General features: G+C 40.6%; 3 protein-coding genes, 1 long non-coding RNA gene and 1 pseudogene across 4 annotated transcripts; 3 read left to right on the forward strand and 2 right to left on the reverse strand.

Moving 5' to 3' along the window:
• Positions 1-7,596: 7,596 nt before the first annotated feature.
• On the reverse strand, positions 7,597-12,995 carry LOC120433889 (annotated as a pseudogene).
• A 519-nt stretch (positions 12,996-13,514) lies between these two features.
• Positions 13,515-16,514, forward strand: LOC120439275 (uncharacterized protein K02A2.6-like). The gene is made up of 2 exons (XM_039610085.1): positions 13,515-13,899; positions 14,063-16,514. Exon 2 carries the CDS (start codon positions 15,134-15,136, stop codon positions 16,367-16,369), a length of 1,236 nt encoding a protein of 411 aa, XP_039466019.1. The 5' UTR covers positions 13,515-13,899; positions 14,063-15,133; the 3' UTR covers positions 16,370-16,514.
• Positions 16,515-34,018: 17,504 nt separating this feature from the next.
• Positions 34,019-36,667, forward strand: LOC116316717. Its single transcript, XM_039608169.1, has 5 exons — positions 34,019-34,301; positions 34,620-34,714; positions 34,911-35,011; positions 35,717-35,872; positions 35,970-36,667. Exons 1-5 carry the CDS (start codon positions 34,186-34,188, stop codon positions 36,402-36,404), a joined length of 903 nt encoding a protein of 300 aa, XP_039464103.1. The 5' UTR covers positions 34,019-34,185; the 3' UTR covers positions 36,405-36,667.
• Positions 36,668-42,456: 5,789 nt separating this feature from the next.
• LOC116316715 lies at positions 42,457-48,700 on the forward strand. The gene is made up of 6 exons (XM_031735343.2): positions 42,457-42,533; positions 43,498-43,803; positions 46,491-46,585; positions 46,763-46,863; positions 47,561-47,716; positions 47,815-48,700. The coding sequence occupies exons 2-6, from the start codon at positions 43,658-43,660 to the stop codon at positions 48,286-48,288; spliced, it is 972 nt and encodes a 323-aa protein (XP_031591203.2). The 5' UTR covers positions 42,457-42,533; positions 43,498-43,657; the 3' UTR covers positions 48,289-48,700.
• Positions 48,701-51,613: 2,913 nt separating this feature from the next.
• On the reverse strand, positions 51,614-53,042 carry LOC120438992. The gene is made up of 2 exons (XR_005612309.1): positions 52,881-53,042; positions 51,614-52,471 (listed from the first exon to the last, which is right to left on the reverse strand). It is a non-coding gene; the product is annotated as an uncharacterized LOC120438992 (long non-coding RNA).
• Between the last annotated feature and the right edge of the window lie 14,290 nt (positions 53,043-67,332).

The raw sequence follows: 67,332 nt of genomic DNA on the forward strand, positions 1-67,332 counted from the left end.
ATTGGGAGATTTTAACAACTTGGTGCCTGGTGACCCGGATCTTTGGTGTGCTGAGGAGGTGCAGATTTGGCCTGTGGTGAGATCGTGGGGCGAGGCGAACAGAGAGGACCGGTCCAAACAGAAAGGTAAGCACAGCCTGTTGTATTATACCAAATGTGCATATTGGGCTTTCCAAATTAATCTGTTCGCTGAGTTACATGCATTTTCACATTAAATTTGTCGGTGTCTGGTTTTTGGCGCAAGATACTAACAACATAAGTTGAGGCTGAATTCCAGTGTGTCAGATGAACTGCTTCTAGCAAGATACTAATAATATACTACGTTGAGTCTAGTTGCAGCCCACGTTACCTTCCACATTTAACTTTGTCTAAGACTGGCTTCTGTAGCAATAAGATATTAGAATCTCTTTCGGTGATGCGGCCATAAGTTCAGTACATTGAATAGAGGTTTTGAAGCTGGTTTATGGTGACGGTTGAGCCCCCGTTGATGCGGCCATAAAATTAGTATAAAATTAAGGTTAAGCAGATGCTGGCTTACGGTGCGGTTGAGCGCCAGTAACGTGGCCGTAGGTTTTGGTTTATGATGCGGCCGTGTTCTGGTGATGCGGCCATAAGTGCAGCATGAGTGGTAGCTGGTTTCAGCACATTGAATAGAGGTTTGAAGGTGGTTTATGGTGCGGTTGTGCCTCGAGGGATGCGGCCATAAAATCAGTATGAAATAAAGGTAAAGCAGACGCTGATTTATGGTGCGGTTGTGCGCCAGGATTGCGGTCATAATCTCTGGTTTATGATGCTCCGGTGATGCGGCCATAAGTGCAGTGAAAGGGGTACCTGGCTTATGGTGCAGTTGTGCTTCGGAATAGTTCTAAAATTGAGCTCAGAGGTTTCTGTGCAAGTTTCCGCTGGTGAAAAGTGCTCTCTGTGTGTCTTACTGCTGGTGAAACGCGTTCTGCGTGTGTGTGTTAGACCTGCTCTGTGTGGTTTTGCTGGTGATACGCACGTGCTGTGTATTTCTGTGGGTGAGACGCGCTCTGGGTGTGTTTCTGTGTGTGAAGCATGAACACGGTGACAGGGACGGTTGATGTGTGAATAGGAGGACACTAGAGTAAAGACACATTTTAGGATCAAAGGTTGACGCCTAGTGTACCTGTGGAAATTAATTTTGCCCTGGGGTTGGCTCCCCCACCGTACGTTGGACGCGGCGTACGGACCAGCGGCGTCTGGAGGTCGAGGCTTATCACCTGAGAGCTGAGGGCCCTCAAACGATAACAGAATAACACTGGAACGGCCGTGTAATCACGGGTTCACATTTATTCTGGACTAGAACAAGACACATTTTGCGATCAAAGGTTGAGTTCTATATTAGTCAAAGATAAAAAGTTTGAAAGTCCTCGATTCAGTGGTTGAAATTGTTGTGTGCCTGTCCCCTGACGAGTGTGTGAAATTAAATAAAGAGGGCATTTGGAGCTGCATAGAGATAGACGGGCATAATTGGGCTTAGTACTCTGCGGTGTAGTTATAAAAAAAAAAAAGAAAAAAAAGGAGAAAGGAGAGAGAGAGTGTAAGAAGTGTGTAGCGGTGTGAACATGTCGGGTCTTAAATCTGACATAGAAAAAGGAGAAATGCAGGGCGAGTGGAAAACTTTTGAGAAACAGAGAGAGGAGTTGCTGAGGGCGCTGAGGGTCATGCGACCTGGGAATGCGTCAGAGAAAAAATCAGAGGTTGCAGCTGTGGCGACAAAGATCAAAGAGTTGTGTGATAGAGAAGGAGTGAGAGGAGAATTACGAGGTTCATTGGCAAAAGTGCTTCTGGGAGTAGCACAGAAGCGGCAGGAGAAAGAGCAGGAGATTAGTGAACAGATAGAGGAGGCCTCAGCTTGGGGGAGGTGGAGGCTAAAAAAACAGTTGCAGGAAGTGCAGGAGGAGAGAGCCCGCGTAACGAGGTGGGCAGTGACATGCCAGGGGGTGGAGCATTGGATGAGGGAGCGAAAGGAGGAGCCTGATAAGCTGATGCTGCCGGCTTCCCCGGTGAAGTCATCGCTCACTAGCTCCCCCCCTCCCTATCAGGCCCCCGCCCCCCTCTATCCTGTGCTGAGAGTAGAGCAGGGCTGTCTCTCTGGTGGGGATGGCCAAGTGTTAGAGGTTACAGGCGGCTATGTAGATTGTGAAATATCTAAAGAGCCCAAACAGCCAACTCCAACACAGAAAAGTGGAATAATAAAGCAAAATTCTACTTTTGTCGGTGAGGAGGGAGCCTGCAGCGGAGCACAAGGCCCGCCCATGAAGCAGTCACCTCAGCAGGAAGAGAGTGAAGAAGATAGGGCTGTGCGGCTGGTTGAAACAGTTATATCAACTTTAGAGCAACGATATCAAATTTCTGATGATGAGTTAGGGTGTGGAGTAGTTGTTGCACCACAAGTAGGGAAAGGTGAGGTGTGCGGCCCTTATGAGGACGCATACGAGGGATGGTTATCCGGCACCCTTGATGATAACATTCAAGTGGGTGGCTGTGGGAAGCAGAGTCCTGAAGCAGGGCCAGAGCTAGGAGGGGCCTTTCACAATAGGGTAGCTAGAGAAAAAGCAGGAAAAGGCAGAATAGTCAGGCCCAAACCCAGAAACATACCACACCCCATGGTGCGTCGGAGTCAGGAAGATAAGGACAATCTTGATTTAGTTGGTGAGTTCCCCCTGGTGGTGACCACTGGGGGTCAAATGAAATACAAGCCATACGGAGTGGGAGATGTTAATGCATTGACAGAATTATTACCTCCCATTACAGACGGAGGTGCGGGGTGGCTGAGAGAGTTTGATAGAGCAACAACAGGCGTTCAATTCTTCAGAGCTGTAGTTGCCAGATGTGTCAAAGGCACAGCTCTGGATGACATAGAGAAGATAGCAGGCACAGCATTGATGGTTGATAGCACCCCATTTTGTCGTGTTGTGAATGTAATATCGGATGCATTACGTGAAAAGTATCCCACTCCAAATGCTTCTAAGATTTTGAAGCTGCCATGGAAGCCTGATCAAACTCCAAGGGAGTACATAGAGCAGGCTAAAGCTACGTGGGCCCTTAGAACTGGCCAGCATCCTGGTAGAGAAGGGATGCAACAATTGTGGTTTAGAGAAGCTGTGTTAAAAGGTGTGCCCGAGCAGGTCAGAGTGGCCATGTTAGATAACCCCGACATGGAGGGGGCGGAGTCTCACGTGTGGGAGAAACATCTGGTGCATCGCCTGCAGAAAGCTCATGATGAGGCTATCACTAAAGATGAGGACACAGATAAAATGAAAGAGCAATTGTTACGGTTTCAACTGGGTGAGGCGAGACAAAAAGTGAATGATAAAAAGAAAGAAGATAAAATAGTAAAAGCAATGGTGGATCAAGGGTACCAACAAATGGGGACAGATTTAGATCCTAATGTTTTTCCAGCTGACACACGGGGACCTGCGCAGGGACCAAATTGGGGTGGCCGTGGGGTCGGTAGAGGAAATTGGGGTTTACGTGGTGGTCAACGGGGAGGAGGCGGCGGCATGGGCAGACAAAGGGGTGCGCTGAGAGGAGGTCGATATGTGCCCGGGACTGTGTGCTTTAACTGTGGTCAGTTCGGACATTGGGCTCGAGAGTGCCCTGAACCACCTCAACCAGGTTACCAGCCACAACCCGCCACAAGGGGGCGCGGACAATATTCTGTTCCAAATCCACAAATGGCTCCTCCAGGGCAATATCCAGTGGAATACTGGCAGCAGGAACAATACTGACACACCCCACAGAGAGGCCTGGGCATAGGGGGAGGGGCAGACCCCCTGGTGCCACTGAGGGTTCAAGGACGTAACCTGCCCTTTTTAGTGGATACAGGAGCAACATACTCCACCATTCGCACTGCTCCTGAAAACATCCCACTGTCTGACACGAGCATCAGTGTGATTGGCTTCTCTGGGGTACCCATGACCCTGCCAGTAACCGCCCCTTTAAAGACTGAATTAGGACGGCAGTCCTTGACACATTCATACATGGTTTCATTACAAGTTCCAGTTCATTTATTGGGCAGGGACCTGCTCATTAAGCTTGGAGTTACTATCATGTGTGGAGCTGATGGATTAACAGTGACTTTGAAAGATGGAACGAACCTGTCCTGTTTGCAGTCAGGAATGAGGGGACAGTGGCTGTTATCAGAGGACTGTGAACGCACGGCACAGATTTATTGGGCGCAACTGACCACATCAGATGGAATTCTGGCACAGTACCAACTCTGGCGCCCCTGGATAATGTCCATGTCTGTTTATTCACCCCCGCGTGACCCCTACCACGTAACCTTGTTTTACGACCGCGAGCATACTGAGTGGTTTGAGGATCTATTTTATGAGTGTTTAGATGAGAAAACTTGGGAGCTTAACTCTCAGGACATCTATGTTGGCTCAGCTGGAGTGGCAGCGTTTGTTGCGCTCCCTGAAGACCGAATGAGCTGGTATAGAATGGGGGATGAAGCGGTTCCCCACGTGTCGTTGGCAATACATGAAGGTCATCAAGCAAAAGATTTAGGCCCAATGGTTAGAGCAGCCATAAGAGCCACAGATTGGCAACAAACACAACTCACTGATGTCGCCTACTCACCCAGTTGTAAAACTTATCGGATTTCTGTGGCGGCAACTGATCAGAGTGTTTTAGAACACAAACATTTAAAGCACACACATGGAAGGGAGAAATCAGATCATGAGGAAGCTGTTAAAGGCTTAGCTGAACTCCCTGACACTTTGTGGTCTAAAGGTCCCACTGATGTGGGTTTAACATATTGTTCGCCCGTCACGTTTGAGTTAAAAGATGACTACGGTGGCCCTGAAGTGCAAACCACAAAAACAAATCACAAAACGCACAACAAATTGAAAAGCGCAAAAACAAATTGAAAAGCGCAAAAACAAATTCACTAAACGCAAAAACAAATTGAAAAGCGCAAAAACAAATTGAAAAGCGCAAAAACAAATTCACTAAACGCAAAAACAAATTGAAAAGCGCAAAAACAAATCACAAAATGCACAACAAATTGAAAAGCGCAACAACAAATTGAAAAGCGCAAAAACAAATTGAAAAGCGCAAAAACAAATTCACTAAACGCAAAAACAAATTGAAAAGCGCAAACACAAATCACAAAACGCACAACAAATTGAAAAGCGCAAAAACAAATTGAAAAGCGCAAAAACAAATTGAAAAGCGCAAAAACAAATTCACTAAACGCAAAAACAAATTGAAAAGCGCAAAAACAAATTCACTAAACGCAAAAACAAATTGAAAAGCGCAACAACAAATTGAAAAGCGCAAAAACAAATTCACTAAACGCAACAACAAATTGAAAAGCGCAACAACAAAAGAAGAATCACAAAAACAAATTGAGAAGCACAATTACATTAAGAAAACCGGAAAGGGTAGGTACCAGTCGGCAACAGGAGACATCACTGATTGGATGTCCGCGCTGTTCGTCTTTGGAACCGGAAGTTACTCTGCCTGTAGCGCATTATTTTCAAACGTGAACATTAGCGGTGACCCAAACATAGCTGTCACTATTCGAGAATATTTTTGATTCAGGACATACATACGAGGTGATACTGGATATGCTCAAGTGTAATCATGACATTTCAATTAGTATGCGTACACTGAAAACACATTTAAAAGAATCTGGACTGTACAGACGAGGCAACTATTCTCCACTTCCTGAGGTGAGGCGTGCCATTTTGTCCGAGCTCGAGGACCAGGACAATTGTTTGGATATCGGACCATGTGGCAAGTTCTCAAACAAAACACAAGCTGCGTGTCAAGCGTGATGTAGTTATGAGGCTGTTGAGACAACTAAATCCTCAAGGAATCGCTTTGAGAACTCGAAGGAGGTTCACAAGACACACGTATCACTCCATGGGGCCCAATTACATATGGCATGTAGATGGCTATGATAAACTGAAACCCTGTCAGGATGTATAGATGGCTTTTCAAGAAGACTGATGTGGCTTGTGTGTGGAGCAACAAACAACAACCCGGCTGTTATAGCTCACAATTATATAAACTGTGTAAAGAGTCTTGGTGTGATACCAATGAGATTACGAACAGACTTCGGGACTGAGAATGGGACTATGGCAGCAATACAGTGTACCCTCCGTCACACGCACACGGACTATTATGCTGGATCGTCAAGCCACAGTTATGGATCATCTACTGGGAATCAGCGATCGAGTCATGGTGGTCTTATTTCAGAAGAGGAAGGTGGGTACATTTGTGTCTGGTAGGTGTAAGCTACAGTGAAAGCTGATCAGATTGTTGTTTTTTTACATGCATTTAAGAAAATAGAGTAGCGTCCTGCTGGACGTGTTGAAAAGTTGGATGAGATAGACGTTAACAGCCGTCACTTTATTGCAGGAACTCAAAATGGTCATTGTCAGCTGTTGTGCCGAAATGAGCATGCTTGCCTAGATTTAACGACGCCAATACAAAATGAAAACTCAGACCAAACTCTCCACTCCTCACAATCAACACACAGAACAGAGTGAAAAGAATACAGCATTTTTTAACAAGAACATTACTGCAGGGTCGCTACAATATTTATGGAAAACTAATATGCATTACTTTGTTTGACATCCATTTGTGGCATGTTTTAAATGGGACCAAAATGTAACAAACCCTATAAAATGACCAAGAACAAAGCTAAATTGATTCTTAAATATTAATTATATACCCAGGTCTCAGTTTTGGATGGACTGTTTTGGAGACCTAAGAGACTCTGGAAACTTCAATGGAAGCCACGAACGCCAATGCTTGCTGAGATTCTGCTTCACAGGGGTTCTACAGAAAGACCTGGATGAATGCAAAGACCTGTGGAACAAACACAGGATCCGGCCAAGCAGACTTGCATCGTGTCCAGGGGGATTCCAAACAAACTCTCTCTTGCCTCACAGGTATTTGAGTTCTTAACAAAATTAACCTTTGCATCAAACTAAATGCAAGGTGTTGTTATTGCTTAAGTTGGTTAATATATATTCATAATTTTACACATAAGTATGATAGAGTAGTTTATAACATGTCACTGCATGCGTTGATTTATATAGTTCCATATTGTCAGCAAAAATCCTTCACTGTTCTATTTTCATTTTGCAGATATGGTTCAAGAGACTGTGGATTTGCTGTTGAGGAGAGGGAACTGGATGCGTTTCGAGGAGGGGCTACTGGTTGGATTGTGTGGTGATCCAAACATTGGGGAATATTTACAACAGGCTGTACAACAAAACACACTGCAGCAGCCACAAGACTGGGAATCGGCCACAGAACTGTATTTGGCCCTGAAGGACATAGCTGGGTTTTAAATACCAACTCAACTTCAGTTTGTAATGACATTTGTCAGAGTTACTCTGACGAAGACACACACGGTGTCGAAACGTTAGTTTCTTTCCTTTTTTTGCACCTAATATAACCTTTGGACTTACTTGAGTGCTCCAGCCCTTCTGTTTTTCCTTCATTTTAAATGTTAGTAGTGTTTCCTTTCCTCTTGCTAAATTGAATATAATATTGTTCATAATATACAGCAACTGGCATGGATTTAAATATTAACATTTAACCACAAGGAAACATTTAAAATTTTCTTTAATAAAACCATTTACAAATAGTGTCCAGCATTTCTGTCACTTTTCCAACATACACAATATTCAGAAAAACAACTAAATGTTTAACAATATGGAAGTTGCTTGTCACATGAATGTGTTAAGTAGTATGCCAACGGCAGCTGAACCTAACAGGGTAACTCAGTAACTGTAACTTGATGACCTTGCTGATTTAAGAACATCCAAATCCTGGAGCATTTTGAATTCCAAAGTCCATGTTGGCCTTAAAGATGCTGTATGAGTCACAGATGGGTAGCTTCAGAGTATTTGCACAGGTGTTTGCAACTGGAAAAGGCAAAACACTTAAAAACTGGATGCATGGTGGTGGTGTCATTCCTGCCGGTGGAACTGCCGTCAGCCCTGTGGCAAACATCATCAAATCTTCCAGACACACTGCTGTTGCCTTCTCTGAAAGAAGAAAGTAAACACTGTAGTACATTACAGAAAATTTATTTCCTCACCTCTCCTTTCATAAAACTATAAACAAATAAAAATGGTCAAACCTTCACAATCAAGGAGATAATCTGCCCAAAAGCCAAGTGTTAGGACCTCCTTATGCCGCTTGTTGCTTCCTGCTGGGCTGAGATCTGGTCTGAACATGCTGTCCAGTTCTGAAGCAGTCAGGGCCTTGGCAGAGAAGCATAGGAGTGGGGCCAGCACACTGGAATTTTGTTGCAGTGCACTTAAAAAATTCAGACTTTCCAGTCCATCTTTAAATCTGCAAAGGATAGACAAATAACTAATAATTGGTTTATAGCTATAACTATTGCAGTCTTCTAAATTGTGTTTAAATGTCTTTACCTACTAGATCTTTCATTATAAATTTGGACAGATTTGAAATGCATAGAATCACTCATACACAAAAACAATTCATAGCGCTCAGAAATTAACTGTGACAGCAAAAAAAGAAGAGCTCATTGGTATTTTAGCATTTAAAAAAATAGTGCTTTCACACTGGAATAAACAAGTGTGTCAAACAAGGGATCACCTCTTTTTATAAATAACTGAAAAATTAATCATGTTGCATGACTATGATTATTATGGGTCATTGTGAACAATAAATGTATACTAAATTAGAGTTCTAGTGTCAAAAGGTTAATAGCGTGCGAAAGTGGCTCAGGAATTAACTTGTTGTTTATCAGATCTATAATTTGATTGCTACTGAATCAGTTTTTTCATATACATCTGAAGGTCTGAAAATGTCAGTGGCTGCTGTGATGAGCAACTGGCCATCCTGAATTTAAAAGGAGTAATGAGTTTACCGTTGAATGACACTTTGGTTTCTTTCAAGGATGTACCATCTGAGGTACTCCTCCACAAATGCTTGTTTCTCAAAAGGCTTGACGTTTCTGAGGCATCCAGCAGTTTGGAAGATTGTGCTGTTTTGCAAAATAAGATTATGCAAAGACTCCTCTGATTCAGCTTTCAGGACCTATAAAAAAAAAAAAAGGTTTACTGTAAGAAAAACAAAAATATAATTTTCACTACTTTTACGATTCATTCAAACATTGGATTAAAAAAATAATCAATTTGTTATTTCACTTGTGTTGTTGGGAGTTGGAAATCTGTCCTTTCAGATTACAGAATCTACCTTGAACCTACTTTCAAGATATGATCCAACCCGGATAACTTTTATCCTGATTAAATCTTTTAAACTGGCCCCAAGTGTCTTCTAAGTAAACCCATTCCCTGAGCCTAGGTAATTTTCTACCTGATGTAGAATTTTTGTGATCTCCTCATCTTGCACATCTTCTACAGTGGCGCTGAAACTCTGATTCCCTGTGATGTGGTTGACCAGGTTCTTGGAGAGGAAATGTGGTGCTGGTCCCCCATGCACAATGGATACAGCGATCATCTTTCCTGCTAAAAAGTACTCATCTTGCCTGGCAGCTGTTATACAGGGCACATAATTATCATGGTTAATTGCTATTAAATATGCTAATGAAAAAAATACGCCAATTTTTATTAAAAGTTCCATTGTAATAATTACGGAGAAAACATCCACCTCTTGAATTATATACAAGATAACGGCTCTCTGGAGGTCCATCAAAGATGGGGCGATTTCACAGACTGCCCATAAGAAGTGTGAGGAATTCACGCCTCGGGCCACCTGTATCCAAACCTTCTTCAAAGCTGCCAGCATCATCATTAAACTTGATGAACATGTTGTAGTTGTCAGAGTATGTGCTGCGTCGAAATCCTCTAACAGCTCCATCCCATACAGCTGACCTTGATATATTGAACCTGCTGACCTTCTTGTGGTCAAGTTCCAGTGCCAAATTTGCAATAATTCCATGTGCCTGCAAATTGGTGTCTCTAAAAAAGGAAACTTTTTTTTTTTTTTAAAGGTATATATACTTCTCTCATGATTGCATGATGTCTTGTACAGAACAAGATGGCGGTTAATTGGATTCAAATGTTTAAATTACTAACACAGGTTCTTCTGGGGGCTCAGCAAACAGTGAATCGTTATCTAATTGCAAAGTAAAGGCGGTGGAGATTGTCTGCTGCACTGTTTTACTAATAAAATAGTTTTTACCTGTTGTACTTCATTAGCAAGCACAAGATCCCCAGCACCCTTCCTTAGAGAACAAAGAAAAGCATTTTTGTTGTGTACTGTGAAAATATTAATTGACACTTTGAGAATATTTAAGCATCTTGATTAACAAACAAGCAATACAAGTATTATGTAGTCCATGTTCCAAAAACCATATACAGAATGAATGACAAAAGTGTATATCTCATTAATACAAAGTGTAGGCAAAACAGTAAAAGATTACATGTTCTTCAAATATCACTTACTCATATTCTGCCGCTTTCTGTAAAGGACTGCTTTCATGTTGAAGTTCCCACGGCTGAAACAAACAAACAAACACACGCACGCACACACACAAAATGTATTTCACATATAACTATTAACTGTTTTACTGAACTGAGGCAAATGGTGGTGGCTAAACAACAAGAAAACTCTATAAAAAATTTTAAATTGTACTTACCAGTGTATCAGCAAGATCAAACTCAGAGGGCCTTTTAATAACAATCTCTGGGTCAGAGTCAGACAAGTCTGAGTTTTCTCCAACTACAAAACATGAAAACAAATTAAGCTAAGCTAACTAAATTCATACTAATGTATGAAACTTTATTTGATCATCAATAATAGATTAATACGAAAGGCATAAAGTTAGCATTTAAAACTCATGACTCAGTAGATCCAAAAATGGCTGAATTTCATGTTTCCAGGAAGAAACATAACATATACAAGCTAATTTAGGGAGCAATGGTGGCAGAGGAGTTAAAAGCACGCCCTGTAATCAAAAGGTTGAAGGTTTGAGCCCTGCTCAGTCTGTCACAGTCGTTGTGTCCTTGGGCAAGACACTTCACCCTCCATGCCAGGTGGTGGTAGTGGGAGGGATAGGTGGCATCTGTGTACAGCAGCCTTGCTTCAGTCAGTGAGTCCCAGGACAGTTGTGTCCACATTGTAGCTAATCACCAGCAGTGTGTGGGTAAATGACTGGTTTTGTTGTGAAGTGTCTTGGGGGGGTTGTAGAACCCTAGAAGGTGCTATATCAAATACAGGCCATTCACCATTTTAATGTAGGTATGCTATTGACTTGGGTGCTTTATGCGTAATGTTATCATTTCACAATTTCAAAATTAGCATTTGTTGAAACTAAGGAATGTGTGTCAAAATCCAAACAAACATTAGCAGCTTACCATCTTCAAAGTCACTCTTCAAGCAGATGAAAACAGTGATTCTTTGATAAGGCTTGCCAACTTCAGCCTTATAAGCCTCAAGTGTAAATGGTCTTTGTGTTCCAGGGACAGTAATGACCTCAGTGCCATCCGGATACAGAAGAAGGAAAGGTCCATCTTTTAGATCTTTGTTAAAGTCCTTCATTTTTTTAACAGCTTGATTGAGCAGACTTGTGGCAGTAGCGTCAGGGTCTGTTGTTAGGAAAATAGTTTTTCCACGGTATGGCTTCAAACCACCCTTTTAATGGTCATCAAGCCGACATTTATCTGTAAGGAAAAAGACATGAACAATGGGCCAAGTAGATACTAATATGACTCTAAGCAGATCTATTCAAAATTGAATATTTATTAACTGCAAAAGAGGGATCTTCCTGACAACCTAAATGTACAATTACTCAGTAAACAATTGTTCTTATTCTGGATAGCTTTACTACACTGAACATTTTTACACAACTCCCTAAGGAATAACAAAAGAATGTCATTAGAAAATTAACCTCAACTTGTTTTCAGACAGAGCTAGCCAAACTACCTGAACCTTTCTTTTTCCTTTTTCTTTAAGCCCTTCCTACCTTCAGAAAACTTTTGCCTCTCTTCATTTTTTTCTTTTTCTGTATTCTAAGAAGGTGCTGAAGGTTGAGTCGGGCAGTTTGAGGTAGTCTGTGATGCTAAAGGGAAACAAAGGAAAATGTACTACAATGTCACACATTAAAGACATTCATTCATGTGACATTCCATTGTCCACACAACACGCAAATAAGGACAACACTGAATAATCTCACTAGAAAATTTCTACCAAGGAATGACAATGTAACTGATACTATTGACCAATACAATTCTACACCAGTAAGTTTTAATGTATAGACACATAATAGTGTTAGTTCCTAAAGTTAACCAAACATAATAAATGAACTAATTTATTATCGTTTCAGTTGTGGAAATGCTCAGAGGACTGTTCCACGAAGCAAGCTAATCCCAAAAGCCAGGCTCACTCTGAAAATCCAGGCTCGATTGCCCCAAAGGAACGAGGCTAACCTGCAGTCTTTCTGCTCATTCATTATGCAATATGCTTGTGGACAAGTCTGGTCCGTGGCACCCTAGCTGCGAGGTTTGTTAACACTAGAACTGCCCTCAAACCTTCACTACTAGAAAGGTCTTGAGCAGTCATTTTGATAGCTGCGTGCATTTTCAAATGAGCCTCGATTTTCTGAGCTCGCTTAGTGGAACAGCCCTCTGGGATGCTATGGTCTGGAAACAGCTAACGCTAGGCTAATAAATCAATAAATAACAAACATTTTATTATGCTTATTAACTTACTCAATGGGAGTGAAGTGTCTCCGATGCAAGATGCGTGATAAAGCCTCTCGCCACAGCCGCTGCAAAAGTTTGGTGACTCCTCAACCAGACTTTTCCCATAGCTAGGACAAAACATTCCGCCGTTTTTCAAAAGAAATGCGCTACAGGCAGAGTAACTTCCGGTTCCAAAGACGAACAGCGCGGACATCCAATCAGTGATGTCTCCTGTTGCCGACTGGTACCTACCCTTTCCGGTTTTCTTAATGTAATTGTGCTTCTCAATTTGTTTTTGTGATTCTTCTTTTGTTGTTGCGCTTTTCAATTTGTTGTTGCGTTTAGTGAATTTGTTTTTGCGCTTTTCAATTTGTTGTTGCGCTTTTCAATTTGTTTTTGCGTTTAGTGAATTTGTTTTTGCGCTTTTCAATTTGTTTTTGCGTTTAGTGAATTTGTTTTTGCGCTTTTCAATTTGTTTTTGCGCTTTTCAATTTGTTGTTGCGCTTTTCAATTTGTTGTGCGTTTTGTGATTTGTGTTTGCGCTTTTCAATTTGTTTTTGCGTTTAGTGAATTTGTTTTTGCGCTTTTCAATTTGTTGTTGCGCTTTTCAATTTGTTTTTGCGTTTAGTGAATTTGTTTTTGCGCTTTTCAATTTGTTTTTGCGCTTTTCAATTTGTTGTTGCGCTCTTCAATTTGTTGTGCGTTTTGTGATTTGTTTTTGCGCTTTTCAATTTGTTTTTGCGTTTAGTGAATTTGTTTTTGCGCTTTTCAATTTGTTTTTGCGCTTTTCAATTTGTTTTTGCGCTTTTCAATTTGTTGTTGCGCTTTTCAATTTGTTGTGCGTTTTGTGATTTGTTTTTGTGGTTTGCACTTCAGGGCCACCGTACTACACAGCTTTGACTAATTTATCTCCAGACCAGCGGTGGTTCACATGCATAGATTTGGCAAATGCTTTCTTTTGTCTCCCTCTGCATCCATCTTTGAGAGATATTTTTTCATTTACTTACAGGGGCCAGCAGCTGCGTTACACTCGGTTGCCTCAGGGCTTTGCCCTTTCACCTGGGATTTTTAATCAGGTACTTAAAAATGCTCTCTCTCCATGTGTATTGCCTGAAGGATGCACACTGATCCAGTATGTGGACGATTTGCTGATTGCTGCTACAACAGCTGATGCTTGCTTTCAAGCGACGATGACCGTGCTTCGTCAGCTGGCCAAAACAGGCTTTAAAGTAAGTAGAGACAAACTTCAACTTGTCAGAACTGAAGTTACATTTTTAGGTCGTGTGGTGGCGATGCAGACGGTGGGCATGTTGGCATCCCAGAGGGAAACAATTATGTCACACCCCCAGCTACGTACTGTTAAAGAAATGTTGTCATTTCTTGGACTTACAGGTTACAGTAGACACTACATTCCTGACTATGTGGGCAAAACCAAACCTTTGAGGGATTTGGTGAAAGAACATGGCATGAGGGACCTCACAGCTGATCTGAACTGGACCACTGAAGCTGAAATGCGGTTCATTGAACTAAAACAGGCCCCGTCTCGTGCAGCAGATTTAGCAATCCCCGATTATCACTCTGATTTCTTTGTTGATGTTTCTGAAACAAATGGAGTGGTGAATGGAGTTTTGTTTCAGAAAAAAGGGGGAAGGAGACGAGTGCTGATGTATATCAGCATTGGCCTGGATAATATGGAAAAGCGACACCCCACGTGCACACAGCATGCGGCGGGGGTAGCAAAAATAATTCAGAAAGTGGCACATGTAGTGAAAGGACACACACAGTGTGGTGGCCTATGTGAACTCACAGGCATTCACAATGACCCCACTGAGACAACAGAGACTGACTAAGATTCTGGAGTCTCCAAATTTGACCTTCACACATGAAGGGATCAACATGGCAGACCAGATGGGAGGGGGGACACTTCATGACTGTGCACAAATAGTAGAGGTTGAGGAGAAAGTAAGGTCAGATCTGTGAGCAGAACCGGTGAATGAGGCAGATCATTATTTCACAGACGGGTGTTGTTTTAGGGATCCGAGTGAAGGATTGAAAACAGGTTATGCAGTGGTGAAAGGAGTCAGAAACCAGCTGCATGTGAAGAAATCAGGAACATTGGAAGGACCTCAATCAGCGCAGAGAGCAGAGCTTATTGCAGTGATAGAAGCTCTAAGATTAGGAAAAGGAAAAAGAGTTAACATTTACACAGACTCAGCATATGTGTTTGGAGCAGCACATGTGGAACTGGGGCAATGGAGGAGGGCTGGATTTAGAACAGCCTCAAATAAACCGATTAAACATGAGGAAGAGATGAGATAGCTGGAGGACGCTCTGAAAGAACCCCTGGAGGTGGCCATCATAAAGTGTAAAGGGCATGACGATTCCAACACTTGGGTGGCAAAAGGAAACAGAGCAGCAGACGAAGAAGCAAAACGGGTCGCAGGCTATCAGGAAGGAAAACAAATGGTAAGCATGGGTATGGAATGGGGAAACCTGCCAGCCCAACAACGAGAGGACATCGAAAAGGCGCAAAAAGGAACCTCGCCTGAGGAAAAGGCGGTGTGGCAGGAGAGAGGGGCCGTACAATCAGAAGGATTGTGGAGAGGACCCGACGGGCGGCCAGTACTCACAGCAGAAATGGCCCAGGAGAAGATTAAAGAAGCTCATGGGCTAGGACATGTAGGAGTAGCCCAAATGGAGAGGGACTTGTGTCATTGGTGGCATCCCTACATGAGAAACATGGTAAGGGAACACGTGAGAACATGCCTGATCTGTGGACAATATAATCCAAAGCCCACCGTGAAACCAGAAATGGGTAAGTTTCCTTTGCCAGAAAGACCAGGCCAGGAAATTGTGATTGATTATACCGACGTGATAACTACAGTCCGAGGGTTTAGATATCTGTTGGTGTGTGTGGATACTTTGACCGGCTGGCCAGAGGCGTGGCCGACACGTAGAGAAGACAGTAAAACGGTGATCAAATGTCTTGTGAATCATTATGTCCCCTGGCATGGATCTCCAGAGAAGGTAAGATCAGACAATGGCACTCACTTTAAAAATCGAGATCTCGCTGAGGTAGAATGTATGCTAGGGTTGCAACATAGATATGGTACAGTTTACCACCCACAATCTCAGGGAAAAGTGGAGAGAATGAATCAAAATCTTAAAAACAAATTGGCCAAAATCTGTGCACAGACAAACATGAATTGGTTTGATGCTCTTCCCATAGCCCTAATGAGTGTGAGGTGCTCCGTTAATCAGAGCACCGGGTTTACTCCATATGAACTGCTGACAGGGAGACAGTTTCCAGGCCCTGCAGCAGGTGTAAGAAAGTTAAGAGAGGAAATAAATGTGTCTGAACATGTGAAACAGTTTAAAGCACTAAAAGCTCTTGTCTCTAGTTTCACTACCCAGGTGGGAGACCCGACCGGAAAGGAGGTGACCACGCCGGAGGTGAAGTGGGTGTGGCTGAAGGTGTATAAGCGAAAGTGGGACGAGCTGAGGTGGACAGGACCTTTCGAGGTGACCACTCGAACCTCTCATGCGGTCCAGCTGAGAGGCAAAGGCGACACTTGGTATCACTGGAGCCAGTGTGCGGCGGCAGAGGAGCCTAGGAGGTCGGAGAGGCTCTTGGTGAAAAAGGGGGACACGCCCGTGACCCCAAAACACACAGATCTTAGTAAAAAAGGGGCAGAATAATCCCCTGATCTGTGCAACGACCAAAGGGTAGTCTAACCCCGGAGGTTGAAGAAAGAAGTCGAGAATCACCCGACTGGAAGATATTGATAGCTGCAGTAATAATTAACCTCCTAAGACCCGAACTCTTCCACGACATGCATTTTTAATTTCTCTTGGATATTTGGGCATATTGGGGCCCAATGAATGTAAAAACAAAGAATTTCCAGATTTTTTTTTTTACCTTATTTTTGTTTTTAAGAAAAATGAGAGCCACAAATGAGGATATTCATTTAAAAATTTGATAGAACAGTAGCAGTACAATGTCTTCGTAAGTGGATATCAGGCCCATGTAGAGCAAAATTGAGTATTTTGGTCTAAATAACGCAAAATGTGATGTCCACATATGTGGACGCCAGGTCCTAGGAGGTTAAAAGTAAAAGCCCCTTAGATAGAAGTTCTAGTCTAGATTGAAAGCTATTAGGTAGCACCAAAATGGGGGTGGGAAAGTATAATGCGAAAATAAAGCTTTGGGAGAACGGGAGAGTGATGGGAGTGTTAACCATAATCACTATTGGTGTGGTAACTACTATTTTTTTGTTATGTGAATTGCCCAGGTTCAGAACTCATCCAACTTTCCCTCCTTCAGCGGACCCTGAGGTGAGATGAGCGAAGCGCGGTGTGAGTAAGACGACTGACCCCTGTTTATTGCATTATGGAGGCATAGAGGTGGATTACATTAGGGGATCCACCACGGCCTACACGTTTGATCTTTGCTCGATAATTAAATGTGGTCCGGACAGGGCGAGTTGGCGCCACTCTGAGATTTGGACCTGTCATGACGCAGATTTAAGTGATGTTTGTCTTTTAGGCCGGCCCACTGCCTTGGGGCGTTCCCCGTGTCCTGCTTGGTATATGATTACGGCCTACGCAGGCTCCGGATGGGAGCACCCGCGGACGTGGAAGGGTTTCGCGATCCAGCGCAACTATAGTAACAGACACATTCCAATTACAATGTCCATTGGAGGGTGGTGGGAGACACCTCAGTGGCACGGTAGGCCAGACAAGGCATTTTATATTTTGTTGGGGGTAGAGACGTTAGGCAAAGACCCGGTGGGTATGATAAAATTAAACTTTAAAGATCCACCAGGGAATGCATTGCGGACGGAGACTGCGACGGTGACCGAGTCCCCTTCTGTCTCTCAGGTAACACAGGTACACACAATGGAAACCCCGACAGCTGATGTCTCGGGCCACAGGATATGTAGACAGTAACCTGTGGTTGGATTGGCTGATTGCAAATGCAAAAGAGCAAAATGTGTCTGATTGCGTGGCATGCGCCACTGCACGCCCACATTTATTTACTGAACCAGCACCTCTGTATCCAGAGGACCAATGGGGTTTTGATTGCATGCTCAGACTCACTCGGAGAGCAGTATCCTCAGGAAAATGTGCTCCATTGTCTGTTTTATTTCCCCCCATAGATAATAATACCGTCCCCGGACCGTTTACACCCAGGAAAGCTAATTACACTTGTTTTAATTTTACAGCAGACGACCCTCGGGAGCAGGAGTATGACGCTGGAGAGATCCCGGCTGACTGGTGTACGGTGACGTATCCAGGAAGAGGGAATGCCTCGCGTGCGGGCGCCACAAACGTTGGGACCTGGGCTCGAGCTGGTTTGTACTATTATTGTGGAGGTGGGAGTCTGCATGTACGAATACCAAAAGAAGCTTTTGGTGTTTGTGCCATGGTCAGATTAGGAGCGCCTCTGCTGATAATAGGAGAGAAGGTTAAACCCGTGACGACGAATGGTAATGCGCGACTCACGATTAGGCGTAGACGTCAGGTGTTGTCTAAAAAATCATCTTGGTCGTTTGATTTAACGGCGAATTCACCCACTTATATAGATTCTATCGGTGTGCCACGCGGTGTCCCTAATGAGTACAAATTAGTAGATCAGATAGCAGCCGGTTTTGAGAACATCCCAGTTATTTCTTCCTTTTTTCCCATCACCCCCAACAAAAACGTGGATAGAATTAACTATGTGCATTATAACGTTCTCCGGTTGGCAAACTTGACGCGCGATGCGATTGAGGGGTTAGCAGAGAAATTAGGTCCCACCTCTCTAATGGCACTGCAGAACCGGATGGCGCTGGACATGGTTCTGGCAGAAAAGGGGGGGGTCTGTGCGATGTTCGGACAAATGTGTTGCACTTTTATTCCTAATAATACTGCTCCAGATGGCTCGATAACCAAGGCTCTGGAGGGGCTGCGAACTCTGGCCCATAACATGCATGAGCACTCAGGTATTGAGAACCCGCTAGAGGAGTGGATGACTTCTGTTTTTGGGCAATGGAAAGGTTTTGTTATGTCAATCATGGTCTCACTGTCTGTTTTCACTGCAGTCCTAACAACATGTGGTTGTTGTTTTATCCCTTGCCTCAGAGCACTTGTAATCCGTCTCATTGACAGGGCCATAGCCTCAGGGCCGGAGGGCCCGGGGGTCATGATGTCTCTGTTGAGGGATGGGCCTGAGGATCAGGGAGACGTGGACCTTGCGACCCTGGAGTGTATGTTGTAAGTGATCTCTTTGAGAAAAGAGATCAAAGGGGGAATTGTGAGATCATTAGTAAAACATATGTTATTTTATGCCTGTAGTCAAGGTAGTTGAATTATGTTAACAGCTGTAGGACATATATTATCCTTTAGTCTAGATTGTGTGCTGTGTACGTAGTTTAGTTCCCATTATACTTTTGGGTTAAAAGAACATAATCATTTTGTAGTTCATTAGATAAGTGTGCATCACTCTGTACCCTTGATCTGCTGTGAATGTGTTACACTGTTTTCTTGACATGTTTTACTGCTGAATCATAAAAAGAAATGTTGTGTGCAGGAGACCTTGTGTCTAGGATAGGAGAGAGACCACATTCCATACCCCCACCTTCTTTAGAGCAGAAAGACAGGGAGCCAAGGTCAGGAGCCAGTCTCGCTAAGAATTAGAAAAACAGGTGAAGATGTAGCTTTTATGACTAGGTGGGGGCCACTAGAAGCTATAAGAGGCTGTGAAATCCGCCACCATTTTGAGACATGCTGTGACCCTCTTCAAGCATCTCTCCCCGTCCGGATGGTTCTTATGCTCTTAAGTGTTGAATTGTATGGAAATAAAGTATTGTTGATTGAGCATTTATACACCGAGTATTGTCCTTCCTTCAGCCCAAAGATTAAAAGAATTGGGAGATTTTAACATTTGCCCAGACCAGTCAATATGTGGATTAATAGAATTAGTCGGTTGTCAGAGGACATGAATGTGAAGAATGCGAGGATCTCCCGGTGGTTGCCAGACGTGACTAGGGAGACGGGCTTGGTTTGGAGGGTGATAAGGGCAAAAACTTGATTCTTCGATTAAGCAGAATTGTCTATTAGATTTGGCTCGGCCCCAGAATCGATGAGGGCATGAAGGGAATTAGTGGTCTGGTTCACACTGAGAGACACAGGTTTTAAAAAATGGTGTTTGAAATGAGTCAGAGATCCACCCACCCATATCCCCAGAATTACTGGCGAGTGGAGCCTTTTGGCCCAATTGGGCAGACCGCGAGGTAGTGATTGAGAGAACCACATAAAAACACTTGCGAGAGCGAAAATGTCGCTCCCGCTCCTCCAGAGAGAGCTGAGAGTGACCAGTTTGCATGGGTCCGACCTTGTTAATCAAGATATCCAGAAGAGGTGAAGGTAGGTGGACACGGAGGTGGTGAGGAGTTAATCGGTGAAAAAGAGTCTTGGTGGTGTGACCAGTGTTCTGGAAATGGGAGCTGCAGGTAACTTGAGTGAGGGTCCCATGAGTTGACTACAGGCACAAGGAAACTGAGGTATATGCAACACAGAAACAACAAGCATGAAGCACTGCTGCCTGCTACTGGCAGAGGAGAGATGTGGATTCTGTTCTTAAATACTGTACTATACTGTTGATTGTCCTGAATCTCCATCAGGTGAGCTGAGCAGGTGGACTGACAAGTGGTCCGCCCAGAGGTGAATACACAGGGAAGTAGCAGAAAAACACAGACAGCTCACTTCTTTCTGTGTTTTACAAAAGATTTTTTGAAGGGCAATAAAAAACTCTGAACCATGTTCTTATAGTTAATTAAAAAAAACTAAAACATAACATGAGACGTGGAAAAAAAAATAGTTCACTAAAATAAAAATAAAAATAAAAACTAGACTTCTGAGTTTGATTGGTAAAAATGTGGTAAAAAAATGTTATCAGAACTTGCCTGCTTTGATGGATGCGTTTCTTCAGACTCTGGGTGTCTATGAGACTGTGAGCTAACTGCTTTCATAATGATGTGATATTGTGTTTGTGTTTTTATTGCCATACCTGTAATAATTTTCCTAAATCTGGCCTCTGACATATGTCCTTAATACAGTTAGAAAAAGACTAAAACTAAGACTGAAACTAATAAATAATCAACTAAAACTAAACCTTTTCAAACAATAAAAACTAAAGTGAAATAAGAAAATCAACTCTGTAAACTAAACTGAATAAAAAACAATAGTCAAAATAAAAATAAATAAATAAATAAAATAAATAACAGAAAAAAACTACAATAACTCAGCTCTGAACCTGTATAGATATATCACCTTGGATTTCATGTTTTTTTTTTTAATAAAACAATATATTTAAAGTCAAGAAGGAAACTTGAGACATCACTACATACACTACCTCTCTGGGTCACGTTCATATGCTCTGCCAGGTTCTCATACTCTGCCAGTTCCTGGAGAAAAACATAAATAGGATCAGCTGCCATCATTTATTAGGACTAATCTAAAATCACTGCTCCTCAGCCAACAATAAAAACATTATTTACAGGGAGTTTATTAGCCTGTTTGCAATAAAACTAATAGGCCAAAGCCTAGCACATACTTGCCAACACTGAGACCTCAGAATTAGCAAGACATTCAAAAGTGCTGTTAGTGGGGGGAGCGGTATACATATATATACAAAAAACCCTGAATCTTACAGTGTTTATTTATCGGATAAAATAAGTTAAATGTCACTGTTATTATTGTCTGGCCGGAAACAGGCTGGGGGTGTCCAAATTCAGAGGCTGTGTCCACCTGAGGATCTTGCCTTCGTGATCTAAGTGGGCCGGGTACTTCGAAAGCCAGGTAGACTGGAAATGAGCGACTGAATGAAATTGGACGGGAGATTTTTGGGAGGGGCAGTGAAATTCAGTATTTTCCCGGAAAAATCAGGAGGGTTGGCATGTATGGCCTAGCATTGCCTGTAACGTTATTATATCACATTGGCCATATTTGTCACATGAGGTAGGACTCTAGTAGAGAACGTAATTTAACTCATTCTGCATGTGAGTGAAGTTGCCCCCCGCACCTTCTTCAAATCCAACAAAAGTTTGTGCTACGTTTGTGCTGCAAAAATTTTCGTTTGTGCTGCTATCATTTTAAAGAAAAATTTCTAGAGGTCATCAGAGGTCAACCAGCCCCCCCACATTAATTAAATCAAACAAAATGGGTGTCAATCAACTGTGCTACGTTTGTGCTGGTTTGTGCTGCTAAAATTGTCGTTTGTGCTGCTTCTGTTTTAAAGATATTAATGAAAATGTTAAGGTCAAAAGGTCAACCAGCCCCCCACATTACCCAAATCAAACAAAATTGATGTTAAACGTTTGTGCTACGATTGTGCTGGTTTGTGCTGCAAAAAAATTTTTTGTGCTGCTATCATTTTAAAGATATTAACCAACATTTCTAGAGGTCAACAGAGGTCAACCAGCCCCCCCACAGTAATGGAATCAAACAAAATTGATGTCAAACGTTTGTGCTGCTATCATTTTAAAAATTTTAATAAAATAACGTCTTGATGCGCGCTTAATCATCCAGGTAAGTAAATCCCAAAAGGTTGATTCTGTTCATCTGGACATTTTCAGTTGGAGAAACGTTTCGTCACTCATCCAAGTGACTTCTTCAGTCTTAGCTGACTGCAGGTTTCCCCAACCTTATAAACACGTGAGTGAAGTTGGCCCTGCTACCTTCTTCAAATCGAACAAAATTGATGTCAAACATTTGTCCTGCAAATTATTTTGTTTGTGCAGGTTATGTTTCCCTAATTTTATAAACAGTACATGTACAGTGAGAGAGAGATGTTACATCTGTCTTCACTTGCATCCCAGTCATAGAAGCGTTGGAGGTAGTTCATAAGAGATTACAGGATCACCCCAATTAATATGGGGGGGCTGGTTGACCTTTGATGTCCTCTAGAAGTTTTTATTAATATCTTTAAAATGATAGTAGCACAAATGAAAATTTTTGCTGCACAAACCAGCACAAACGTTTGATACCTGTAAGGACAAAAAAGACATTGTGGACAAAACAGGACACCCCCCCCCAATAATCTTTAGTTACAATATTATAGTTAGTTAAATGGTCTGATTGTTCAAATATGTATTTTCTTTGATTGCTGTAAAATAATGTGTGCCCCAGTCTCCAAAAATGACATAGTGCAGGAAGGGTAGTTATTCCTCCGTTACACCACAAGAGGGAGTATCCCCTAAAATGAGCAGCTCTAGCACAGTGGTTCCCAAACTTTTTTTTCGCGCACGCACGAACAGATCCTCCAACCACACACACCCATATTTTGCTCCATTGCGGTTTATTTCACACCTCAAACATTTAGTAAACAATTAAGCAAATACAAGTAATCTGCACTAAATTACAGATAGTAAGAAAATAAACTACTAACTCTTTGCTATGCTACGTCCACACCTACACGGGTATTTTTGAAAACGCAGCTGTTTCGTTGACACGTAAACGGGGTTTCAAATCACCGAGAGCGGAGATTTTTGAAAACTCCTTTTTTGCCTTTACGTGTGGACGAGGAATACAGAGTTCGTCACGCAACGTCAAAGGTATGTGCTTTTTTTCACGTCACGCTGTGCGTCACGTTATTGTTTACATGAGATGAATTGCAGAATAGTAGACAGAGACAAAATACTGTTTTTGAACTAAAAATCAAGAATGTGGGATACTGTTTGTCCGTGATTTGGAGAGCCCAGCTGCTCCCGACGAAGGGAAAACCAATTCTGCAGGGGAGACCTACCTCGGCACTTATGCAGGTGAAACCAAAGGGCAGATATGCTTCACCAAATTTTCTAGTCTTTGGCTTAGAATGAAGTTGGTTTGGAAACATATTCAGCTATGCTTCATCTCCTGCTTTGCGTTTGTGGAGGCGCCCCGTGCCAGCAGTGTCCAACGGCTCTGGGCACCCCCTAGGGGGCGGGCCCCACACCTTGGGAAGGTCTGCTCTAGCGGGAGTAAATAAGCCCAGCCACTAACCATAAGTGTCATGGTTGGCTGTGTGGCAGGCAGGCAAGCAGGAGTGGTGGATCCAAAATGCAGGACTCAGACACGGAAGTACAACTTAAAGCGCAGCTTTATTGCTGGGAAAAACCTCGTACTAACTAAACTCACCAAAAGACAAACAAAAGTCTGAACAGAGGAACTGAGGACTGAAACACTGGAAAATAAATACTAAACTGGAGCAGGTGACAAAACACTAGAAACACAGAAGCAGAACACACAGCTTGTTGAGGGTACGACGCGACACTGACTCAGAGAAACACAGGGTTTAAATACACTGGGAAGTAACAAGGGGAATGAGACACAGAAGGAGAGCACAGCTGGGGGAAATCAGAACTGACGAGACAAGGAAGCGTAACTGAACACATTCACATAAGACACGGACCTTCAAAGTAAAACAGGAAGTATGACACAGAGACGCGAACTTGACACGTGGAGATAGCAACTAAGAAACAGAGACATAACCAGTAAGGCAGAGGACTCGACGAACCAAAAGACACAGAGAGACATGAAGGGCAAGGGATCAAAACTAGAAACCATAGAATAACTCACACAAGTACAATAATACAAAATCACAAAGAACTAAACATGCTGGGTCAGGGAACCCAGGACCCTGACAATAAGGCAGTGCGCCTATAAGAGTTGTGTGAGACTGCAAAAGTGTGTAACGTTGTGCTATGTCAATATATATATTTGCAGATACAGTAAATTCATTTTAATCCAAGTGTGCAACATACCACTTTTGTTGGATTTGAAGAAGGTGGGGGGGCCAACTTCACTCACATTCTTTCTGCACCGCTGGGTGAATGAGACGTTGACAGATCATTTTTTTCTTTCTATCGGGTTTGTTTTTCTTTATTCGAAGAGATCAAATTATTGGTGGGGACATGCCCCTTCCGTCCATGCCAAATCTACACCCTTGAATAATAGGAATATATGAACATTGCAAACCATTTCCAGTGACAAGATATGCTGTAAACTTTATATTCATTTGTGATCTGAATGGCACAGCAGCCTCAGCTAAAACATTTAAACGAGGCAACTTCAACATATGTACATACAAAGTAGCTCACTTTACCATAAATCGTATGGGTGTGGATCTTTTTCTGCTTATTTAGCAAAAATATGCCATTTCTTCACTAAGTAAGGTAATGGTTAAGCTTCAGCAGCAGTTTGCTCTCATGTTTCTTTCTGTGAAGCTGTAACTGTTTAGCAGTGAACAGGAGTGCTGCCTTACTAAAAAGTCCTTCACAGGCTCCAGATGCAGGAAGAGCTGTATTGATTTTGATTGACAGCTTCTTGATGTGAGGAAGCTATGCAATAGATCCAAACCTTCAGTGAATGCACATGAAAGGTACCTCTCCAGCTCCCCTGCTTCTGGCTTTCCTGAGCCCATGGATCCAAAAAAGTCATCTTTGTCGGATAGGCTGCTGTTTGTGCTGGCTAGTGATGTGTCGGTCGCGAAGGAAACGACTCTTAGAGCCAGATCATTGACATGAACGACGGGAGCCGTGTTTCTTTTTTTCTTTTTTTTCCCCCCTTTCTCTCACCCTCTCTCTCATTTTTTTTTTCACTTCATGTCGCACGTGAGCCTTGTGTTTGTGCTGAGCAGACGGGGGAGGGGCAGTAGTTACACTAGCAGTAGCACAAGAACAAAGCAGGAGAGAGAGAGAGAGCCAGAGGCAACAACAAGAGACAACATCGTCACATTAGAAAGGTATAGTAATCATCCACAAGTATTTTCAGTTGCGGATGATAAAGGATTCAGAAAGCTAATCCATGCAGTGAATTCTATGTATGCAATTCCAAGCAGGAAAAAACTCTCCCCAAAAAAACCATCCCAGGCCTATATGACAGAGAATGTGCATCTTCTTTTTGTTTTGCATATTTTAATTTATATTTTATTGTGTTGTGGTTTGCAGTGTTTTGTGTTGTTTCACTTTAAATTTGTTTAAAAGGAAAAAGCTGAAAATTTAAATAGTCAAAAAGGAAAAAGTTGAAATGTAAATAGTTGGTTTTTTGTATTTTATAATTTATTTTTTAAATTTTACGTGGAGTGAATAAATAAAAGCACATTTATATAATAAACATATAAATGAAACCCAAGGTTTTTTTTTTACATTAGTAATTCATTTTGTGCATCATTTTATATTGTTGTTGATAATAAATTAATTAAAGCAACAAAACAACCTGAAGAGCGATTGGGAGCCCCGGGAGATCCGGCTCTTTTTAGTGAGAGGATGAACAGGATGAAGAGGATGAACATGGTTTGTTCCTAGGTAGTGTTAAGTGTGAGGGTGAGCCGTGGACTGTCGACTTAAGCATAAATAACAAGAACGTGTCATTTAAAATTTATATGGTTGCCGATGTGACAGTCCTACCCCTTAAAGTGTTTAAGGAACTCTACAGGCACAACCATCCCCCCAGTCTCCACAAACCAACCAAGGCTCTGCTGGTTCCCAGGAGGAGTCGTTTGGATGTCGTTGGTGTCAGTGAGCTTGCACTGAGGAAGGGAGACAAAGAAATACTAGAGGATGTCTTTGTCATCAGACACCTGCACACTGCTTTGCTGGGGAGACCTGTCATTAGCAAGCTGGAGCTTGTGGCCCGTCTGAAGAGCATAACTATAGAGACGCTCAAAATGTGCTACCCAAAGCTATGTAGTGGTCTCGGAGAAGTACGTCAGCCGTACGACATAAAACTGAAACCTAGAGCTCAACCTTTTTCCTTGAAGACGCCACGGAGAATCCTGTTGCCTCTCCCTTTCCCTGTCCCCAAGAAACCTAGGATCACTGGACTAAATGACTACAGACCTGTGGATCTGACATCTGTGTTCATGAAGTCATTTGAGCACCTGACATTTCTTCCTCCTGAATTAAATGAATGAATGGATGAAAGTTAAATGACTACAAACCTAAAGCCACTAGTTCCCACACTGGAGTTCCCTGACACTGTGTTAACTGTACTGAGCTTGTATCAACAGTTGCAGCAGGCTAAGCTACCTGAGAGACTGCATTGAACGATTGTTTCTATCTTAATGGTTTCAGCTCATATGTTCTGCTTTTTCCTTTCAGTAGATCAAAGCAGCTCGTGCTCTGTCTGCTTCCATTTTGATGGCAAGAAGAAGAAGAAGAAGAAGAATGCTTCAGCGAAGTGGCGTTCATGGTCTCAGTGGACAGTCATGGTCACACACTGCATGTGGTTTTAAAAGCAAGGTGTCTGTTCACCACAACAATCGAGATGTGTAATATTAGTGCAGCTACGGTTTGTTCTTGAACATCAGTTCTGTTTTATACTTTGACCACTTAGACCAAAAAAGTGTTGTTTTCAGATTCTTTCTTATAAATCTGTAAAGCACCTGCTCATTTTTTATTACAATTAGTTTCACATAAATGTTAGTGTTTCCTTTATGATCTTTTAATGCTTACACTACACTGTGCACATCTACATTAGAGACATTTCTGTTACCTATGTATGAGACTGGGTTGCTTGACTACGATTTGGAAATGGATGCAAAATCACACGGATCGTGCTATTGTTTGTTTTTTAATATGATGGACTGAACACAGGAGGTATCTGACTAAGCAAAGATTAGTCCGATCCCATTTCTACCTGTCTCTATTGTTTCAACATTTCACTGAAGTTTGCTCAACTGTAACAGTCAGGATATATATTTATTCCAGCTCTCATAGGGCAAAGGAATGACTCAGACTTGTCAAATGTTCTTTGACTTGATAAACAATATGAAGTTCACAATTTTCTTACAAATAAAACTATAATGACAAACATGAACAGCTGTGCTTATTTCTGAGACATGATTTTTTTTTAATGTGTTCATATTTAGACATTTATATGCTGAAACTGTAATGGTGAACCTGGGGTGATGGTCAGCAGAAGGCAAATATATATAAATATAAAACAATATTGAAGTAATGTCTTTACCCTCTGCAGCGTGTGGACGCTGTGCACACAATCACCTTATTCACTGTAGTAAACGTGCACCGCTAGCTCACGTGACTGACTGTCTCCATGGTTACATCGTATACAGTAGCGGTTTTAGATACGGGCGAGACGGGCGGTTGCCCGGGGCGGCATCGTGATGGGGGGCGGCATCACGGGCATCGGCAAAAAAAGAAAAAAAAACGCTCGTACTCATGCTGCCCCTACGGCAGCCAGCGCATATTGGGAATGGCACAGGCATCCATCGGTTTTCTATCGCCCATTTGCTGGGAGTAAGGGCGCCCTCCGTTTGCGAGGTGCGCCTGCTGCTTGCGGCGCAGAGAGGAGAGGGCGGGGCGGCGGGGGATCCTCTGGCTGGCTGGAGCAGCATCTAATAACCAACTAGCAAAATAAAACAAAATAACAAACACGAAAACACCAGACATTATGATACAGACTTATAATTTGCACCGATGTTTTTTCAAAATTCTATACACGAAAAGTGAGCGCGAGAGCCCTCGGTGCGCCTGCTCGCTGCTGAAGTCAAAGTAAACTTTATTGTCATCTCCGCTACATACAGTCCAGGATATAGAGAGACGAGACGACGAGGCTCCAGTTACAGCAGTGCAAGTAAACAAACAATAAATATAAGAAGAGTAAGAAAATAAATATACACTTTAGGACTCGGGGTAAAGGGATCAATAACAATTTAAAATTTAGAGTTTGATGATTTAAAGTCTCACACACAACCAGTCGAAAGGGGAGGAGCCCCGGCTGCTTCCAAATCGAGCACATTTCATTCCTAATGTTGTAAATCCAAGTCTATTATGTATTCATGATTTGAATCCTGGGTTGTGTGAAATCTCAGAAATGCACCCTAGACAAAGTGAATCTGTGAACTAAGGTGCAGGTCTGTTAGATTATGTTGTGGTGATCCTCTGGTTGACGGATGGGTGTTCATACTGGAGTGCAAAATTAAAACCAATGGAAGATGGACAAGAAAAGTTCAAAGCCATCAGGTGCTCAGTTTAGAAAAAAAGAGAAAAGAAGAGGAGAAGAAACGAGCAAAAGATACAGGTAAGCAGATGTGTGATTGGATAATGGCAGGTCATCCTGAAACAATCAGAATCAGAATACTTTATTAATACTTTACTAAGGAAATAATGTGGGTTACAGTTGCTCCAAGAAGAAATTGTAAAGATAGCAACACTAACAGATTAAACTCCAAACAATACATTATGTTACAGATTTTAATATTAATTAGTCATTGTCAGTTGTTGATTTGTCCTGTTCTCATTGTATGAAGAATTATGATGGCTGTTTGGTAGCACTTTCACACTTTGCAAATCATTTCACGTTTTTGATAGTTATGAATAAAGAATGTGTTTTAAAGACATGCTAGGCGGTTGCTATGGTGGTTGCTGTGGACTAGGGTGGACCGCGTCCGATTCCTGTTATTAGCTGTCCGCCGTAGGAAGGCTGCGTTCCGTTTAAAGTAGCGCCAGTCTGCCGTAACTCGAACTCAAACCCCGCTTTGTTCTGTAATTAAAGGGCTTTTACAGCCGTTCATGACATGCACGCACACACACATAAAGCACTTTGCCTCACCATGAGAATGCAACTTTACTAAAACCTTTAAAGTATCTGAGTTAGGATAGAAAAATGAAGCAACCAGAGATTTAATGATGAAGACTCTGGGTTCTGTAGTTCACGTTTTACAGTCCTGAATGACTCACTGCATATCCATATAATTTATTGAAGAGGAGTTTAGAATGCACTTTACATTTAGACAGTTGCTGTTTAATTTTTTACATTGTTACCATGTCATGAATAAGGTTCACCTGCCAGGGGTTTGATGGATCAGCTGGACAATACAGTCAGACTTCATTCATCATATGCAAGAATCCTAGTTGGATTTTTGTTTTCACTCATATTTTAGAACCAAATATTGAAAACAATTCTGACAGACTGGATACCTGGTCAGGGTGTACATTACCTTTCACTCAAGCATCCCAGGACAGAGCCCTGCCCCACCATGAGCCTGGGTGGATACGTGGTTATAATATAAAATGACTGATACTGAATATGAATATTTCATGAAAATCAAATTATAATATGAATTCCTAGGTGTTTGTTATATCCAGCAAGAGATTGATTACATATGTCTGAATTGCTAACCCTAACCCTAGCTCAACAGACCACAATGCCCTGGACTGTCACTATTATCACATGCTGTGAACATAAGTAGCTTTGATCACAGTTTATGTTGTAAAAGAGAAGGAATATTGAAAAAAAGATCAACATTGTGATATTATTTCTTCCAAACTGACCAGAAACATGCTTGTCAGACTCTCACAGCACAGGATCAGACTCACTGTGCATGACGGCTCAGGCCAATAATGTTTGTTAGATTGTCAGTTGTTTAGTGCTTCTGTACAGTTATGGTCACCATCTCTATTTCAGTATAATTAATATGCAGAAAACACTAAAAGTTGATTGTCTTCCAATATTCTAGCATAATTAAAAAACTTTGACTTTGTTAGTACATATTGTTCCAGTCCTAATGCCAGTATGATTCTTCATAACGCCTGCTTTGAAATACTGAACTTTAAAATTTACCTGATGAAAGATAATTTACAGTGGCAGTCTGTCAGGATAATTCTGACTATAAGATCACTGTATTAATCTGAATCCTTCTGCAATGTGCTGTGAATGAATGCTGATGCAACTCACTGTGGGAAAGCTGTTAATAAAATGAATCTGTGACACATGCAACACATTCACAGAGGAAGAGGACACAAAGGGAGGACACGCAGAGGCTGTGTTAAAGTCAGAAATCCAAATCTTTAGTCAAAAACAGGCAGCGGTTACAAGACAAGCAGTCCATTAAACAGTCTACAGAGTCAAACATGCAGAGAATTCAAACAGCAGTAAAAAAATAACTGGACACTGAAAAACTTAAAGCAATGTGTGATGCAATAAAAGGAAGCAGCAGAGTATCTTCACTGAATTATCATCAATTACAAAAGAGAAAAACGATGATTTCTACGGTTTGTTTTCTTAAATGCAGTTAGAGTGTGGCTGGTAAAGATGGAAACATACGGAATGTAAACTGTGTGAGTTTAGTGAACTTTGTTAGTAACAAATGAGGTAAAAAAAACAAAAAACAAAACAGACAAAACACAGAAAGAGGCTCTCAGTATTCATTAATAATTAGAAAGCATCTAAACATTCTGGTCGTGGATTTTTACAGTTTTAGTTCCGCTCGCTGTCATCATTATAATCATCATGATCAATGGCGAGGTCCTGAGGTGGGCGGGGCTGTCTCTGGTGATGAAACCATGAAGTTACAGCGTCTGGCACGTGTTGGTGAAACATCCCAGTACACTGGTTTAGTCAACAAATGTCAGTCTATCCATTCATTTTCTTCTGAATATTCAATTCATGTTCACAGTGGGAGGGTGGGGGGTATCATGGAATTTTGTAAATAAAGTCTGCAACACAGAAAGAGCTGTGATCAAGCTATTTATTACTGCGCGCAGGAGAGCCAACACACATCAAACATCACAGTTCACAGTCATGTCAGCTCTGCCACAGAAGTGGTGCTCCTACTCCTTTATGCATTCCAAGGAAGAGGGAGGAAGTTACAAACTGATCATACCACACTTCACGCGTCTCGCTATGAAACCTAACAGATCAATGGTTAAGCTGTTTTGTGCCCTTGGCCTTATCAGCACCTGTAAAGGGAGTTGTTTTCTCAAACTGCTGACGCTGAAGTAAGTTCATCTAGTTTTAGAAACTTTCACTGAACAGTCTATAACAGTGTCACAACTAAGCATATGCATAAGCACTTAAATACTTTAAATGAGAATAATAGAAAATTTCTATTACAGGAGCAAGAGCCTGTCCCAGTAGTCATAGGTAGAGCACACCTGGACAGGTACCAGTCTGTCAGAGGACTAACACAGAGACAGACATCAGAGTAACACATCTATTTAAAATTAATGTAAGCTTGCTACAGCTGTATGTATGAACATGTGTTTCTGTGCTCACAGTCCACCTCTCAGGAACCTGCAGTTCATTTTAAGTCTACTTTAAACAGACCTCACAAAAGGCTGATGTGGCTGATTCAGTAGTCTGATTTAAGTACGATACCTTTGGCCAGGGATTAATCTGGTACATCGCTTCACTGCAGTCTTACATATTATCCCCACACCTGAATAAAAAATATTGATATTTACAAATAACAGATTCAGCTGATGCAGCTTGACTCAATCTGATTCCAGATGTTCAGCACACACAGAGACACAGAGGGACTGTTTAAAGTTTAGTGTTAACCTGAGTCACTGATCATTTACAGTATTACAGAGTCTGGCAGTCTTTGCATGATGTCCACGTCACTGTAAGTTTCTAGCCGACTCTCAGGTGTGACAGGTGTGCCAGCAGGAAAGAGTCATAATAACCTGCATCCTGAGGTTTGTCATGCAGGATTAAAGGAGCCAGGCTTTGTTCACACAGCTAGGATTGTATTTTACACTGACCCTGGGTCAGTATAAGTATCATACAGTTTAAACGAAGCACTGAAACTTGCACATATTTATAACAGATGCATTGAAGCTAATCGGGATATTTACTGTTAATCTGTGGCTGCGATTAATCACTTTACTGGAAACTTTATTAACTAGTAACTTCATCAGTCATGACAGAAGCTAATATTTCTGTCCCAACATCGTTTAAATAAATTATTTCAATTTCAAAATAAAAAAAAATATCCCTGAAGCTAAACATACAAGCAGTTTAATATATAGTTTTAACAATGCTTCTAAGAAAGGAAATAAACAAAGGAAAATGGATTTGTAGGTTGAGAAGCAGAGTTGAGTATCAAATCTTCTGAGCTAATCCCAAACAGCTCCACACTGACCCTACGATCCAGCTGCTGGAGTCACTGCAGAACCTAATGCTTCACCATGTTCTGGTTCCAGTGCATCATCTTGTGGATCACAAACAGGGCTAAAAGTGCTGGATAGTGACTGACTATGTAGAGAGCTGTCTGCCGGATCATCCTGCAAACCTTGACTGCAAATCTGTAGCAGACTGCCTACAGTTTGCCTATGACATTCCCCTGCTATACTTGGCCTTCAATTTGGAGATGGTACTGTAATTAATAATGCTGCTGCTTGGCTTTGCAGAGCCCCAGCTTGAAGGTGCTGTATGGCAGTAGTGTTCACATCACCATGCCAAGGAACTCAGTGTAGAAATAAATCTCCCTGTTAAGCAAGATTTTAAATGTTATCATTCAGATGAAAACTACCTAACACACTCTCATTTGTAATGGACTGGTTCTTATATAGCACTTTTCTACTCTATCTGAGCACTTCCACTTTATACAACTACTTCATTCACCCAATCACACAAGCACTTTTCTTTAAGCTGTTAAGTGCTTACTATCTAACATTCACACTTGGAAATAAAGTCCATTGGAGAGCAACATGGGGTTGGTATCTTGCCCAAGGATATTTGGCAAGCAGACTGTAGCAGACTGGGATTGAACCACCAACCTTGCAGTTAGTAGCTGAGCTGCAACCACCCCATTTTGTCTGCTTTTGTTGTTGTTGTTGTTTTGCTGCTTCACATCTGGTTTGTTGTGCCAAACAACAAACCAGTTATTGTTTGGCACAAACAAACGACAACTTTTATATGTTTTTTTTGTAAAAACATATAAAACAAAATAACATTTTAACATCCAGTTTAATGCACATTCAGAACACCACATTGGCAAAAGCAACACATGAAGCCCACAAACTCTCCAAGTAAGATAATTCACACAGAGTCTCTGATTGGTAGATCAGGTACTTTCCTCAACTTGAACTGCTTGTTGGAAGGTTTCAAAAGTAGTGCAATAAAACCCATAAGTCATTAAACAAATGAATAAACCTTGACTCTCAGCAGCACTAACAGGGATTGTGAAAGTGTATAAAATAATCACAATTTATAATCTGTAGTCACATGACTTCTCATAACTGCTGAGTTGAAATCGAAAGAAATAAAGAATAAATAAAAGTCGATTCATTTGTTTACCTGAGGGTTCCTACACTAACTGTGACTACTATTGGGAAGGATATCCTTGCTTTCTGTACCTTCTCTTCTTTTTTGAAGTCTCTAATGTCTCAACATGTTTGTCTGTTTTTTTTAGTTAGTTCTTTATTTATATTCTGTACTGAAATTGCTAAATAAAATATTTTTTAAAAATAGATGCACGAAACTTGGTTAAATGATCCGACTTGTTAACTGCAGGGCTGCAGCTTCTGCACCATCTACGGCAGCACCAGCAACAAGAGAGAGGAAGAGACGGAGGAGGGTGAAACTAAGGGGTGGAGAGATGTATTTAGGAAGTGACAGATTCAAGGATCTCACTAAAAGCCGTGTAGCTTTGAATCATGATATGATGCACTGCAGTGCAAGAACGAACCTAACAACAACCAACCTGAACTTTTGCGATTTTTTTTTCTATTATTTTTAACAGAGCGACCATGGGTCAGACTTTCGACAAACGTTACCCAGTGCCAGATGTTGCTCCGGTGTTCGTCACCGCGACAGATGTCTCTTGGCTGTATGCAGACAGAGCAACGATGGCCCCGGCTCACAGGTAACACTCTGCGTGGTTCACTGACTGATGCGTGTGCGATCTGCTAGTCTGATTTCACTGCTAACGATTCTTATGTTTGGACTTTTTGTTATTGTTGCAAACGCGATGTGATTATTCAGTGTCACAGTCTGACATCACAGTGATACTGAAACACGAAGCCGCTGATCAAAAAGTTTATGTTAAGAAGAAACGCGAAATGTGTGCAAGTATCCGAAATTTGCGCAACACTGCCGCGAACACACTATTTTATCTTCGGGTGGACTTTTTCGAAGTGAAACCGGAAGTGTTCATTCTCATCTGTTTGTTGTTGTTTCGCAGTGTGACGCCACCAAGCGTGCCAACAACACAGGAGAAGTGTTACGACCCTCATGACAAAACACTTAGATTTGTCGATGGAGAGGATGATTTGGACTGTAAGTATCACGTGGGCACTTTTCAAAGTGGCGTCGAACAGATTCAACTCTTATATTAAAATAATGATAGTAATAAAATAAAATAATTGTACCTGTATTCACACGAACCAAGGTCAAACAAAACACATCGGCATTTATTTCTGTGACATTGATTTTTTTTTTTTTTTTTTTTTTGCTTGTGTGTGATTGTTCTCAGTCTTGTGTGAAGGCTTCAAATCTCTCAGAGCTCAGATGTCCTGTGGTCACGCTGTGACCCCGACCTCTCTCACCAACTGGTGTCGGAGGTTGTTGGACCAGGTAGGCCACTGAAGGTTGTCTTTGTTAAAATAAACAAGCAGACATATATAAATAAATAACAAGGGTTGGCAGGGTTGCATTGATTTTTAACATGACAATGTTACATGAACGTGAATAAATAAATAAATTTGAAAACAGCGGCAATTATATCATCGTTATTTTTTGTAATGAATCGGATTGTGACTTTTACTGTCATGTAAAGAGAAAGAGAGAAAGAAGCTACGCTGACCTAAATCAACACACAGAGCAAATTGTAATTAACTGTAAATTAATTAAATTATCTCAGCAGAATCCTGCTGCGTGATCATGGAAATAAATAAAAAGGACAGAATTTTTCAGCTCCTGTCTTCTCTGTTTTAAGTTTTTGAATTTAAATCCTTTAAAGTTAAATTGCCTCTGCAATTAAAACTGTACTACATCACACATTTCTTTTTCAACATGGTTGATTGTGCATGCTGGCTGACTGATCTGCCCTCTGCGAGGCTTCAGTGAAGCTTTGAATTACAGCTTTTCTGTTAGAGCTGTGATAATCATGTGTGTGTTTCATCAAATAATTACCACATATAGCAACACAGTTCTGATGTTTTATGAAATATTTGACTATTTATGATTTTTAATCTAACTTACAGGGGAAAACAATTGTTTGGTGTTTTGTTTCCAACATGTGAGTCTAATCATTCTCTCACCTTTCCTTATTTAATAAAGGGTGAAAGCAGGTTTGTGTGTGGTGGGTCTGGTTGTGGTGCTGAGTGGACTTTTGCAGAGGTTTGTAAAATGGCTCTTCTGGACCCTCAAGAAAAGACGTACTTTCAAAAAACCATGGAATTCAACGCTGCCAGGCAGACAATTACTACTAAGTTGGTAAGAGTTTCATTTTAATATTATGTTTACTGTAAATGTAGAATTGTAATTAGACATTTCATCAGGTATTAAATGTCCCACATCTGTCTCGATGCAGTGTCCTGGATGTGGATCTTCTGTGACGAGAGAGAATGGATCAGATTTGAATGTCCTCTGTAAAAAGTGCACAGCAGTAAAAGGACGGCCGTTTGAATTCTGCTGGCAGTGTTTGAAGGAATGGAAGGGTGCACGGCCTCGAAAAGACCGCTGTGAAAACGATGGCTGCTGCAACCCGTCACTAGACACATTAGAAAAATGCCCAGATATGACATTAAATTCATATCATGGTGTCCGTGTGTGTCCCTCGGTCCGTGCCTGTCCCACTTGTGGGTTACTGTTGGAGCACAGCAAGAGACTTTGTAAACTGGTTGTTTGCCCTCGATGCAATTTGAGGTTTTGCTTTGTGTGTCTGAAGAAGCCTGTTGAATGTACAAAAGCCGGGTGCATTCTTGCCCCCAGACAGACCTCTATACCTGTTTGGCACAAGAAATAATGGGAAAGAAACTTAAAGACTGTGTGTAAGCACATGCTGTCCTCTGGTTAGTTACATATATAACCTGTGTCATCTCCTTAACACACATTTTTGTTTGCATTCGTAAGTACTTCCTAAGTACGTGAGGACTGCTCTTATTTCCTCTAAACTGTTCCGAGCAAACTTCCCTTTTAATAAAACCTTGCTATGTTTAATAAAAGTTAATAAAGAAATGTAAATAAAAATGCATCTCTGGGAAGAAAACACTGCAAAACCATATTAAATCCTGTGTATTTTTCTTTCTTTCTGCCATTTTATTCCTTAGGTCCTGTAAGTGTAACACTGTCATGTAAAATGTGATCTTTTATGGTACATTATTTCTTTTAATGGTACAAATGAAATGAAAATACAGTAACTGAGTTAAAATGCTGATATTTTCATTATTGTTAGGTTACTCATACAGTGTCAGCAGGAGAAGGCGTCGTCACTTTGTGCTGTTTGAGTAGGGGAAACCTGTTTTTATTCTGTTTTTTATTTGTACCCCAAAAATCTGATAATAGACAACATAAACATTTTAACTCTTAATCTGAGTAAAGTTTAGCTGTTTGAAGGTTAACTTAAATTTCTAGTTTTAGTGTAATTCCAGGGGATCAGTATATGTTTTACTCTATTGAAATTATTTAAAAACATTTCACAGAAGAACTTCTATTTCCTCAAATCCAAGTTCTGATATGTGATATTCCAAGCTGCATCCAGAGCAAAGGAACAGAAAGGTGTCTTGCCCTCTTCCCCGACATAAAACTTTATCAGGCAAGGCAAAACATCAATCCTCCATGCTTTCAGTCACACTGCTCTACTCATTTAGTGTTTGTCGATGTCTGCTTCAACCTCTCCCTAAAATCAGTTGTGTTCCTCTTTGCACCAGGTTTTGCTGATCTTGATCTTTGGAAAATAGCCACTTAAATTTCTAGTTTCAGTGTGATTCAAGGGTATTTTTTGCTCTGTTTAAATTATTTTGAAACATTGTTAACTTCTTCACATGTAAATCGCAGCATTAATTGCACCAAGGTAAACATTTTAAAGAAGAACTTCTATTTCCCCAAATCCAGCTTATGATATATGCACACCTCAGAAAAGCAGGTCTGAGACTGTGAGATGAGGGTGAGCTCTCAGCCACTGCCTTCAGCAACCGATCGTGGTGCACAGGTAGTGTGCGGGCAGCTGCTGAGATAGTGCCTGCATTGCTATGGTTTCCGGCGGAATAAAAGATATAGAAAATACACATTAAGTGTTAAACATGGAACCCAAGACGATGTGTAAACCAAAAAGTTCATCTAAAAGTAAAACATGTAAACAATGCTCATCATAATGCCTCATAGCTGAGTATAGAAGTAAATCTTGTTGTACAACATGATTTCAAATACCGTCATTAAGGTGAACACTGGAAACCACACAACAACTAAAAACTGCTCGCATCAGTGTTTGTTATGTAACCAGAACAATGTTTCGTCTGGTTTATTTGTTTCTTTATATCCTGGTTGTTGTGCCAAATGGTTGCTGTGAGTGGATTCAAAAGTCCTGTTGTACAAACATTCAGATTAAATAATTTTAAGATCCGGTTTGATGCACATCCAGAACATTGCAGTGGCACAATATCACAATAATCCCCCAAACTCTTCAAATAAAATAATAAATCCAGGTCGTAACACTAAAAACACAGCACCACTGGTCCGATCAACTTTGACTACACCGTGCAAGTTTACAAAAGATAAATGGATAAACCCCATTAATCATTACATAAATAAATAAACCTGGACTCTCAGCAGCACTAACACTTTTATTACATAAAGTAAAATCATATAAGTGCTGATCTGCAGTCGGATGACTTCTTGTAACTGCTGGAGAGAAACTGAAAGTAGCAAAAATAAAATAAACAAAACAATCTTGGTAACGTTCCCTGGTGCGTGCAGATGTCAGTATCTGTGTTTACTGCTCAGAACTGAGAAGGATAACAGGTGGGATCCAAATGAACAGAGTTCGGATAATTCTGGGAGAACTGAACCTTTAAATTTGTCTAAAGATAATGTTTTTTCACTTTGAAAGCAATAAAAGTTTGATTTCTACAGTTTGTTGATTGCAGGGCAAGATCTTCTAAATTCATTTTTCCTTCTCAATGTTTGTGCAGGTAATGAACGGCCAAACACACGGCTTTACTGTGATTTGAGTCATGAACCGATTACACAGTTTGATCAGTTAAAGAATTTGCAGTATTTTTAAGATCCTTCCACTCATTTTCACTTCACTTCATGCACTGTGAGGTCTCAAAAGCTTCAATTTTCAAAACAAGCTTTTTCATATCTCAGCTATTTTCAGGTAGTTGAGCTGAGCATGAAGAAGCTGGACTGAGAATCAGCACCTCCGAGTGTGAGACCACGGTTCTCAGCTGGGAATGGGTGGAGTGCACATCAGCACCACTGGTTTGGATTGAGCTGCTGCCCCGAGTGGAAGATTTCAAGTTCATTAATGATGGGGGAGTGGAACGAGAGATTGACAGGCACTTTGGTGCTTTTCTGGTTTCTTTATTTATTTTGCAATTATAAACATAGGAAAATCCAACCATTTTGTAGGCCTGGAATGAAGGCTATCATGGCATGGCAGGGGGTTTTAGAGTGCCAGAAGAGTCTTGTGTTTTAAGCAGTTTTGCTATCATTTTTTCTTCAGACATTTAGAACAAGTAAAATGACTTATTGTTACATGGTATTGTCCGAAAGCTAGGGAGCATTACTGATAGGGTCGTCTAGGGCACAACAACATTGCTGAAACAATCAGAGACTATTCTGCTACAATGGCAAAAGCAAGACGCACCAGAGCTCTGTGTGTGATCTCGTGCAGGAGAGAGAGGATGAGACGAGCGCTGTTCCTGCTGCTTGAACCCCAGTCACTCTCATTTAGCTCCCCCGGTGCACTGCTCTTTAATGTGGCATATGAATATGCATAGGTTCATTAACATCTGACATCTTACACAAGCATACATGTGAACAAAGAGTACCTGTCTCTGTGTATGTGTAGGTACGCGTGTGTTTGTGTGTGTGTCAAAATATGACTCTGCGAATGACTCCCCAAAGCCGGTGCTAGGAACCCAGCAGACCAACTAAACAAAAGGCTCATATACTTAAACAGATACAGAGTAGGTGTCCTCCCATAGTATGAATCAGAAAGAAAAGGTACGACCTCTCTCATGACCTAAGAATGTGTGTCCATGCCAGAATGCAGTGCTTGCAGACTACTAAGGATCAGATCTTCTATCAACATACAATTGATTATATACCTCTAAGCATATATGAGTATGTGTTTCTAAGCCTAAATGACAATCCAACAATATAAACCTAAATTACATGCCCAGCATATCTTACAATTCGAGTTATCTATGTGCAACCAATGTTGCATCTTCTTTTGCTGACTATTAAAGACTAGTATTTGTGTAAATATAAAACACAACATTTATCGCCGAATTTGATGCATACATGTGAACAAGTTAGCAACACCTCATTTGATGTAAACCTTTGGTAAACCTATTTTCTTCCTGCCTGCTTATTGATTAGAGCTCATATAGATAAATGATCATATAAAATGTGATCCTTCATAATACAAAAAATGCGGTCCAAATGTGCCAATGTTGATTTAGAAGTATTTACAGGAAGAGAAAATCTAGTACAAATTTTTCTCAAAATTGAAGTTGAAAACTGGAAGCCTTTATATTTAATTTTCTCTATGACTGTCTGACTCCTCTGAGACAGTCTTCTCTTTTATCAAAGTTAAAAAATGCAAACCAGGAGAAAGCGAGATTTCTATTTCTTTGTTTGTATATTTACATTTTAGTCGTTTAACATATTCTGAAATTACCTTAATTGTTTTGTTTGGAACAAAACATGCTGCAGAAAATAAACACATCAATTTAAAAACTTAATCCAGAATCATTTGTCCATCAACAAGTTTTATTATAACTGAAACACATAAACAATGATCATCATGATGCCTTTCAGCTCAGCTTAGAAAGAATTTATTAAACATGATTTCAAAAGCTGTCACTGACTGAAAAAGTGGAAACTACCAAACATTCAGGCATCAGTGATCAGAACATTAACATTTGCTGATATGCTTTATTTATCAACATTAGAAAAGGATAATGTGTAAAATGGGAACCTGAAAATACACTTGTTATTTTCAGCATTTGCTTTGTGGATGTTGTTCTAAGTACCATTAGATTTATTTTGATTTCTTTCATATAATGTAATAATCTAAGGTTACACACACACACACACACACACACACACACACACACACACACACACACACACACACACACACACACACACACACACACACACACACCTCTGACTGTGAGCACAGAAGGTTTAAATAGTTTTTAAATAGTGTCGAGCATAGATATGACACAAACCATAAAATGTAAAGAAAGTGCAAAGGAGAACGAAAACCATAGATGTCACACCAATGAGAATCATGCATTTTGTTACTTATGTGTATTTATAGTTCAGTGTTTCCTCTAACTTTGATGTAGTCAGATGAATTTATTGTTGACTCCTTCAGCCTCCATCAACTTTCCTCGTCATCTGCACAGCTGAGCCGGCTTTGATTCCACAATCGGCCAGTGATGCAGAGTCGTCATCTAGTGGCTTGCCATTAAAGTGCAGTTTGATATTTTCCAAAGTGTAATCTAGAAAAACTTAACACAGATAGGGAGGGTTTTACTTTGCAGTTGCAGCTTTAGACTAAACATAAATAATCATATTATCTTCCCTGCATTAGAGTTTGGTTGAAAATAAAGGTGACTGGTAGCAGTTAGTAGCTAAGCAATTTTATCAGTATTATACAAGTCTAAGTGACCGTACGTGTAACATAAAAAAACAAAACAAAAAAAAAACTAAGGTACATACAAAACAAAGGTTTTGAATATAGAATCACTTAGTAGTGATAAATACATTTTTTAATGTATTTGTTTTCAGTTTTTAAGTAACCTACCAAGGATGAAGAGCTTTTTCAGCACCTCCCCTTTAAAACAGCCCACAATCATTGCTTCCAGCTGTATCTTGTGCAGCCAAATCGAATGCCTCTGACCATCAGGACAGATAATGATGATTTCAATCATTCCTAGGAGACGAAGCCTTAATCCTTCCAGGTTCTCCATCTTAAGGTTATGAGAGGTGACAGTTAGTACCTTTGTTAAACAGCGCTTAACACATTTCTTAGATTACATATCATAACAACAGAAAAATAACAATTTTTTTTTTTTTAGAAACATGTCACCGGTTTTCTAAGTGCAACCATTTTGAAATGCAATGAGGAACTTCAGAGTCAGTTCATGTTTTTATACCCAAATATAAAGTTACGATAAAAATGTAAGATAAAAATTTACACAAAATTAATCATTTATTCCACGTGGTATTAAATTGGTGTTGAGAGTGAAAGGAGACGTGAAAAGTGAAGAAAGCTCAAATTAATGAAAGACTCCTTCACCCGCCATGAACCTTCCTCACCGTCTGCACAGCTGAACTGGGATTGATTCCACATTTGGACAGTGGTGCAGAGTCGTGGTCATTTGACTTTCCTTGATCATTCTTTGTGTATCCTAAACACACATAACACGGGTCAGAGCGGATTTTACTTTGCAGTCTTTAGTGTAAATATAGCTACAATGACATTATAAAAAACTATATTATCTTCCACGCTTTAGAATGAACCGTAGCAGCAGTTAGCAGTTATATTGATATTATACAGGTCCAAGTAATTGTATGTGTAAATTTCATGCGCTAGAGAAAAATGTAAACAAAAATATTTAAAAATATTTGTGCTTCATTACATTTTATACATGTTTTTTTTTTACCTGAAAAAATGCAAAACATGTTCTAAAACATTGAATGTAAGCTCACTGAGTACCGATAATTTCATATTTTTTTAACTTAATTAATTAATTAATTAATTAATTAATATTTTTACCTTCGTTTGCGCAGGTTTTCAGCACCCTCTTGAGGTCGCTCACGGTCACGTCTGGCAGCTGGTTCATGTGCCGTTTCACCCCCCTCCTCGGACTCACAGGCAATACAGCGGCGGCAGACATCATTTTGTTAGGAGGTGAGGCTGCGATCCTTTCAGGTTATCAGTCTGAAGGCAACAAGTTGTGCGAGGTGTGTTACCAATTTTTATAACTTCGCCTGAGGGGCGTGGTTGTCCATTCGTTGTTTCGTTTCAACCGGGAAATAACATTGTAAACATATAAATATGGTGTTGATCTGATATTTATTAGTCATTTTGTATAACCATATGAAAAAATAAAACATTTTAACATCCAGTTTGATGCATATTCACACCACAACACAATGACAAAAACAACACATGAAGCCCAGGCACAAACTCAGATAATCCAACCCAGAGTCTCTGATCTGTAGATCGGGTACTTTCCTCAACTTTGGCTACATGATGCAAGGTCCCAAAAGTAGTGCAATCAAACCAAATAGATTTATTTATAAAATAAATAAATAAACCTCAAATCCCAGTAGCACTAACACGGATTATGTGAAATAAAAGTGTATAAAATAATCAAGAATTCTAATCTGTAGTCACGTGACTTCTCATAACTGCTGGGTTGAAATCGAAAGAAAAAAAATCAAAACAAAAATCTTAGGTGCATTCCCTGGTGTGTGCAGAGGGTAGGTTTAGTGTTTAATGTTTCTTCAAACAGCTGAAAGGATAACTGGTGAAATCCAAATGAAACGATTGGAATCAATCCCAGGAAAACTGAGAGGACAGGGGAAGGAGGGGGGGAAAGGGAAGGACTGGGAATCAACACGTTCTCACTCCCAAAGCGTAATTTTCAAGAGTTCAATAAAGTGTGTCATCTATTTACTGTCTTTAAATTCACTTTCATATAATCGTTCACAAAGGTTTTACCACATCACACCTTTTAATGCTGGCTGGAGGATTTAATAATCTTAATGAAAGTCTCAAAAAGTTTTATATCCCAGACTTCAGGTAATTGTTTTTACTTTTTGCCTTGCATTTACCAGTTTGGTAAGGACTTTTTCTTCGCTCTTCTCAGAGGTGCGAGCCTGAAACACACATAGGCGCGCACGCGCGAATAGAGAGAGGGAGGAGCATCGCTGCTTACATTCAGCGCAGACAAAAGCAACTCTCAGTCCATCGCAGGATATTCTTCCGTGACCAGAGACAGAACGCCGTGACAGTAAAATCCAAGCCAGATGTTCAACCGGACCACAGGTGTGCCTTCACCTTACCCAGATTTAGGTGTTGCTCCGTTCATCAGCGTGCCACATGTCTATCGCCTGTATCCAGAGTTTCCCGCGTACAGAGCGACGATGGCCCCATACCCGGCTCCGCAGCACAGGTAACACTGCGTGCACCTGTTGCTCTGATTCCACGGGCTTTTTTTGTTATTGTTGTAAACTGCGCGATGTGATCGTTCAGTGTCACAGTCTGGCGTCACAGCAGAGGCGGAGCCAGACACTTTATACACCCATGGCTTAGCCCTAAAGGGTAGTATGCATGTGGGATGGGGGGGGCGGTAGAAATGACTGAAAAACATGCTGTGAAGTTGAAGATTTATTAGGCTGTGTTTTGAGTTTTGTTCGAAATAGAATAACTTCATATAAGAAAAAGAATGTCATACATGCATGACATATGTGTACTTATATATCTACTTTTTCTGCCTTTTCACCATATATCTACTTTTTTAATTAGGCAGCAAGGGAGAACAAAATCAGGGCTATATCAAGGCACGAGGACTAAACCCCAATTCAACCAGACCCAGAACTGATCTGGAATTAGAACAGGACTACAACAGTTCAAAATCAGGACTACTTAGGACTTAACCAAAACAGAACCATCAAAACTAGATGATAGTCGCACTGAAAATCATTGTAGACCTGCATTACAGTTATTTTGTTTAATTCTACTAAAGTCCACTATTTAGATTCAGAAAAGTTTATTTAACTATTTAGCCTTGTTGTGCAAACAAGCCTGCATAACTTATCATAAACCAGATTTTTACATACTCTCCAGATAAAAACACCAAACACTTTTTAAATTGTAAAAAATCAAATCAGACTAAATGTTTATTTTTTAGATTAATAAATATAAAAAACGTATTTGTTAACTTTAAGAGTAAAGAGAGAAACTATCTGTATTTCTTAATTGCAAATGGCACCAAATTGTATTCAAAATTGAGCTACAGTTATGGAGGTCCACAATTCTTTTCCTGGTGTTTTGGTTGACTTGATTTTCCCATGTCAAAGAAACAGGCTCTGTGTTTTGCCTTATATGCATCCACAGGTGTGCCACCAATTTACTCACATGGACTCTACTAACCAATCAGAAGCTTCTTAAGCTCAGAATGGAATAGTCTGGAGTTTTCTTATTAATTAACAATAAACTTAGTGTATATGTACTCCTAAATTTGATGACAGTGATACAAAAATAGACAGCTCTCTCTTTTTATTCTGACATTTAACTAATTTAAAGGTATTTAAATATTTATTTATCTAAAACAAAGAAGTTTACTCTAAATTGATGTTTAACAATAAAAACACTTCCCTAAAGTGTATGTAAATATCTGGTTTCAACTGTGAATATACTGCTGTGTATTGAAATTTCTCTTGTTTTGCATAGAAATGTATTAAACAACATACAGCATAATATATAAAATATCAATTACCTGTCCCACCGGGGCCTCCTCCCGGTGGGACATGCCCGGAACACCTCACCCAGGAGGCGTCCAGGAGGCATCCTTGTCAGATGCCCGAACCACCTCAGCTGGCTCCTTTCAATGTGGAGGAGCAACGGCTCTACTCTGAGCCCTTCCCGGATCGCTGAACTTCTCACTCAGTGCTGAGGCCAGCCACCCTTCGGAGGAAGCTCATTTCCGCCGCTTGTATCCGGACGTAGATCGACTGGTAAATTGAGAGCTTCACTTTTACACTCAGCTCCCTCTTCACAATGGCGGACCGGTGCAGCGTCCGCATCACTGCAGCCGCAGCACCAATCCGTCTGTTGATCTCCGGCTCCCTTCTCCCATCACTCGCGAACAAGACCCCGAGATACTTGAACTCCTCCACCTGGGGCAGAACCTCATCCCCTACCCGGAGTCAGCACTCTACCCTTTTCCGGCTGAGAACCATGGCCTCAGATTTGGAGGTGCTGATCCTCATTCCCGCTGCTTCACACTCGGCTGCGAACCATTCCAGTGCGAGCTGGAGGCCTTCACCTGATGAAGCCAACAACCACATCATCCGCGAAAAGCAGAGATGAGATTCTGAGGCCACCAAAGTGAAAGCCCTCTGCCACTTAGCTGCACCTAGAAATCCTGTCCATAAAAATTATGAACAGAATCGATGACAAGGGGCAGCCCTGGCGGAGCCCATCACCCACCAGGAACGAGTCCGACTTATTGCCGGCAATGCGAACCAAGCTCTTGCAACGGTTGTATAGGGATCGAATGGCCCATAGCAATGGGCCAGACACCCCATACTCCCGCAGCACCTCCCATTGGACACCCCGAGGGACACGGTCGAATGCCTTCTCCAAGTCCACAAAACACATGTAGCTTTTGCCCCCTGGTAGGGTCTCCCATGGCAAATTGGTCCTGGGTGAGGGACCTGACAAAGAGCGATTTAGAAGACCCTCATGAAGAAAACATCGAGGGAACAGTTTACCCTGACCGGGATAGGGTTACCGGGGCCCCGCCCTGGAGCCAGGCCCAGGGAGGGCGAGCGTCTGGTGGCCGGGCCTTAGTCCATGGGGCCTGGCCGGGCACAGCCCAAAAAGGAGACATGGGCCCATCCTCCCGCTGGCCCACCACCCGCAGGAGGCGCCATAGGTGCATTGTGTGCCGGGCATCGGTCAGGAGCGGAGGCCCTGGTGGACTGATCCCCGGCTGCCAAGACTGGCAATTGGGAAACACAAAGCCGCTGATCACAAACGTCATGTTAAAAAGAAGTATCTGCCTCTAGGAAAAGTATTCTTCTTTGAAGTCCAACTGGAAGTGTTCATTCTGATCTGTTTGTTGTTGTTTCTCAGTGTGGCGCCTTCAAGCGCGCCAACAAAACAGGAGAAGTGTTACAACCCTCACGACCCCACACTTACATTTGTAGATGGAGAGGATGATTTGGACTGTAAGTATCATGTGGGCACTTTTCAAAGTGACATCAAACCAATTCAAATATATAAATAATGAAAAGAATTTTAAAAAATAGTTTTACGTGTTTTCACACTAACCAGAGTAAAAAAGAATGCATGCGCATTTATTCGTGTGTGACATTGATTTTTTACTTCTGTGTGATTGTTCTCAGTTTTGTGTGAAGGCTTCATATCTCGCAGAGCTAAGATGTCCTGTGGTCACGCTGTGACCCCAACCTCTCTCACCAACTGGTGTCGGAGGTTGTTGGACCAGGTAGGCCACGAAAGGTTGGCTTTGTTAAAATACACAAGCAAACAAATAAAAACAGCATCCGGCAGGGTTGCGTTGATTCTTAACAGGACTATGTTACATCTACGTGAATAAATAAAGAATAATGAAAACAGTGGCCAATATATCATTGTTTTTTATTGGTGTGACTGTAAGGCTTACTGCCATGTAGCGGAGACAGAAAGAAGCTACACTGACTTAAATCAACACACAGAGCGTTGAACTGCTGTAAATTCATGAACTTCTCTCAGCAGAAACCTGCTGTGCTCTCAAGGAAATAAATAAAACAGTCAGAAATGTTCAGCTTCCGCCTTCTTTATTGTAACTTTTAGCATTTAAATGATTTAAGTTATCATGAAATAAAGAGTGCCTGAAACCTGTAATACATCAGTGAGGCTTCAGTGTAGCTTTGAATTCCACCTGTTCTGTTACAGCTGTGATAATTTCAGTGTTTCTCTAACGTAAAGAGCATAAATGACTTTCAGACAACATATAGCAACAAAACTCTGTGTTTCATCAAATATTTGTACATATAGCAAGACAGTTCTGATGTCTGATGAAATATTTCTTTGTTTGTAGTTTTAATAATGTAACTTCCTGAAAAAACTCATCAACTTGTTTGGTGTTTTGTTTCCAACATGTGAGTCTAATCATTCTCTCACCTCTCCATATTTTAATAAAGGGTAGAAGCAGGTTTGTGTGTGGTGGGTCTGGTTGTAGTGCTGAGTGGACTTTTGCAGAGGTTTGTAAAATGGCTCTGCTGGACCCTCAAGAAATGGAGTACTTTCAAAAAACCATGGACTTTAATGCTGCCAGGCAGACACTTACTACTAAGTTGGTAAGTGTTTCATCAACATGTTATTATATACTGTGAATTTAGACTTGATAGACATTTTGCTATTTATAAAATGTTGCCCTACCTCTGTCTCCATGCAGTGTCCTGGATGTGGATTCGCTGTGACGAGAGAGAATGGGTCAGATTTGAATGTCCTCTGTAAAGTGTGCACAGCAGTAAAAGGACGGCTGTTTGAATTCTGCTGGCAGTGTTTGAGGGAGTGGAAGGGTGCACGGCCTCGGAAAGACCGCTGTGGAAATCGTGGCTGCTGCAACCCATCATTAGAAACATTAAAGAAATGCCCAGATATCAAATTCCGTGGGTATGACGATGAGTATGAGTCCGAGTATGAGGATGAGGATGAGTTTGATTCTGGAGTCCTTGTTTGTCCCTCGGTCCGTGCCTGTCCTACCTGTGGTTTGCTGTTGGAGCACAGCACGATGGCTTGCCCATCAGTTGATTGCCCTCGATGTAATGTGACATTTTGTTTTGTGTGTCTGAAAAACTCTGGCGAATGTTTGAGCAGTTGCATTGCTGCCCCCAGACAGACCTCTATACCTGTGTGGAAGAAATAATGGGAAAGAAACACTGCTGTTAACTTTCACTTTCTTTTCACCATGCTGTGTTTTAAATTCTCTGCTTTGAATAACATCACATAATAGATAAACGTTGTTGTGTTTTTATTACTGAGAAATTTACTACCAGACCTGATCTTTACAGCTGTGTCATGTCTGAAGGCTAAAGATAAATGTTGTTCATTTTTAAACTTAGAATAAGATTAAACATTCTGTGTGCACATGCTGTCCTCTGGTTAGTTACATATGTAACACAGGTTGTCTCCTTATCACACATTTTGTTTGTATTCCTAGCTACACAATGATAAATTGTTTAGAGCAAATGTTTCTTTTAGTAAAATTTAGTTATGTTTAATCAATGTCAGTGTAAATAAAAACGTATCTCTGGGGAAGAAAGGCCAGCAAAACCATATTCAGTAAAATCTTGTGGATTTTTATTTATTCCTTAGATCCTGTAAGTGAACACTGTCATGTAAAATGTGATCCTTCATTATACATTATATGAAAATGGTAAAAATGAAAATTTGACTTAACAGTTAACTGAGTTAAGATGCAGATGTTTTCCTTATTGTTAGGTTACTTATACAGTATCAGTAGGAGAAAGCATCATTGCTTTGTACTAAGCAGTTGGTAAAAGCAGGAAAATCAGTTTTCATTCTTTATTCTTCATTTGTATAAAAAATTGCTAATAAACAATTTAAAAATATTAAACTACTAATCTGATTAAAGTTTTACTGTTTGAAGGTTAACTTAAATTTTTAGTTTCAGTGTGACTCCAGGGGATCAGTATATTTTCTACTCTGTTTAAATTATTTAAAATATTGCACTGAGGTAAACATTTTAAAGAACTTCTATTTCCCAAGGAGCCGCTTCCAGAGCAAAAGGGCAGAAAGGTGTTTTCTCTTTCCCAAGATGAAAAAAAGTTTACCAGGTTAGCCAAAAGATCTATTCTCCTTTCTCCCAGAGTCCCACTGCTCTGCTCATTCCTTGTTTGACCACACCTGCTTTGACCTCTTCCTGACATAGGTGGTGTTCTTCTTTGCCCCAGGGCTCTAGCCCTTTCACCAGGTTGCTGATGAAGGTCGCTGATAAGCTTATCAGTTAACCAAACTTACATGCTTGTATTCCCAGCATGAATGTCCTCCTTTTACCCTTAATGCTGGTTAAGTAATACATTATGAAGAAAATTGAATGCATTGCTTAGGTTAACAGCAGAAGAAAAGGTATTACAGAAAATGCAAAATAAGATTTAAATATGGAACCCAACATGATTTGTAAACAAAAAAGTACAACTAAAGCTGAAGCATGTAAATGATGCTCATCAAATGCCTTGTAACGGAATGTAGAAGTAAATCTGGTTTTACAACATGATTTCAAACACGGTCATTGAGCTGAACACTGGAAACTACCTGTTAACTAGAACTGTCTGTATAGTGTTGGGTATGTAACGAGAACAATTTTTGGTTTTTTGCTTCTTTGCATTCTTGTTGTTGTGCCAAATGAAGGCTGTGAGTGGATTCATAAGTCCTGTTGTACAAACATTCATATTAAATGCTTTTAACACCCAGTTTGATGCACATTTAGAACACTGCAATGGCAAAAGTAACACAACAATCCCCCAAACTCCGGGTCATAATGCTAGAAACACAGCATCACTGGTCAGATCAACTTTGACTACATGGTGCAAGTCTATAAAAGATAAAGGGATAAAACCCATAAATCATCAAATAAATAAATAAACCTGGACTCTCAGCAGCACTAACACTTAGATTATATCAAGTAAAATCATCAAGTGCTGATCCACAGTCGTATGACTTTTTGTAACTGCTGGAGAGAAACTGAAAGTGACAAAAAAAAAAACAAACAAAATAAACAAAACCTGGTGCGTGCAGAGGTCAGTTTCTGTGTTTACTGCTCAAACCTGAGAAGAATAACAGGTGGGATCCAAATGAACAGAGTGCAGATAATTCTGGGAAAACTGAACCTTTAAATTTGTCTCAAAATTATGTGTTTTCACTATGAAAGCAATAAAAGTTTGATTTCTACAGCTTAGTATGTTGTTGCTTGCAGGGCAAGATCTTCTAAATTCATTTTTCCTCTTTTTTTGTGCAGGTAATGAACTGCTTTACTGTGATGTGAATCATGCACTGATTACACAGTTTGACCAGTTAAAGAAGTCTCAGTATTTTTAAGATCCTTCCACACATTTTCACTTCAAATCAGGGACTGTGAGGCCTCAAAGCTTCAGCTTATGCTTTTAGAGAAGCAATTTTCAAAACAAACTTTTTTCACAGCTCAGTTATTTTCCAGGTAATGAAGCCAAGTGTGAAGAAGCTGGGATGAGAATCAGCACCTCCTGAGGCCATGGTTCTCAGCTGGAATTGGGTGGAGTGCACATTCAGCACATCTGGTCAGGGATGAGCTGCTGCCCCAAGTCGAGGACTTCAAATATCTTGAGGAGTTGTTCCTGAGTGGTTGGGGAGTGGAACAAGAGATTGACGGGCAGTTTGGTGCTTTACTGGTTTGGTGTGGTGAAGAGAGCTGAGTGTAAAAGTGGAGCTGGTGATTTACATGTTAATCTATGTTCTTCCCCTCACCTGTGGTCACGAGCTGTGGGTAGTGACTGTGAAAATTAGACTGTGGATACAAGCAGCAGAGTTTTTTCTGAATGATGAGGGCTCAGCCTTAGAGATAGAGTGATATTATTGTTGTTTTTATAGTCTTAGTTTAGAAATATTATCATCATTTTATCAGAATCATGCAATAATAAACGTGGGGAATTCCAGTTGTTTTGTAGATGGGCAATTACGGCTATCAAACAAACATAACAGAGGTTTTCAGAGAGCCAGGGGAAATCCTGTGTTTACAGTAGTTTCACTATCACTTTCTCTTTAGACACTAAGAATAAATCACATGAGTTATTGTTAAATAACAATGTGTAAAATCTGAGGAGCATTACATGGTCAGTTTATGTCATTACTCAATTTATCCATGTGTAACCAATGGTGCACCTTATAATATTTTACTGAATATTGAATAATTGAATAATTATAAATAATTGATATAAGCCTGTGGATTTTTCTTCCTTCCTGCCATGTTATTCATCATATAATGGTCATGTAAAATTAGATTCATTATAATATTTTATTTCTCCGACATTCACATCGGAGTCATTTAACATCTGAAAAAGATTTCCTGCATTTTTGTAGAACAAAACATGTCACAGAAAACAAACCATTAGATTTAAAAATATAATCATTTGTGATCTAAAATGTTAAAATTGATCTGAAACACAGAAATAATACTCATCACGAAGCATGGCAGATCAGTTTAGAAATAATTTATTAAACATGATTTGAAAATTATTTCAAATGTTGCCATTGACATAAAAAGCAGAAACTACTGAACATACAGGCATTTTATTCATCCACATCATACAAGGATAATGTTGTGTAAAACAGGAAATTGAAAACAAATTTCTTTTTTCAGCTTTTACCTTGTGGATGTTGCTCTGTGTACTGCTACATTTATTTTCATTTCTTCCTGAAATTATAATAATATGAGGTTACACACACACACACACACACACACACACACACACACACACACGTTTAAAAAAGGTTCAAGATTTTCATTATTATTCTTTACTTATTGTTTAAGTGATCCACGTGAGCTAAAAGATCAGAAGTCTAAAAAGGCTCTGTTTCAGACAGCATGTGAGACGCCAGTGAGAGGAGATAATCCTATTATTGTCATCCCAGGCGCAAAGTCCCACCGACGTAAATAAAATAAAAATAAAAACACGCCAGTTAATCATTTTTTATTCCGAGCTCCTCGAGCGAGCGAGCGAGCTCCATGTAAAATTGAATAAGTGCTCATCATAGATATGATAAGGGCCGTAACATGAAGAAATTCAGAAAGGAGAAGGAAAGCCGGACATTCCAGACTTCATTGAAAATCATGCGTTTTCTTCTTTGCGCGTATTTACAATTCAGTCCATCCTGTTACTTTGACGTGGTCACATGAATTAATGATGGACTCCTTCACCCTCCGTGAACCTTCCTCACCACCTGCACAGTTGAGCCGACTTTGATTCCATAATCGGCCAGTGATGCAGAGGGCCTGTCCAGTGGCTTGCCATCAACGTGCAGCTTGACATTTTCCTCAGTGCATCCTAAAACACCTTAAGACAGGACAGAGAGGATTTGACTTTGCAGCCGTCAGACTAAACATAACTACAAATATGTCATAAATAATTATACCATGTTCCCTCCATTACAGTGAGTTGCAACAGAGGTTATTGTTTAAAGTAAAGGCGACCGTTGCAGCGAGTCAGCAATGGAGAAGTTTTATCAATATTACACAGATTTAAGTAGGCTAACTGTGTGTGTACCATTTCAAGAAAAACAAATCTGTGAAGTTGTTGGTGCGTTTGTTCCCGATATTTTAGTAACACCCCCCCCCAAAAAAAAGATTAAAAACAAACAAAAAACAGAACATTTGCATATAGATTAACTAAGATTAACTAAGCACTGATAAGTACATTTTTAAATTTTTTGAATGTATTTGTTTTCAGGTTTCAGGTTATTTACCTAGGATGACGAACGTTTTCAGCACTTCCACTATGAAAAAACTCACAGCCATATTGAGCATTTCGGTGTGCAGCGGCATCAGATGTTTCTGACCTGCAGGAGAGATAACGACGACTCCTGCCATTGCTTTATTTAGGAGGCGAATGTGCCTTCCTTCCAGCTTCTCCGTCCAAAGATTACGCGAGGTGACGGTTTGTTTACGCTACTTATACCTCCCACTCGAGGTTGGAGGCAGGCTGTAGTCAGTTCGTCGTTTCGTTTTTACGGGGAAATTAAATGCTAATGTATCATTATGTTTTTTTTTTCGGGTATGAGGATATTGAAATCATTATTAACACCCTTTTAACAAACAAAGTGAAAGCACTTGTTTCTTCTTCAGGCAAAAATGTACATGGTAAATACAAAGGAAGGGTTAAATAGGGAAGATAGTATCAGTTGTTTAATTGGTGCTTAACAAAATCATTATATACTGCCGGTATATGTTTGTAGAAAACCTTCTCATTTAATGTTTTTTTTTTTTTTTATTTCTATGACTATTTACATTGTGGATGAATTCATATAGAATTAGGTGGTAACCAAAAAAAAATGTGAAATAACTCAAAACATGTTTTATATTTTAGATTCTTCAAAGTAGCTGCCCTTTGACCTTCATAAGGTAGTCACCTGAAATTGTTTTCCAACAGTCTTAAAGGAGTTACCGGAGATGCTGGGAACTTCTTGGCTCTTTTTCCTTCACTCTGCGGTCCATCTCATCCCAAACTATCTCGACTGGGTTCAGTTCACATGACTGTGGAGGTCAGGCCATCTGGTCCAGCACTTCATCACTCATCTTCTTGGTCAAATAGGGCTTTGGAATTGACGTTACGGCGCTTACACGGCCTGGAGGTGTGTTTGGGGTCATTGTGCTGTTGAACTAAACGTAAACTGGATGGGATGACATGTCGCTGCAGGATGCTGTGGTAGCCATGGTGGTTCCGTGTGCCTTCAATTTTGAATAAATCCCCAACCGTGCCACCAGCAAAGCACTGCCACACCATCACACTTCCCCCTTCATGCTATGAACCATGCATGTAGAGACCATTTGTCTGGGCCGATTCTAGAGACGCATATATGAGTGGGCAAACAGAAAAGTAAAGGAGGCACACGGTAGCAACAGAGGTGGGAAAGGAGTGGGGTGTACTGTATAACCGTTTTTTAATAACTGTAGCCCCTCTATCAAGTGCTGCTTTTCAGTTTTTAAAACCAGTTAAGGTAAAAGCTACATTGCTCTTATTGAAAGTGCTGCCATATGTCTGACAGGGGAAACAGAAGCATGCATCCTGCACAACAGAGTACTCCAGCCATGGTCGTGTGCATTACTGTGCAGGATTTAATGATCTTAATGTTATACCACCAAATACATGTTTGGCGTAACTACCATATATTGGCTGGGATGGTGTATTGGCATTTCAGTCACTGGGTAGCTGAGCGGATTGCTTTGGGGTAGCAAATGTTGGCAGAGGTACAGAAGAAACAGTGCCTGTTGATGTCACAGGAGTAGATGTGCTAGCTTTTCTCTCTGATGTACCAATAGCAGCATCATTGCTGCTGCTATTGGTAAAGACAGGAGCAGCACCAAACTTTTCAAAAGCTGGAAAAAAACTTTCCCTTTTGTTCTGATTCAGAGCTGAGATTGTTTGTGATTTATGTGTGACTTCTCCCACGAGAGGATGGCCATGTGGGTTTTTTCTCTTCTCTCTCTCAGGTGTGGAGACCTGGGTGTGTCTTACTGGAGTCCAGTATCCACAGTGTAGAAATTAATAAAGATAAAGAAAAAACCAAATTAGAAGGTGCGCTCCAGCGGGTAGCATACATGTTATAATTATAAAGAAAACCAGAATATTGTGGCAGGCTGCCCAGGAGGAGCCACTGGCCGTGAGTTTATTTGCCCAAAGACTCACGGGGAATTGTGGCAAAGGAGAGAAAGGAGCCTTCTGTGAGAGTGTCGAAGTCGAATTAGTACCAGCACAGTGCTGTGACATAATGATGGAGCAGTCAAAGGCTCGCTTTGAGAGCGCACAATGACATGGTGATTAACAGGTTTGAGGGACATGGAACTGGTGCATGAGTTCTGGCTTACCAATTGTAACAGTTGTAATTGTGTGGTGTCTCTTTAAGACAACCTAAGTTAATGTTTAGTGATGTCACAAGTAGGTGCCAATGCTCTCTGTAAAGTGTCGGAGAAGCGTGCTAGCACATGGACGCATGGACTGACATGGGCCTCATATCGTTACCTCCCTAATTCAAAGCAACATTACAGGTTGTATAAACACTGCTCACTTCATGTTTGATAAGACAGCAGCTGTTCAACCGGGCCTTGTAAAGTTTGTGAGGAGTGTGTTTATTAAAGGACAAGCACTGTGGAATTCCCCGTACCAGTGTGGTTGTGAGTTTTCAATGTACCGCTGAGTGTTTCTGGCGCTTCCTCTTATCCACTAAATACAACCCACATTACACAATGGAAGCATCTTTGTTTATCCATCTTCAGGAATCACCAGTAAAACACTTTTTTCTTTAATTATTTATTAAAGCTAGCATTAAATGATTTAAAAGTATTATGTACATGGATTCCTTTTGTTTAGAAAACCATAGTCTGTAAAACAGTTAGCTGCAGCCCATCTTCCCAAAATAGAGTCACCCCGCTGGCAGTTCACAGAATTTTATATAAGCATCTATCTATTTGCTGACCTGCTGGGGGGCCCTGTCTTGACACATTGAAGCCAGCCATCAACCTCGGCACAGAGACTTTGGCTGAAACATCCCAGGTTATTCCTGACCTCTGGCACCGCAGCATTGCAGGCCTCACCATTGACCAGGACCACAAGTTAAGTTGCCTCCTTGACAACAACATAGACACCTTCGCTGCCAGAGACAAAGACTGCAGACAGACTGGGCTGGTCCAACACAGCAATGGCAACTGAAGGTTCTGCGTGGATTATTGCCATCTCAATGTCATCACCATTATCCAGTTCGCAGATAGATGATGCTCTGGGCTACATTGCCGGTTCCAGCTGGTTCAGTTGTGTCACTGAGTGAATATCCAAATGTGCTTAAAAATCATTCAATATTATTGTATTTTTCTGAATTTACTACAATTTAAACTCTGTATTAACCTCCTAGGACCTGGCGTCCACATATGTGGACATCACATTTTGGGTTGTCTAGACCAAAATACTACATTTTGCTCTACAAGGGCCTGATATCCACTTACAAGGACGTTATATTGCCATTGTTCTATCGAAATTTAAAATGAATTCTGACATTCAGACCACCACAATGGTGAAAGCAACACAACAAGCACACAAACTCTCCAAGTAACTCACCCAGAGTCTCTGATCTGTAGATCGGGGTACTTTCCTCAACTTTGACTACATGATGCAAAGTTCCAAAAGTAGTGCAATAAAACCCATAAAGTCATAAAATAAATTAATAAATCTCAACTCTCAGCAGCACTAACAGGGATTAAGTAAAATAAAAGTGTATAAAATAACCACGACTTCTAATCTGTAGTCACATGACTTCCCATAACTGCTGAGTTGAAATCGAAAGTAATAAAAAAACAAATAAAAAAATCTTAGGGACGTTCCCTGGTGTGTGCAGAGGACAGTTTCGGTGTTCACTGTTTATTCAAACAGGTGATAGGATAACTGGTGAAATCCAAATGAACCGATTGGCAACAATCCCGGGAAAACTGAAAGGACAGGGGAAGGAGGGGGAAAAAGAAGGGACTGGCCATCTGGTGCCTGAGAGACAAGTGAGGGTGAGGCAGATGGGGGTGTGCAGTGAGGAAAGAATTTGGCAGGTTGACACAGCCTGGTGGAGCATTAGCAGAGCACCACAACACCCATGCCAGCAAACAGGAGACTGTGAATGGAAAACCCAAACAAGAATAACAAGTCTTTGAATGAAGATAACAGAACCAAAATAACAGCACAGTGGAGAGATGAGAAGATTCAACAGAGAGATATGACCTTCAGATCTGTCTCAAGATTATGTGGTTTTGCCTTGACAACAATAAAAGTTTCATGTGTGCAGCAGAGTATGTTGTTGCAAAGAGCAAAATCTTCTAAATTGAAATGAAATGATACAGAAAAGGATTCTGAGCTTCAGCTCTTTTTTTTTTCAATATAGTTTATTTTGGACTCTAATATCCTATCTGAGTCATCATTTGGTTCTAAGAGTCTTTATTTTTTCAGTGTTCAACTTTACTGTTTAATTCTGTACTACCAAGGTGTACCTAATAAAGTGCCCTGGTGAGTGTATGTGTTTTTCTTAAGAGCTCAGTTCGCATATCATTTGGAGCACAGCCCTACATTGTAGCAGAACTTTGTTCTTTTAAGTAATGTTTGTTAATAAAGTGTTTTAATTAATGGTTTGGTATTGCCTGTCCTGCAATTTAAATTGTTGTTTTTATTTTCTGCAGCTCTATATTGGTAGTTGTTGTCTAATAAACTTTGTTCTATAAAATTGATTTTCCACACCTCTGCTTGTTAATAACAAGCCTGTGTGCCTTTTGTAACTATTACAACATTTGCACCGGCTATTGTAATCTCCTCTGGCGTGTAACTCCCTCCCAACATTGTTGTCAACACCATTCCTGTCTGGAAGCTTTTGCAATCAGAACTGTGATCAAGATACATTCAAATGACATCTACTGAACCCATGACATCATTTCCGAAATGGCAGCACACCTGGGGAGCTAATGTGACTATTAAACCAATTTTTAAAACTTTGTTTTCTCTAAACAAAGTTATGTTTCAAACGATTCAACAATTCTAATCCTTAATTAACATGTCCCATCTCACATATAACCTAGTATGACAGCATCTCTAAAATAACTTGATGTAGAAGAATGTTGGAAAGACTGAACTCCTGAGCATGCTGCAGGCATCCTTTAGGCAGATTAGCAGTGAGGGTGCATGCCGAAGAAGACTGCTATAGAGTGTGTGTGTGTGCGTACTGTGCAAATGCTGGATCATGATAAAGTACCCAAGGAAATGAACAAGCCCAGGTTGGAGGAAGGAGCACAGATGGCCACTCCATCATCCACTACCACAGGGATGTCAAACTCATTTTACATTAAGGGCCACATACAACCCACATTAATCTTAACTGGGACAAAAACCACCAAAACTTTACTTTCTGTCATTGTCCACATTTAATCCCTGATATATTTTAATATAAAAACAGTTCAATCTCAACAGTACAACTCAGTTTTTTACATAATAAATTTAAGTAGTAAGTTATAAGGTGTAGTAGTATAAATCAGCGGTCCCCAACCCCCGGGCCTCGGACTGGTACCGGTCCGTGAGTCGTTTGGTACCGGGCCGCGAGAGTTGAGGCTCAGGTGTGAAATGTATGGTTTTCAGGGTTTTTATCGGTTTTCAGCGTTATTTTATTATCGTTTTTATCGTTAACTCAGTTTTCCTGGGTCTTTTCACGTGTGTTATGAATAAATCTTCTTTTTTTCGGTACCGGTACTAGTTTTATTTTGTTGTATTTATCCGCGACACCTTAAAGGCCGGTCCGCGAAAATATTGTCGGCCATAAACCGGTCCATGGCGCAAAAAGGTTGGGGACCGCTGGTATAAATGGCTGGGAGGGAGGTCTGCTCCAGCTTTCAGCCCTGCGAGTCAAAATTGATGTGTAATTTTGGGCTTGTTTAATGCATCTAATGCAGGGATGTCAAACTAATTTTACATTGCGGCCCACTTTGATCTGAAGTGGGCCGGACCAGTGAAACTCCCTTTTCTGTCAGTGTAAGAAGGTCACACTAACAGTTTTGCTACATGATAAAAAAAAAACAAAAAAAAAACATGACGCTGTGACAAAGAAAGAAATCTGTCAGCACCACTCTTTGGAATTGAATTGTAAGAAATTGTTGTGTAAAATGACAGAAGAAGTTCTGGAAGCTCATTGTCTAGACTGTCCATTTTTGTTGTTGTTGTGGTTTTAGTGAAGTGTAGTGTAGTGGTCTTCTTTTACTCCTGGTTCAGTGAATTTTGGTTGGAGAGTGACGAAATCTGGAGTTTTGGCTTTCCAAACCCAATGGGCATATCCTGTATGTGGGATCCTTGCTTTGTTTTTACACCTTTTTGTTTACATGCTCTTTAATCATTTGCTGTTTAAGCTTTTTGGTGGTTGTTGTAATGGTTTTAGGAGCTTTTACCTGAGACTCTGACGTTTCTGTGGATACCACACACCTATATATATATATAAAAAAAGATCTGGCAGTACATCACGTTAAACTAGATGTTTTCCCTCTCGCCCCCGATACCAGGGGCACCGTGGTACAAACATTTGAAATGCATTGTGGGACATATAGTTTATGGTAAATGTGAGCTTTTAAGCAGCATACAGTAAACTTATTATGCACAAGCTCTCACGGGACACATAACATGACAAAGTGGGCCACTTTTGTCCCGTGGGCCAGTTGGTAAGTGTCTCATTAACATATATATTTCCTGTAAATGAATAGAAGTGTTATTAGATATTTCATCATGTATATTAATATTGTTCCACCTCTGTCTCCATGCAGTGTCCTGGATGCAGATCTGCTGTGACGAGAGAGAATGGATCAGATTTGAATGTCTTCTGTAAAGTGTGCACAGCAGTGAAAGGACAGCTGTTTAAATTCTGCTGGCAGTGTTTGAAAAAATGGAAGGGTGCACTTCTGTGAAAATCATAACTGCTGCAACCAGTTGCTAGAAACACTAAAAAAATGCCCAAATATTACCTTTGATTCATTGAAGGAGTGTCCCTCTGTCCGTGCCTGTACGTGCCTGTCGAGCACATGATGAAGCTTTGTAAACTGGTTGTTTGCCCTCAGTGTAGTGCAGTGTTTTGTTTTGTATGTCTGAAGAGCTCTAGTACATGGTTGATACTCATGTGCATTCCTGCCCCCAGACAGACGTCTATACCTGTCTGGGAAAAGAAATAATGGAATCAATCATCATGTGAACTGTAATGATAAATCTGATAAATGTCATTCATTCATAAACTTAGAATAATGTTAAACATTATGTGTGTGCACATCCTGTCCTCTGGTTACTTACCTATAGAACACATGTCGTCTCCTTATCACACATTTTTGTTTGTTTTCCTAACTGTGAACTATGATGATAAATCTGTTTAGCAAATGTTTCATTTAGTAAAACCTTGTTATGCTTAATTAAAGTCAATGTTTAAAACATTCAGTATATTTCAGTTAATTGTTTCATTTTCCAAAATTAAAATTAAAAATGTATTGCTGGAGAAAAAAAGCCAGCCACCAGATTTAATACAATACTTTTAATTCTTTTTTTCTGCCATTTTATTCCTTAGAGTATAGAAAGTGAAAATGTGGTCCTTTATGATACGTTGTTAAAAAAATAAATATGGTCCAAATGAAATGTTGATTTGAAAGTTAAATTAATTCAGTAACTGATTTAAAATGCAGATTTTTTTTTATTATTATTATTGTTAGGTTAGTCATACAGTCTCAGCAGGAGAAGGCTTCGTCACTTTGTGCTGTTGAGTTGGGAAATGCAGGAAAACCTGTTTTCATTCTTTGTTTTTCATTTGTACTGAAATATTTGATAATAGGCTCTATAAAAATATTTAGCTCTTAATTTGATTAAAGTTAGCTGTTTAAAGGCTAACTTAAAATTTTAATTTCAGTGTGATTCCAGAGGATCAGCAATTTTTTTTAAACTCTTTTTAAAGTATTTAAAATCATTGTTAGCATGAACTGCACCGAGGTAAACATTTTACAGAAAAATTTCTATTTCCTCAAATCCAATAAATATAATACACATCTCAGAAAAGCAGTTCTGGGATTCTGATACCAGTGCCTTCACCACTTTGTTGTGGTCCCACAGATAGCGGCCATTGGGGAGAGTCTGTGGAGTCCCTGGAGTAGGTGGTGTTCCTCTTTGCCCCAGGTTTTGCCAATCTGGATTTTTGGAAAATAGCCCAAGCCCTTGCCAACCTGAGCCTTTGATCTCAGTCATCCGTGATGAAAGCCTATGATTCCATGATAAGCTTATCAGTTAATCACTGTAACTTATGTGCTTGTATTCCTGACATGAATGTATTCCCCACAGGTCCTTCTTTTCCCCTTAATGCTGTTTAAGTGATACATTATGAAGGACACTGCCTGCATTGCTGTGGTTTCCAGCAGAAGAAAACGTTTTACAGAAAATACACAATAAGATTTAAACATTGAACCTATGACCATTTGTAAATCAAAAAGTTCAACTGAAGCTTAAACATGTAAACGATGCTCGTTATAATGCCTCGTAGCTGAGTGCAGAAGCAAATCTTGTTTTACAACATGATTTCAAACGCCGTCATTGAGCTGAACACTGGAAACTACCTAACAACTAAAAATTGCCTGTATCAGTGTTTGTTATGTAACCAGAACAATGTTTGGTTTGTTTCTTTGCTGCTTTACATCCTGGTTTTTGTGCCAAATTATGGGTATGAGTGACTTCATCAGTCCTGTTGTAAAAACAAATTAAGATTAAATAATTTTAACAGTTTGATGCACATTCAGAACATTGCAGTGGCAAAAGTAACACAATAATCCCCCACACTCTCCAAATAAAATAATAAATCCAGGCCATCAAATAAATAAATAAACCTGGACTCTCAGCAGCACTAACACTGATTATATTAAATAAAATCATATAAGTGCTGATCTGCAGTCGTATGACTTCTAGTAACTGCTGGAGAGAAACTGAAAGTGACAAAGACAAATGAAATTAAACAATCTTGGGGACGTCCCCTGGTGTGTGCAGAGGTCAGTTTCTGTGTTTACTGCTCAAACCTGAGACGGATAACAGCTGGAGTCCAAATGAACAGAGTGCGGATAATTCTGGGAAAACTGAACCTTTAAAGTTGTCTCAAGATGATGTGGTTTCACTATAAAAGTTTGATTTCTACAGCTTAGCATGTTGTTGCTTGCAAGGGAAGATCTTCTAAATTCACATTTTCCTATATGTTTGTGCAGGTAATGAACGGCTTTACTGTGATGTGAGTCATGCACTGATTACACAGTTTGACCAGTTAAAAAAGTCTCAGTACTTTTAAGATCCTTCGACACATTTTCATTTCACATCAGGGACTGTGAGGCCTCAAAACCTTCAGCTCATGCTTTTAGAGAAGCAATTTTCAAAACAAACTTTTTCCATAGCGCAGTTATTTTCCAGGTAATGAAGATGAGTGCGAAGAAGCTGGGATGAGAATCAGCACCTCCTGAGGCTATGGTTCTCAGCTGGAAATGGGTGGAGCGCCCATCAGCACCACTGGTCAGGGATGAGCTGCTGCCCCAAGTCGAGGACTTCAAATATCTCGAGGACTTGTTCCTGAGTGATGGGGGACACTCAACACTCAGGCATCAGTTACCACAACAATAAACTTTGGTGATGTGTTTTTATTTATGTACATCATAAAAGTATAATGCTGTGCAAACTAATACATTAAAAATAAATCTCTTTTTTCAGTATTTACTTTGTGGATGTTGTTCTAGGTACTGTGACATTTATTCTCTGTTCTTGGTATCCTGTAATGATAATATGAGGTTACGCACACATACATTTAAAAAGATAAAAGATTTTCCTTATTATTCGTTACTTATTGTTTAAGTGATCCATGCTAACCAAAAGATGAGAAATCTAAAAAGTTTGTGTTTTAGACAGTGGATCTGCGTGACGTCATTGAGAGGAGATAATCCTAATATTGTCATCTCAGGCACACACCTCTGACTGTGAGCACAGAAGCCAGAAGCCCAATTAATTATATTTTTTATTCTATGCAATATTGAATTATTGCCGAGCAAAAGTATGATAGGATCCATAAAATATGAAGAAAGTGCAAAGGAAAACAAAAGCTATAGATGCCAGACTTAAATCAGAATCATGCATTTTGTTCTTATAGTTCAGTGTATCCTGTAACTTTGATGTAGTCAGATGAATTCATGATGGACTCCTTCATCCTCCGTGAACCTTAATCACCATCTGCACAGTTGAGCCGGGTTTGATTCCATAATCTGTCACTGGTGCAGAGTAGTTGTCCAGTGGCGTGCCATCAACGAGCAGCTTGACATCATCTTTTGTGTATCCTAAACACACAACACAGGACAGAGAGGATTTTACTTTGCAGCCTAAATATAGCTACAAATATGTCATAAATAATTATATTATGTTCCCTGCATTAGAGTGAGCCGCATGAGAAATTATTGTTGAAAGTAAAGGTGACCGGTAGCAGTTAGCAGTTGAGCAATTTTATTAATACTATACAGGTCTAGGTAAATGTATGCGTAAAATAAAATAAAAATAAATAAATATTGGAAGGTGTTTGCGCATCATAAAATTCTTAGTAAAAAAATGAATAACTCGTTATAAGACATCTGAATATAAAATCATTAAATTTTGAATCTATTTATTTTTAGTTTTAAGGTGCTTTACCTTGGAAGAGACGCTTCTGCATGGCCCATAGTAGCAGCAGTCCCATGAAACATTGCACAGTCATTTGTCGCAGCTGTTCGACGCACAGCGGCATCAGCAACATCCGACCATCGGGCGATGAAACACCGATTCCACGCACTTCCTCGTTTAGGAGGCCAAGTTGCGATCCTCTCATGACATCCATTTGAACGTTATGCAAGGTGATAGTGCGTTTATCATTATTTATAACCCTGCCTCGGGGGCGGGTTTTTTTTCATTCATTGTTTCGTTTTAAAAAGGAAATAACACTGCAAATACATCATCATGGTATTCACCTGACTATGAGAGTACTGGTGGTATTATTAACACGCCTTTAAAATGTAAAGTGAAAATAGTTTCTTAGTAAATAACAAAGATGTGAGTAATAAAAAAGATTGTATCTGTTGTTTGAACAGTGCTTACCAAATTTAATATGACCTGTGTTATATTAAATTTTAAAAGTACAACATTCAACCACAAAAAAAAAGAGAGAATCTGTTCAGGAATTCAACCAAATAGCTATAATTTGAGGTCTAATAACAAATAACAAGGTCTTTTACTGTTTTTTCTGCTTGTTTTTAAAACAGTAATTTAGAAAAGTCGTGGATAACAACAATAATTTTATTTTAACAATAATTTTGATGAAATGATTTTCGCAGTTACCGATCTGTTAATGTAGGGCAGCTGTGGCATAAACCTGACACTGGTTCACTGGTGTTCAGATTCTTTTTTACAATCTGTCTTCTCTCTGACACAGACAAACACACACAGACACACGCACACACGCGCACACACACACACACACACACACACACACACACACACACACACACAGAGAGAGAGAGACAATTGTGCCTCTGAAGTGAAAATGAAAGTCTGATTCTGATTACTGCTGTTTGCTGCTATTCGGCATATGACAACTATCCAGGAGAAATGTTATGACCCTCGTGACCAAACACTTACATTGGTCGACAGAGAGGATATGTTGGACTGTAAGCAGGCCAGCAGACACATAAAACTATGATGTAGAGCAGGGGCAACTCCAGGCCTCGAGGGCCGGTGTCCTGCAGGTTTTAGATCTGTCCTTGATCCAACACAGCTGATTCAAGTGGCTAAATTACCTCCTCAACATGTCTTGAAGTTCTCCAGATGCCTGGAAATGAACTAATCATTTGAGTCAGGATTGTTGACATGGGGTGATATCTAAAACCTGCAGGACACCGGCACTCAAGACCTGGAGATGCCTACCCCTGATGTAGAGATAAGAAATCGAACTAGTGAACTTATTTAAAAGTCATTTAAACTGTTTTGATCAGCAGTTAAGAAAATGTTTGGCTATACTGGGATTTATTCTTGAATAATATTGTTTTTGCTTGTGTGATCATTCTCATTTGTGTGAAGGCTTCACATTTCTAAGAGCTCAGATGTCATGTGGTTACATTGTGACTCCCGCGTCTCTCACCAACTGGTGTCTCAGGTTGTTGGACCAGATAGGCCACTAAGGGTTGACTTCATCATGCAAAATAACAGCACACTCTCAACAGAAGACGCATCACAAAGGAATAAGCCTGGGAGTAGCGGAGACCGCGGATGGTTGTAACAGCATCACTTTCAATAAGAAGGATAACTTAAGAATCATGTAATACCTAACAGCTAACATTGCGGCGCGCTAGGTCGCAGTGGCAACACCGGGTCCAAATCATGGTGAGATTTCATGGTTTTACTCAAGTTTTATTTGAGTTCTGGTTTAATGTAATGCTGTAATGTTCGTCAGAAGTACAGACAAACACGCCTATAACCGCAAATAACTTTTGGATGTAGGAGAACGCCAACAAATTCAACCAGATGGAGACATGCTGGAGAAACTGCGGCATTTTGCAAGCTCAGAACTGACGTTTTACTGCGCCAGCATCCACCAGTGCTGTGTTCTTATTTTCACTGAAACATGACTACATGAAGGCATTGCAGACTACGCTATGTTTCTAGATGGGCTAGCCAGCTACCAGGCGACAGAGACCCCTTGTCATCGGGTTAGACGTGCAGTGGCGGACTGTGTGTTTACATCAATAACAGCTGGTGTAGGAATGCAGCAATTGTTTCTGTGCATTGTTCAGAACTTGTGAATGTTTTAGCAGTCAGATGCAGACCGTTTTATATCCCAAGAGAGTTTACTGTGGTGATCATCATTGCTGTTTACATCCCATCTAGTGCTAGCGCTAATGCTAAAGGTAGAGGAGCACTCAGTGAACTCTACAAGATTATCAGTGATCTGCAAACAGTCCACCCTGATGGCTTCTTCATCGTTGCTGGGGACTTTAATAATGCTATGTGGCAGGGCATTCAAACAATCATGGGCTACAAGCCAACACCTCCAGCATGCAGATCCCTCCTTGCCAAACAAACTGAATGACTTCTTTGCACATTTTGAGGCAGACAACGATGTGCCAGCAAGAAAGATGCTCCCCCAACGACCAAGTACTGTCCACAGCAGACGTCAAGATGATACTTCGCACAGAAAACCCGAAAAAGGCTGCAGGACCTGACAGTATACCTGGCCAGGTGCTTCTGGAGTGTGCTGACCAACTCATAGGCATTTTCACGGACATCTTAAGTACATCACTGAGCTCAGTTGTGGTATCTGCATGTCTCAAAACCACAAAAACATCAAAATCATCACAAAGTGCTTTTAGAGGCTGGTATTGAGGCACATGAAAACTCAGCTTCCACAGAATCTCGACTTGCTACAGTTTGCTTACTGCCCAAACCAGATGATGCCATCTTGTCTGCACTTCACCTTTCTCTCTCCCAGCTCGACAAAAAGGACACTTATGTCAGAATGCTGTTTATTGACTCAGCACTCAACACAGTCATTCCCCAGAAGATCTCTAAATGTTCAGAAGATTAAAGAGATGGTTGTTAACTTCAGGAAGAGCTCAACGTCCCACACCCCACTGCACATGAAACGATCTGCTGTTGAGATGGTCAACAGTGTGAAGTTCCTGGGTGTGCACATATCAGATGACCTCTTCTGGAACCTGAACACCACCATCATGAAGAAAGCCCAACAACGTCTTCAGTTTCTTAGGAAGCTGAAGAAGGCCAGTCTCCCTCCTCCCATGCTCACATTATTTCACCAGGGAACCATTGAGAGTGTCCTCTGCTGCTACATCACTATCTGGGACGGGAACTGCACTTTTGCTGAAAAGTAGTCTCTGCAGTGGATAGTGAGGACAGCAGAGAGGATCATTGGAGATCCTCTCCCACTCATCTCCCACCTCTATGACAAACACATCATGTGATGTGCGATCAGCATAGTGAAGGACACTTTCCACTCCTCACATGCACTGTTCTCCCTCCTTCCATCTGGCGGACGGTTTCGCAGCATCAAAACCATAACAGCCAGACACTGCAAGAGCTTTTCCCCCCAACCAGTCAGAGACCTCAATTCACTACAACCAAAGGACTGATAAACATAAACACTTTTACAAACACTTTACAATACTCACCAAAAGACTCAATAACAACACAAACTTCCACAAATGCACTACAAACTGCACCTTTCTCCAGATCCTCTGGATGTTTTGACGATACTGCACATGATGAGATATTTAGTCTTCATAGTTTTACACTGGTGAACATTCTGAAATTGTTCCACAATTATTTGTTATGGAAATTTTAATGATGATCTCGATTTGAAATGGTTTAATAAACACAATGCAATGTGGAGAAAACGTTCAGATCAAACACCAAACAGTTTTCTGAGGATGGACACTGCCCTGAACTATTTTATACCTTCCCAGAACACTCTCAAACAAAGAACATTCCACAGCATATCATACATCTCTATACCTTCTGTCCCATCCTTAAAACCTTCTCCCTCACGAAGAGAATCATGACCTTGTTTTCTCCTGATAAGCCGGGGGGGGGTGTTGTGTTATAGTTATTTT

Source organism: Oreochromis aureus, linkage group 3, assembly GCF_013358895.1.
Source record: "Oreochromis aureus strain Israel breed Guangdong linkage group 3, ZZ_aureus, whole genome shotgun sequence".
NCBI lineage: Eukaryota > Metazoa > Chordata > Actinopteri > Cichliformes > Cichlidae > Oreochromis > Oreochromis aureus.

Bases quoted from the DNA above. Each gene is read 5' to 3' on its own strand.
- LOC120439275 (XM_039610085.1), top strand. From the start codon at position 15,134: ATGGTAAGCATGGGTATGGAATGGGGAAACCTGCCAGCCCAACAACGA.
- LOC116316717 (XM_039608169.1), top strand. From the start codon at position 34,186: ATGGGTCAGACTTTCGACAAACGTTACCCAGTGCCAGATGTTGCTCCG. The intron at 34,715-34,910 runs GTAAGTATCACG...GATTGTTCTCAG, and splicing joins TGGAGAGGATGATTTGGACT to TCTTGTGTGAAGGCTTCAAA. The intron at 35,873-35,969 runs GTAAGAGTTTCA...GTCTCGATGCAG, and splicing joins AGACAATTACTACTAAGTTG to TGTCCTGGATGTGGATCTTC.
- LOC116316715 (XM_031735343.2), top strand. From the start codon at position 43,658: ATGTTCAACCGGACCACAGGTGTGCCTTCACCTTACCCAGATTTAGGT. The intron at 46,586-46,762 runs GTAAGTATCATG...GATTGTTCTCAG, and splicing joins TGGAGAGGATGATTTGGACT to TTTTGTGTGAAGGCTTCATA. The intron at 46,864-47,560 runs GTAGGCCACGAA...ATTTTAATAAAG, and splicing joins GTCGGAGGTTGTTGGACCAG to GGTAGAAGCAGGTTTGTGTG.